Genomic DNA, 72,089 nt, shown 5'->3' on the forward strand with positions numbered 1-72,089 from the left:
GATAATAAATATCTTCAAGTCAGAGGCATTTTGCTGTTATGAGAGTTAAATTTGGACAAAGACATTTTGACTCACCCAAAAATTGAAGACCAAATATTGAAGCACATGTGTTAGATATTGTGTTTCCCTTTTCGGGATGTTCAAATGTATTGACATTCATTTATAAAAGTCAATTTTTCTACACAAATTGTTGAAAATGGTAGGCTGTCGTGTAGGGATAATAAAGAAGCCTCGGTTAGATCAGAGTTGTTCTGTGTTGCTCTAATTTTTTCACCAACCAATAAAGTTCTCAGTTTTTGTAATGCGAAGCAATAAATGATAGTTTATCCATTGTGGTGGAGCCTATTGTGTGTGTCAAATTTTAAATACTGCGGATAAATTTATGTTTCCCGAATCTTTTTTTATTTTAAATTTAATCTTCGGCAATTGAAGATAAATTTGCCAAAATGGCATTCTGAAATAGTGAATTTAGCAAAAATTACTTTTTCATTTGTTATTTTTTTTAATTTATACTTTTTCTAAAAAAAAATGGATGATGTGCCAATTGCCTTGCATTATGATCTTCTCCAATCCTGGTTCATATGGTAGATTCATAAACATTCTGTTCAAATTTCTACACAGAACCATTGACGTACAAGTCGAATTCCAACTAACTTCTTTAGTGCGGGGTGATTCAATCACAATTTTTTATTAAATTATTATTGAAATTATGGATAAATTTTCACCCTTGATCCAATGATGGTACACCAAAGTCACATTCATTCCTAAAATTAGATACATGTCAACAATTATACATATGGGAAGCTTATAAGCACGTCACAAATTATTTTGATTTGGTAGGAAGTACCCGACCAATTTTACACTGTACAATTTTGAATACATATTTAAATGTAACAACCACCCTTCTTAGATCAGTTTTTATAATTTAATTAGCTTGGGATGTTCTGAATTGTATACGTGCCATTACCAGTTACAATAGTTCCCCTGCGAAAAACGTAAATTTCAGTTTACATAAGTGACATATTCATTCAACGTTTATGGAACACTTTAATCCTCGGATGATGTTTATTGAGAGATTAACAAAATACATAGTTACCACAGGAGTTACAAATATTGATAAGCATTTGAAATACTAGAGTTAGGAGTTAAAAAATCAGTTAGTACCCATGACAGATTCCTCTGACTCTCTGCCTCCACTCAGTCCAGCTCCAAGCTCGGTATGACGTTTTTCTATTGAATCCACCTTGACATCCACAAAAGCTTCAGATCGCACGACGCCCTCTCTTTGTCCACCACATAATGATCCTGGAATCCTGGAAATATTATTAATGTTACAACTACAGCAGCATGAAGCTAGGTGCATATTCCATTCTACGTTACCCTCGAGAGACGAAATCTTCTTCTTCAACGATTCAATCTTTTGTTCTTGTTTCTGACGGAATAAATTCCCACATTTTATCTCGAAAGACAGGTCCTGAACCTCTTGCCTCAGCTCGTTGATGGTTTTCAAAGGGTCGACCGGAACCTCCGTCAACTTAACACAGCCGACCACCTTCGAATCCGGCGTTGAAGGTCTTTGAGTGCGGTCAACAGGGAAAACCTCCAAGTTGCATGAATCCACGGATGAGTCAGAGTCCATTTCCAAATGCGCAATAAATCCTTTATAAACTTAGCTGTAAAGTTTCAGAGTGTACTGCAAATTATATTTTGGAGGGCCAAAAATATGAAGGAAAGAGGAGTTGAGGACTTTTACAGTCTGGGACGTTTAAATTTAAAGTGTAATTTTTTTAAATGGTTTAAGGGCATCTCCCACTTGGCTACATCTGTTTATAAAGTTGGGGTGACCACAACCACAAGTGTTGTCTTTAAATGACCAGGGCACCTCCTCTCCTCTGCATTGCCTTACTGACTCAGTCACGTCAATCAACTTTTCAGTCAAGTTTAATGCATATGGTTGTTAAGAATTTATTGATTACACTGTGATATAAGGCAAAACTTTGTCCACTTTTTTATATCTGCAAGGGGGAGTGCCACTTGAGTTGCCAAAGGTAGAAGATTTATTATTAATTTTTATAGTTATTATTTTCACACATTATTCTCCACTCGCCTAAAAAAATTAGTCATGTCTGCGATATTCTCGTTTGATATTTTTTATCACTGTAAATTATTATGATTTCGGCATTATATTGTTATGCTCTAAATTACTACATTAGTCACAGTCATAAAAATAACAACGGTAAAAATTGTTTACACCTCATAAATACAAAAGAGTCCCACCGGTGGAGGTATTTGTAAGGGAATTTTTCAAAAATATGGCTTTTATACCATTAATGTGCAAAAATATGGGAGTTATACTTTTCTTAATTTGTATGGAAAATTTATTTAAAAAAAACTTAAAGTATGGGAAACACAATTAGTAACTAACTAAAATATGGAAATGTCACATTTTTTTATCATAGTTATGTTTTTTTTTTTATTTTGAAGGTAATTTTATTTTGATTTTTTTCCATCATTTTTTTATTATTTTTCCTTGTTTTTTCTTCCATTTTTTCCTTTTTTTTTTTGACCAATTTTTTCCTTCATCTTTTTTTCATTCTTCTTCTTTTTTTTTTCTTCATTTTTATTCATTTATCTATATTTTTCTTTCATTTGTATTGTTTTGTTTTTTTTCATAATTTTTCAGTTTTTTTTTCATTTTATTTTTTCTTCATTTTTGTATTTATTATTTTCTCCTTCCATTTTTATTTCTTTTTTTCACACATATGAGCTTTTTTTTCTTCTTCCATTTTTTTTTTCATTGTTTTCTACCAATTTTTTCATTCATATATTTATTTTTCTTTTCATTTTTCCATTATTTTTCTTCTTCTTACTTTCATTCTTATTTATTCATCTATTTTTTTCATTCATCATTTCTTTTGTTATTTTTTTATTTTTGTAGTTATATATTTCTCATTCTATTTATTTTTTGTTTTTTTTCCTTTTTTCACACATATATTTTAACATTACATAATTATTGTACTATTTTTTTATTTATTATATTTTATTATTGTAATTTTTTTATAGTTTTTTGCACTATATATAAACAAAATTCAAATCAATTTTTCCAACATTTTCTTTTTACTGTAACATTTATAGGAATACCAAAATTTGGAAAGAAAACTAATAAAAATATGAAAACGTGAATGGGTAACTGGTTACCTTCACATCCTTTGTGTGTATATTTGTGAGGGTAACTGGTTACTTTCACGTTCTGGTGTGTGTATATTTATGTTTTCTTTATGGTAACATGTTACTTATGTTACTAAAATCATAGGTTACTTCTTCTTACTTTTTAATGAAGTGTTCTTCCATTCTTTCCTTCAAATTTGATGTTTCTTTTCATATTTAATATGAGTAACTCGTCACCCCTCTTAGGTAACTGGTTACCCATCTTATGGGAGAAAGTTACTTATCTCAGGCTCCTGGTGCATGTTATTTAACCTAGCTCTAGGATTTTTTTTTAAGATCAATCAAGTAACTGGTTACCCTACCCAGGATTTGAAAAAAAAAACGTACAATCTTAAAAAAAAAATGTTTATAATAAGTATTAAATAATTTAAAAAACAATTCATATTAAAAAAATAATTTGCAAAGCAACCAATAAAAAATTTAATATAAAATTAGTAATAAAAAAACAAATAACCTAAAAAAATAATAATTAAATTACAAACATACCCTTCCAAATTTGATTAAGAGTAAAACTATGGCATAAACCAACTTTTATACAAAAATATGAGAAAATAATCCCATAAAAGTGAAAATTCTTAAAAAAAAGCCATAGATTAACTTTTTTTGAAAAAAAAAACCATATTTTTACACACTCTATTAAAATTCCCATATAAAATGTAATTTCCTCTATTTCTAAAGCCTCTATCATAAAATCATTCTACAATCAATATCTAAATAATCATAATAATATGTCGAAGAGGGGTATGTTAAATAACTTTATAATCTTCTTTGTCCCTAATTACAAAAGTTTTCTTAATGTGGATTCACTTACTTATAATATGTTTAATTTTTATAATGTAAAATTTAACGCATGAGCCAAAATAATTACAAGTACTCCATAAATTCAAAACATAGACAGAAAGACTTGAAAAAAAGAATTTTTGTGAAAAATAAATTAGGGAATTCAATTAGTTTCCTCTATCCACTCTATTACTTATCAATGCTTGTGTTACACAAACAAAAATATGACCAAACACAATAATGAGCATTTTCCACATTTGACGACAATTCCTACGGTCGCACATTTTGATTCCTGCGGTCGCAGGAATGCCCTGGAAATCCCCAACTCCTCTGGAACTGCGGCCGCATGATCCTTCACCCGCGGTTGTAGAAAGTGGCCCAAAACACCGTTTTCCCCCAACTTTTGTCCTTTTGTTGGTCTTTCCATCATGTTCCTACACCTAAGTCACCTAAGGCCATTGACACCTGAAAAAACAAGCGTAAAATAGAACAAAACAAAACTAACCCCCTAGCACTTAACCTGAAAACACGCAGATAAACGAGTGTAAAACTCACTTAAAATTTGGTAGGCCTCGTGCAAAGAAAACAAGAATGAAGACAAACGACACAAAAAATTACAGACACTAAACAAATGAATCAAGATAATCACAATTTTTAAACCAATAAAATAATTGAATGACAAGCATATAAAATCGTCGAAAAATAACTGACAAGTAATCCAGATTTTCAATACAACCACTTCTTCAATTTACCCTAACTCATTGATAATTTTTGTCTACTCAATCAAGAACAGTAAATAACACACATTTAAAATAATTTACACATGCTGAATTCTCACCATCAATCCATCAAACCTCATATTTCCATATGCTTGCTAACTTATTATTCTCGACAAATATATATCAATGCATGTTCAAGAATCAAAAGGTCTTTTAGAGCTTGTATTGAAAGGCTTAGGTAACGGTAGATAAAATAGTTATTTTGGCTAAAATATACCATAAGCATATAATCCAAACAAACCAGACCTGATATCCACATTGTAATCCAAACAACCCCAAATTTCCCTTTATTTTCCAAGATTGAGAAAAATTCACACTAGATATATCTTTTTTTTTTTTTTACCACACTTCCCCAAAGTTATGTTTTCCGATGTGAACAAACATAAGAAGTGTAGTTTATTTTCACTCTTCTTTTTTTTTTTTTCCGAATTTTCCTCTCAATCTTTCATTTTATTTTTCTATTGTCACAACCACATCACAAAAATAACACCCATTACAAATCAATCCCCATGTATATGTTTATATATATATATATATGCTTACGGTATAAATCAAGGGAATGGAAAATAATAAAGTGTTTAAATAGGCTCAAAATAAGTGTTGTATGATAAAAAGATATTCTTTTAGGCTCAAAAAGGGTAACTAGGGATAAAATATTCAAGGTTGGCTTGAAAGGGTCAAACGTTATGAAAAAAAATTGCCTAAATCATTTTCCTAAACAAGCATTGAGTATGATATCGCCCCAAATAGCAAGCAAGCAAGTTGTATAATTTGTTCATACAGTATTTCCACATTCAAAATTCAGCAAGTGTAAATATATTTAAATATAAGAATTTACCAATCATGATCAAATATTCAGTTTACAATGAATTAAAGTAATCCAAAGAAGTAGTCAAACCAAGCACACGGATTGTTTTTACAATCAAGCATATTTCTCTCGAACTATATTACAAGGCATTCACGCATTGTCATTGGCTAATCATTGTTATCTTGATTCGACGAACTCTCTAAATACCCTAACACAAAACAGAATTAACGCAAAAAAAAAAAAACAAACCAAACACAATTTAACAAAACACAAAACACCAAACGAAACAGCCACTTGACTCAACTAGCTTAACACAAATAAGAAAACGAATCCTTCCCCAAACTTATCAAAAACATTGTCCCCAATGTTTAAATAAAAGTTAACGAAAGGAAACTTACCTGACACGACTCACGATGAAGGACCGGCCTCGTCATCCCCATCAGGTGGAGGATACACAAAATTGGGTGGTTGTGGATATGGTGGAAATCCACTTGTGTCAATGCCAAGATGAGTGGCGAAAGCTTGGTTGTAGGCATATTGGTTCTGCGCCACACTGACACTCCACAAGTGTTGCTGCTGGAACTGTGACACCAAAGTGTCCAACCTTTGGTTGACATTCTGAGGTCTTGGTGGTGGACGAGCATACTGATTTGATGTACCTGCACTAGGATCAGCTGAAAAAGTTTTGACCTTGTTAATCTTTACCAAATCGTAAACTAGAGGGGGCAATTTCTCCTCTAAGCCATTAATTGGGACCCCTGCTTGCAAACACAAACTAGTGATGAGGCTAGGAAAATAAAGGCCCACATAACCAGTGACACAACACTCATTTAAATTAGCAGCAATAATATTGCCAACATCTATAGGTTTATTGTTTAAAACAGCATACAACAATACTGCTTTAGTAGGTGTGACAATGGTAAAGGCTTCGGTGGGTGTCAGATTTGAACAAATAAAATACAACCACACTCTTTTCTCCCTCGTCAATAAATTGAAGGGAAACCCCACTCGATGAGTGCCATTGAAGGTCCATTCAGTACCTGGCAGGGTTAAGGTTCGCAAGATAGTGTCCCAAGTACTCTCCTCACAAAGTTGCTCCTGTAAGTCCCTATATTCATCATTTTCTAGGGTAGGCAATTTAAAAAATTTATTGATATCACTTTTGTGAAATTTCACAATTTTGCCCCTAACAGTTGTTTCCCAGGTATAGTCATGATGAAAAGCATTAGCATAAAATTCTCTAACTACATGGATAATAGCAGTAATTGGAGGAGCACAGAAGACCTCCCACTTATGGGCTCTAATGACTGATGTATACTCTTCAGGGACAATAAACTCATCTTTCCAATTGGTAGCAAACCCTCTCTCCCTAATAAGGCTACGCTCCTTATCTTGAATGTACCTAGAATTGGCCATTGGGTTGACAAACCTAGGCACATCCTCAAAATTTAGGTCTTCTTCATTCTCTATGGGTGGGGGTGGTGGTTGTTGGTTTTTCGTTTTTCGTTTTTCCAGTTTTTGTTCTTTTTCTACTAGTAGACATTATTACACAATAAGCAAAACTACACAAAAGAATGCACACACACTGACCAATTCACTGAAGACCACAAATTTAAAAAATTATAATCAATGTTCAATTTAGAATTGTCCACAACCAAAATAAGCACAAGAACAATGATGAATACATTCAAATTTAAAAATCCCAAAAATTATGGCTTAGATTTGCAAAATGGAAAAATTCTCCAAATAAATTGTTCACCGGATGAAATTGGACATAAATGTAAGCATCTACACTTCCCAATTACACCAATGTCACATCAATTTCATAAAATCAAGAAAAACAAGTTCATCCAAAACTAGGTCAAAATTTCCGAATTTGAAATTAAAGCAAACTCAACCCAAAATCGAATCCACCAACGTTCAATACAATTGGTTCAATAGCAGCATAAAAATCCAGAAATAACATACGAGGTGAAACACGACACAGAAATTTCTAATTCACTAGCTTAGCATGAAAAATTTATGGAGAACACAATGTAGACCTTAATAACAAAATTATAAAGGAGACTTACAATGATGGATGATGGTGGAGAGAAAGTTGGGAAAGATTAAAAAGGGAATACACTTACAAAATGTTGGAGTGGTTGGGCCTCTTGAAAAAAAAATTTGAAGAAAGAAGGAGAATGAGATATAATGAAATTAGGTTATAAAGAGAAGAGGAAGATGATAAAATTAGGGTGATAGGAAAGAGAGTATGATAAAATTAATTTTTTAATTAATTAAATTCATTTAGATTTTTATATATAATATTACGCGCTGACGCGGTCGCAGGAAGCCATGCGTGCGACCGCAGGAATCTCCCCTATATGTGTTGCCCACTGGAGCTGCGGCCGTAAAAAGTTGTTCCTGCGGTCGCAGCAGTGTCTTGGAAATGACCAACTATGTTGTAGATGCGACCGGAGAATCCATTCACTGCTGTCGCAGAATGTGGCAGGAAACAGTGCGAGACAACACCTTCAACGTTTGATCTATCTGTTGTCATGTAATATGGAGAAATGATTTTATTATTATTATTTTAATTGTTCTGCACAAAAACCTATATCATCCCCTATATACATCATATCATGAGGCCCATCTCTCTGTTTCTCTCTCTCTCTCTTCTCACTCCATCTCTCTACTTTTTTTCGGTCAACATGACCCTTCCAAATGCAGGAGAACAACCAAAAACTACCAATGAAAAAGGAAAAAAACTATGCATTAAAATGTGTATAAATATATATTTTTTCCCTTCAATGCTAGATATTTTTCCCAATGTTTTTACTAAGAAAGCTTATAAAAGACAAAAATTTAACTTTTTTTTTTTCTGAAAAATGAGAAATTGTTATTCTCCCCCTTACAAGAACATTCAATCTTTAGGAAGAAAACGTTAGTATAGACACAACAAATTAAATAAATGAGTCAATTGACTTTATTTGGAGATGAAAAAGTAGACAAACAACATTATTTTTTTTATTTTCAAATACTAATAAAAGGTCAGGCCACGTAAGAAGACATATGGCTCGGGATAAATTTCTATCGGGATGTTTAGCATTTCTCTTGATACAATAAACCACGTTGACATATTATACGAAATAACTAATTAAATATAATATATTATTCAAACACAAATTTGGTACAATAAACCATGATATTAAAATGGTAGAACAAATTTATTTTGTGGACCCTTTCATCAGTAAAATGGTTAAAATAGAACACTAAACTTAATTTTGATGGAGAAAAATTTTAATATAAGAACACAATTTTTAAGGAGAATGATGTTATTATTGTTGTGAATTGTTAGTTTGGTACATTATTTGTGATTTTAGATGAGAAAACATTGACCAACGTGTGGTTTAGGGTTCTATTTTAACCATTTTACAAAACATAGAGTCTAAAAAGTAATTCGTCAAAACACAAGGTCGAAATAGGTAATGGAAAAAAAACACAGTGTCCAAAAAAGTATAAACCCAATTTGAAATTTTTATACTCCTACATTTTAAGATTATACCTTTTGACAATTTCATAAAGAAGTCAGTCAAAAAAAAATTTTATCCAAAAAACAGGCACGGATGATGTGGCAAGTGATTTTCGAATACGTGTCTGGCACCTGGCGGGATTATGCTACAGTACCGACCAGTAAATATATTATAAGCAAAAAGCGGTTGAGGTTTACCTGCGACCTGTATAGTCGCGGATTCTACTTATTTACAGATATATTTAGAAAGATCTTGATAAATCCTGAGATTGAGTCCTATTATTTCCTGATGTTATCCCCATTTCCTGTGTGGACATGGAACATTCGTCCCAGATTGGTGGGACCAAGCGTCCAGGACCCTGAAGCCGCCCCACCCCGCGTGGGCGTTGTCCCTACTTTTCACCTCCGGGAAAGGTCACCTCGGGATTGTACGCCGCTGTTTCAGATCTGCGCTGCCAATTACTCTGACTGGTCTTGTCCCCTGAATCTGCCAACTTAATGGGCCTTAACTGGTCTGGAATTCATGTATCTTTTATCTTTTATATTGGGCTCCCACTAGAGAGGCCAAGAGTATCCATATCTCTGATGGGCCCGGGTCATACCTGGCCCAGCCCCAGTGTTCCCATAAGCCTATAAATACAAGCTATAGAACACTTGAAAACGGATTTCTAGAACTAGTACACAGTTACTCTGTCAAAATATAGAGATAAACTCCATTGTAAAAGGCTTTCGAAGCTCTAATACTACTGACTCGTGGACTAAGGCTCATTAACGAACAAACCTACGTAAAAATCTCGTGTTAATCTTCTACTTTTCTTATGAGTACTAATAAATAATATTAATTAATATAGTTTCCGAAAATCTCGGCAAACACCCGAGTATCCGATTATTTAGGAAATAATTTCTGTAACAAATTAATATAATCCCCCTTGAGCCTATAAATAGAGAAAGATAGCTCAAAGAAGGGACTTTTTGGCTTTCAAAGTACCTGAGATCAGTGTGATCCTATTTGATATATTGTATTGTTCTTCAAAGGTTGTTGAAACTCATTGAACCCTAGTTCTTTGATCACTCCTGTGAATCCTATATCAATAATAATTCAAGTGGACGTAGGTTATTATCAGATTCTGGGGCCGAGCCACTATAAATTCTTGTCTTAGTTATTGTTTTTCGTCATCACATTATTTCCAACGTGTTTCTCCACATCAAGCAAGTTTGACTCCGTGTCAGTTGGCCAAAATCAGGGTCAACAATTTTAATTATGGGTATTTGAGAATGTCGATAATAACGGAAATTGAAGGGTGTTAATTATGATTATCGAAATAGTGGAATCGAAGGGGGTCAACATTTAATTATGAATGTTTAAATGTGTACATTGATTGCATAAATGGGTACATTGATTGCAGATGTAAGAAAGTTGCACCCCATATGTGACATACTGACTACTGGTCACATGGTACTGACTAATAAGTGGAGAACGATATTTTATTGTCTACGGCCCCATGAACAGTTTTATGTTATAAATAAAACATTTAATTTCCATTTGATTGGTTGTTCACCTAAACCTATTAATAACACATAGATGCACGTTTATAACCAAAGAACTCAATTAGCTAGTTTAGCACAGTTCAATGTTCACATCAACGGTGTTGGAGTAACCAGGGCGTGACACTGTACATGTACTTTTATTTATTAATATGGCAATTTTTAATATTACAGGCCTTTACATTGCACAAACATTTTATACCTCTTATACATAGACAAGAAAACTTATACAACTATTAATCTGCATTCTCATATGATAATACATGGAGGTAGTGCTTAATAGTAATACTTCTATAAAAATAAAATAAAAGGAAATATATTTGGTAGGGCCTTCAAAAAGAGCCCCACCGTAGGGCTCTTTTGTGTTCTGAACCTTTGAACAGCTTTGGGCGGGATTTGTTTTTTATGACCGTGTGTATTGTAGTTATTTAGAGAATCCTGCAAATTTTGACAAAATTCCGAATAATTTACAGTGCCGAAAATTTGCAGGATTCTCTAAATAACTACAATGCACGCGGTCATAAAAAACAAATCCCGCCCAAAGCTGTTCAAAGGTTCAGAACACAAAAGAGCCCTACGGTGGGGCTCTTTTTGAAGGCCCTACGGTGGGGCTCTTTTTGAAGGCCCTACCAAATAAATTTCCTCAAATCAAATACTCCATATTGAAATTAAATTACGTAGTTGCTGTGGATACTCCCCGACCTTACTCCCAGACCTTCATAGAGGTCATCATTTTCATCAGTATCACAACCTATACCACCACCTACTAATTCGTATAGGCTTCTCGGGTAGGTGAGATATTGTATTGTTGAGGAAGCGGAGTGATCAGGACCACCTTATATAAGTTTATTTGTTTAGATGTTAAAAAAATGTGGGAAAGTAAATGAACTTGAATAACCTGCATAATTTGTTGTCACCACTATAGGCCGATTGGTGTGACCATATAGAGAAGACGTTAGGATTGACATAGAAATTTGTAACATAACTGCAAATCTTACTTTACCAATTTGAAAGTGGGTTAAGTCGGAAACATCTTGTTTAAGAAATTCTTCAGGCGTCCACGTCTCCTTCATCTCTTATTTAGAATCCATTTACATAGGGAAGTGATGTGTAGAGGTGGGGGTACAAGGTACACTCCAACTTTTCTTTAATTATCAAGTGGGCATTGAACATTCCTCAGTTGGACAATATTGTAGAAAATGAAAGTTATTTATAGAATGGGATGGGGGATGAAAGTTATTTATAGAATGGGATGGGGGGATGGACGATATCCTCCGTGGGGCCCAGTAATTTTTATGCTATATAGTCAAGCCAAACTCTATTAATATGCTGGGAATTGAGTGGTCAATGAAAGGCTAGTACATTAAATAACAACCTGCCCTACAGAGAGGCGTGCATCAATGTCCGAAGCACTGCTCAAATAAATAAATAACTGGATAATGCCTTCTCGGTACGTGTGCCATGCCCAAAGCTGCCCTGCAGAGAGCCATGCAGCAAGGCAGGCTGGGAAAGTGGCCCAGCCTTGGATTATAAATAAGGGACAAGACATGTAATAAGTAAAGTTAGATGGCCAGCTGAAATTATTGGTATGGGCAGCTGTTAACTTATATGAATTCACATGTGAGCAGTGCCACAGCAGACAAATTATATACAAAACAATTCTCTGTTGGAAGTGACAACTGAAGCTATATTTGACTGCAGTCTATGGAAGTGACCACTGAAGTTTTATTTGACTTTTTCATTGATCAACCACATTTATAAATTTGGGGTAAAACGTAACTATTATATTTTTTTCTCATATGAGTACTCAATAATTGAAAGCATTAAATTGTATGGTGTATTATTGTGAACCTTATAGATACTAGTAATTAAGCGTAAAACAAATTAGAGACAAGGGAAGGTGGAAACACATAACTCACCTGTCACAAGAGTCACTCCCGAAGGAAAAGGTAAAATATCTAATTGTTTATAATATGATAAAATTGTTAAATAATTTTACATTGAGTGATGTAAAGTTATTTTTTTACCCAAATGAGTAATATTTCTCTACATATAGTGTAACATTATTCATCAAGCTATAAATATTTTAGGAAATTTATTTGGTAGGGCCTTACAAAAAGAGCCCTGCCGTAGGCCTCTTTTCTATTCTCAACCCGTGAATAGTTTTCGGCGCGAATTTTTTTTTTATGAACTTGTATATTGTAGTTATTTAGAGCATTATGCAAATTTTCAGAAAATTCTGAATAATTTACAGTGCCGAAAACTAAGTTCAAACATACTATTTTCCACGCAAATAAAAAAATTAGTCACGCGTGCAATAATCTGTTTTCGGCAATGTAAATTATTCAGAATTTTCTGAAAAGTTGCAGGATGCTCTAAATAACTACAATATACATAGTCAATAAAAAAATCGCGCCAAAAACTATTCACGGGTTGAGAACACAAAAGAAGCATACGGTAGGGCTCTTTTTTAAGGCCATACTATAGAATTATCCAATATTTTATTACTTTTTTATAAAATTTTGTATATATATAAGTGTGATATTACTATATTTAATTATATATTATTTCTTAAAATGAATGAAATATATTTAAAAATTTTAATATTTAAATGATGTAGAGAAAAAATAGAAAAACTAGTGTATGCTATAATGTAACATTTTCAGGTAAATTATAATATAATTGAAGTTAGTTGAAAAGAAATGATGGACCCTGGTAATTATAGTGTGGTTGAATATACAGTTAAAAAAGGAGTTTTATTAGTAGGTTATTGTTATCCAACAAACGGGCACGGGTGACGTGGCAGACGTTTATAAACACGTGCCTGACACCTGCCACAGTTCTGTTAGACCATCGACCAGTAAGATCCTCCTGGCGTAGCGTTTGAGGTTTCCTTACAACCAACATGCTCGTACACTCCGCATATTTGAAGATGATCATGGGGAAATCATATCAATTATGAGATTATCTCCAATAATTCCCGATTATCCGATTTATTAGGATATAATATCTGTAACAAATTCATGTAATCCTCCTTTACCCTATAAATAGAGAAAGATAGCTCAAGGAAGGGACTTTCTGGCTTTTCGTTAATTGAAGTTATACACTTACAAGAGAATTAGGGTTATTGTATTAACACTTGCAAGAGAATTAGAGTTATTGTATCAATTATTATTATACCAAAAATAAAAAATATACATTACATATTCAATTTTTAGATTTTCTACCAAAAAATTATTCAATTTTATAAAATTCAAAAATAGTTAACGGACAATACATTCAATCACATTTTCATAAACATATTTTCAGACACTAAATGTAGATTCTTTTTTCAAAATCATACTTTTTCAAAATACAATTTTTAAATCACAAATCAATCATGCCCTAAAAAAATAATATTTATTTTTTTATGAGCCAAAATATCATAGTTAATGACAATGCAATATTGTTATGAATTTTGACGTATGCACTATTATTAAATTATTATTTATCAATATAATTAAATTTTACTTTCAGCTAAACCAATCACGTATTCAATGTCTGTTATATTTTCAAATTTAATCCCAATCACATTTTCAGAAACATGTTTTCAGTCACTAAATTCAGAGTTTCATTTCAGAATCTCACTTTTCAAAAATACAGTTTTCTAATCGTGAACCAATCATACCTTGGTCTGATTGGTTCGCGATTAGGAAACTGTATTTTTGAAAGGTGAGATTCTGAAATAAAACTCTGAATTTAGTGACTAAAAACATGTTTCTGAAAATGTGATTGGTTCAATGTTAGTAAACTGTTTTTGAGTTTTAAAAAACTGAGTCTTTGATTGGGATTGAATTTCACAATATAACAGAAACTGAATACGTGATTGGTTTAGCTAAAAGTAAAATTTAATTATATTGATAAATAATAATTTAATAATAGTGCATACGTCAAAATTCATAACAATATTGCATTGTCATTAACTATGATATTTTGGCTCATAAAAAAATAAATATTATTTTTTTAGGGCATGATTGATTAGTGATTTAAAAATTGTATTTTGAAAAAGTATGATTCTGAAAAAAGAATCTACATTTAGTGTCTGAAAATATGTTTATGAAAATGTGATTGAATGTATTGTTCGTTAACTATTTTTGAATTTTATAAAATTGAATAATTTTTTGGTAGAAAATCTAAAAATTAAATATGTAATATATATTTTTTATTTTTGGTATAAAAATAATTGAATTGAAAATATATTTTTTATTTATTTGTTGTAATTTTTATTTGATCAAATAATTTTTTTAGAAAATATATTGTAAATTAGAATTAAATTATATTCTGTTATATGATTTTTTAATTAATTATTTTACTAAATTTATATACATAAATATTTTAAAAAGTAGATTGACTTGTAAAAATGACAAAAGAAAAAAAATCAACACGGTAAGAAAAATAAAAGAAAATTAGCAAGAATTTTTTTTTTTTAAAACTCAATTTACAATTTGTGGACTTAGAAAAATATTTTACTTTGTTAGCTATTTTTATTTTATAATATTTAACTTTTAGTATAGAATTGAAATAATAAATTTATATTTATTTATTAATAGTAATTTATTTTTGTAATCTTTATTTTATAAAATATTTTATCATTAGCTGAATTTTATTTTAAAAATTATATTATAAATTAGAATCAATTGCATCCCTTTGTATAATTTTACAATTAAATATTTTAACAAATATATATAGTTATGGAGATGAATAAGAATTTTAAATTGAAGAAAATACCATTTTTTTTTTAAATAGAGTAAATATTTTAACACTACAATTGTAGAAAGAAAGAAAAAAAATTGTCACTAATGAAAAATTATTGTACATAACATAGCACCTTAAAAAAAATGTAAAAAGTCTCTTAATATATAAAGTGAACATAAGAAACAAGTGGTCAGAAAAAAAAAAGGTAAGAAAACGTGAAAACATCATTTCCTAAATCCTTTGATAAATTAGAGTTTGTTTTTAAAAATAGTTTTAAAAAATAATAAACCAAACAAGATTTTTGTGTGGGTCTCACAACTTTTAAATTTTAAAAACATAAAATCAGTCCTTTATTCTCATATGTCTGCCATTAACAAAGGGAAAACACATGTTAGGGGCAATTTATGCGACCGCAGGAAGAACATGTTGCGGCCGCAATTCCAGGGGAAATATGACTTCTACGCTATTCTTGCGACCGCAAGATGACGATTCTGCGGCCGCAATTCCAGGGAGGATAGGCCTTTCCACGTTATTCCTCCGACCGCAAGAACACAACTCTACGGCCGCAATTCCAGGGAATAAAGGACTTTCTACCATATTCCTGCGACCGCAAGAAAACGATTCTGCGGCCGCAATTCCAGTGAGATATGGCTTTCTACGCTAATACTGCGACCGCAACAAGACTATTCTGCGGCCGCAATTCCAGGGGAGATATGACTTTGTACGCTATTCCTACGACCGCAACAAGGCGTTTCTGCGGCCGCAATTCCAGAGAGGATTATGATTTTTGTTCTTTTGAAGTTATATTTACTTTATGTTAGTTTATTTTCTATGGATTTTTTAATGATAAACATGACCTAATTTTGGTTTCCAGGGTGTTCACTGTAACCACTTTCATCTTTGTTAATTTGTATGACGAATTCTAAATCTGAGTTATTCACTTCTATTCTAAATTCTATAAATAACAACTTAATCCATAAATATCCTAACTTACCACAAAATAACAAACTCTGATTCTCTAGGCTAATTTTGAATTTACTAGGCCCAAATTCTTATTGGGTTTTAGGGCTTTGTCTAGACTCGGTTCATAACAATTTTTAATAATACCATAATTAAATAATTTCTTTTACGTATTAACACACAACAACTAAGCTTCTTTCATATACATCACATTCCTTCAAAATTAGAAAAAACAAGCTTGGTAATTTAATCCCATCAACATTTATAGGATACAATGAAGCCAAAAAAGTTGGGAAAATCTCAATTCCCATATTTGTGTTTAACAGTTACAAAAGACCATCTGTCTTAGGAAAAAATTTTAAGCTGCCCATATATTAACTATATAAAACTATGTTATCAGTAGTTTATGTAATTGGGCCGTGACATTGGCTTATGTTTTTGGAAAGGCCCACTGCAAATGAAAAGGCCTAAAACTATTTTGGGGCTCTGTGTATCATCAACAGAATCATCCCCCATTCTGCACATGGAGATCGAAGGTGGGTACTTTCTTCAATGAGGCCAATCAATTGATCAACCACCTTCCCAGTAAGGGTTTTACCCAGTTTGATGGAGTGGACAAGTAAGGGTTATGCATCTCATTTTCATTGTCAACAGGGAATATTAACCAGTAACCGGAATAGTGTATTGACCATTGATCGGAAGATTCAGAAGCTCCTCCTACTGTACAACACCACCGTCATCAAAGAACATCAACTACGACGACTCATAACTGCCCCTCACTGTAAGTTATTTCTTACTGATCATTTGATTTTCAAAGGGATGGATGTTGTTTTGTGTCAACGTGAAGATTAGAGAATAATCCATGAAATAGTCATTTAAATCTTTTTCCATTTGATGTGTAATATAATGCATTAATAAATCCCTTACCACATGCCATAATAATTGTTATCATAGTGAAAAGTATTATGGATATTTGCAACTCACTCTTTCGAAGAATCCCAGGTTGTACATATATGTTTTCCCACTTTAATTAAAATTATTTAAAACCTGATATAAATCAATTTTTCTAACTTTCTAATTTAATTATATCCTCCATTGTGTTATTTAAGGAATCAACATCTGCTACTCGATAGGGAATTAATAAGACATGAACCTCTCTACAAGCTTAACCAAATACCTCCACGGGCCCTCGGACACCGATGCCTTCGTTGGGCGCTCCATTTCAAGTCACACTCGATCGGAATACTCCACCGCCGACCCACTGAATATAAACGAACTTATAAGTATACCACAGGGCCAACATGGTCTGAGGAAGCAAAAAAAAATAAGATCACTACGTCATATTGAATCTGTCAGGCTACATGAGCAGGACCACATCTCCTATGAGGTAAACTTCTATGTGCTTATTTTTACACAAAAATCACAATAGGGAAAGCATCATATTGGTAATGCATTGAAGTACCATGTTAATTCTAATTAACTAATTTGTACATAATAGAATGGAAAATACAAAAGTGTGTACATTCTGAATGCTCACTTGACGCTTGTTCACTTCATTAGGATAAAACAATTCAGATAAAAGGAGTTGGAAACTCTGTACTCCTACTGGAGTGGTATATGGAACTACCAACTGCAGTCAGAGAACGGGTTCGAGTTACAGGACTGCAACCACTGGTAGATGGCCTCAATCGAGCCGATATGGACGTCCCATTAATGCAAGCTCTTGCTGAAAAGTGGTGGGATACCACCCATACATTCATATTCGAACAATTAGGAGAGATGACAATGACTCCTAAAGACTTTAGTGCCATTACTGGAATACCTGTGTATGGGAGACCAATAAAGATAGACAAGCACATTCACAGGAAGAAGGATACCATACGAAGGTTATTGGGACGACCTTTAGCCTGTGTTAACCAAAGAAGAGTTGATATCAATTGGTTGTACCAATCATACAAGAATATGAGTACGACAACTGAGGAAGATATTGACATATTATCCAGGGTCTTCATTTTGGCTCTTTTAGGCGCTACCCTTTTCGCCCGTGCCAATGATATGGTTCACTTGTTCTATTTACCATCCTTAGACTGTATTGCAAATATAAATAATTTCAATTGGGGAGGGGCTGGGCTTGCATTCTGTTATCAACAAATGGACGACTTATGCAGACAAAACACAAGCAAGATTGGTGGCCTATGGAAAGCTTGGGAGGTAGATTCAAGCAAATAACATGCTTAGTGCACAATATATTATATGATGTTATCAATAAACTTAATTTCTCATATGCCAAATAAATTTACAGGTTTGGGGTAGAGAATACCTTCCATGTATGCGCATCACACCTCAATGCATCTCATCTAAAGTATTTCCCTGTAGTTTGTTATGGGGTAATTGCCTCCCACCAACCATGGAAGCTAAAGTGTTGTTGAAATACTACAGGCTGAAACTGACCCAACTAACTTCTGAACAGGTACCAATCCAACTATATTCGCCAATAAAGATTTACTACATTCTTGGAACATCCTCATTTACACTACTGTACATAATTAAGCAGAGCTTACAATATTGTTCTCCTCAATTTCATAAAGGTTGAGTGGTATCCATGGGGAGCAAATACACTTCATCCATACTATGTCGCACAAAGCGAAGAGCCAAATACACGGCGAATACTACTTGTTGGGCCAGACGGAGGTGAGTGGTATTTGGGCGAAAGAGTCACGATGCAGACTTCTGCCACGGTACCAACTCCAATCCCAAAACAACCTCCAAAGTAAATGCTAGTTAAAGAGAAACTAATAATCATTACGAAACCATGGTGCCTTACTGGGAGGCCAGCTTATCGTTTCTGGGAAGAAACCACGACCATGGATTACAATGAATACAGATCTAAGGTTTTGTGTCGTAAGGCAAGGGAGAAGGTATGGTATTCCACTTTCTTAAAGGAACAACATGAAGATTATTAAATTCAAAATTACTTGATGATAAAGGAGAATCAAGAGGATGGGAGGAGAAAATGAAGGTTTTATACTCCACCAAAACAGATAAACTATGCTAATGAAGTGATGTTTTCATTCCTATTTCAGGAAATTAACAAAAAATCGGATGACATTAATCACATGACATTACTTCAAAAAACCAATTCATCATCAAATTCAAAGGTACGTTGCAAATTTTCAGTCTCTTCATACTTACTCCTATATCCATTACACCTAAAAAATATATTTCACTCCCATCGTAGACAATACAAAGCAAGATCAACCAAGTTCTCACCAAAGTAGACGATGTTCAACACAATCTAATAAACCAAATTACAACATTAAGGGAGGCATTGCAGAGTTACACAAGTTTCTTACAGATCGAGCACCGACAAAAGGTAACATATCCATAAACCTAATAAGTGTTTAAAACTTCAAATGCAACAGCATCCAAGAATGTTTCTTTTCTGGTTTACTAATGAAAAGTTCTGAAAATAATGGCAGAAGAAATTAAAAATTGTCGGCTTAGGAGAGGAGATCCAGGCAACTAATTGTCGTTCTTCAAAATACCAAGATTGGAATCAATAATCAAAGTTATTGGCCCGGGACACCGACCTTGCCCCACCAGAGCAATGTCTGCATCATTTTCAATGGCATAACATGATATTTTCTTATAAATCTTCAAGGACAACTTATCATTCATTAGTGGAATACCCAATTTTTAATTTTATTAGTGTTGAGCTTTATATCATAAATATCAGTTACAATATATTCCATTTATTACACTACCACTTTCAGGATGGTTAATTATTTAAATTCTAAACTTAAATTATTTAACTGTTGTTGAAACAAGTCGTCCCCTAAATTATTTCAAACATATTTTTAAAAGTCTTATATTTCAAGCTTTCTAAGATGGTCCTCATCTTTGTCAAAAAATATTCTACACAACTCAATATTTCCATTCCATATGACCAAATATGAATTTGGATCCTAATTACTTTGCACACAATTAATTTCCAAATTTATTTTCCATTACATTAGTATATGGTATGCTCGGCATATAAAAAATTATAACTGAACTAAACTTGATAAACATAGACGTTCTCCAAAACCATGATATCAAAATTTGGAACCCAAAAAATTAAACACAATTATATTGTAGACACCTTAATATGCCCAACTTCATCACATAGTTGAACTAATGTAAATTCATCACCTTATAACCTTTCATATCTACCACAAAATTGTCCAATATCTTATAACTTCACAATGCCTTTTTACTAAACAAAATAAAAAACCATTCCTCCACCCACATAGGTTCCATCTACTCAACCTTCATTTCTATCATGCATCTTAACAGCTTTCTGAAACATATTATCTCTTACTTTGTTCACCCCAGATGTGAGAATTTTTGCACCAATAAGTAGCCTATCAATCTCCCTAGGTACCTGCACAAGTTCCACGAATAAAAATAGAAATCAAAATATGATACACATGTAACATTCAAAAGCAATTTAAACCATGTATTACAATATAACTAACATTGGTTGGTCCTGCCCAAGTACATCTCCAGTCCAAGTCGGCAACGACATCGTCTCCTCTTCCACCTAAAATTCCATCCACATACTCTTGCAGCAGCATCTTCATTACGTACACACCGCAGTCATAATCTGCGCACTTCTTATGATGGGACGAAGGTTCTGCTACATCAAAGTCGGCGAAAGCCCAATCACTTGTGTGTACACTCTTCACTGATTCACAGAATGCATTATCCATCGACCGCAACTAATGACCCAAACAACCAACACATTACAAGACACATTTTGCTAAAATATCATTTATATTATAATTAAATCATCAACCAAAAATTTCAACGAAACAAACATGATAGCACCAACCATTGTGTTAATTATACAGAACCCGAGGTGAAAAGAAGGAATTTCAAAATTGTCATAAACATCCACTTTCTTCAACGCCAAGTTAAATACTGCTAGGAACCAGTGTCTTTTTGCAAGGATTGGGGCATAAACCTATAACCATATAGCAAAGCAAAAAAAATATGGACTTACATAATCTGAGAAATCATTTTCATTTAAAGGTCTCCAACATTACCTTCTCACAATCAGCAAGTTCTCCACACCAAGCACGCCATTTTCCACCATCAATAATACTAAAACAGGATAAAGGATCGGGTCGCTGCTACCACGTTTAAAGTACAAATACATTATTAACACATTCATCCAAATAAATCTACACACGTATTAACCACAAAAAGAATATACAAAAACAAACCGATAAATATGTCGGTATCCAACAAAATCTAATCTTGTTCCCACGCTCACCTAACTCCGTTGAAGATAAAATCTCAACTAAGCAATTCACAACCTTCAAACACTTTAAAGAGTTAGCATACCACAACCTTCTTCACATCATTTAATATAAAATACAATCAGAAATCCAAAACATTATAAGGACATACTCTAGCGCTCACAAGTTGCTTTTTTGACAATGTTAGGAAATCTCTCCTCCTACCGACAACTTTCTCACCAAGGAAAACAATCTCACTGTAAATAGAAGTTTAGAAGATAAGCTTAAAACTCTATAATACTCCAACTACAAAAATTATAAATTAACTGATATTTATATAATTACTCTGCCGGCTTTGTATGGTCCATCACATACTCCATCAAAACTTTCTCCTCATTATTCAGATCGTGCAAATTAGCCCAACTACTACGATTCAGAATAGAGGGTAGAAATACACTCTCCTTAACACTTTCCTGCGTTATATTAGATACTAACTTCATCTCCAATCAAAATAAATAAAAAGTTAAAAATAATAAATTTATTAAAAATACATAATAAATGTAAAAATATAAACAACCTCACAAGATAGGTTCTGAAATTCTCTTTCTTCTACATCAAAAGTATTACAATCAAATCCAGATCCACCAAACTTAGAGACCAACTTCTTCTCCTCTTTAAAGTGCAACATTACTTGATATTCAGAATTGGAAAATTCACCTTTGCGACACTGTTCACTGGCACTAATCAAATTAATTAAAGTCACAAAATGTGAAGGCAACCTATCTCCTTCTACAACACATTCCTCACCAGTCAGTTGACTAGATTCTCCACAAACTACCTCACCATTTTTAAAATAACAACTATTGTTGCAAGTATTCTCCTCCAAATCAACTATATCAATTCCATCTCCTTCCCTACAGTTTCCATCACTTAACAAATTACATTGACTAATCAATGGGGGATCTTCCATCTTTTTATTCTGTAATAGATCTTGCTCCAACTCTCCCTCTGCATCTTTTAGCGTCAAATCAACCACGCCAATATCTTCCAACTGCCCTACAAATATGTCTCCATTTTCTCCTTTCAAATCAACCAAACCAACGACTTCCAACTGCTCTACCCCAACTTCTGCATTCAAAGGACAAACGTCTACATTCGAACATCCTAACCCATCATCATGAAACACTCCCTCTCCATTTTCTAGTTTCAAATCCACCCCCCCCCCCCCCCAATGACTTCCAACTGCCCTTTCCCATCTTCCACATTCGAACCACTTAACGAATCATGTTTCAACTCTGCATCTCCATGTTTTGCATTGGAATCCACTCCACCAATGTCTTGCAACTCCACCTCACATTCTTTTACATTTAAATCAACTAAATGAGCCCCTCCAAACTCTGAATCCCCATTCTCTATATTAACATCACAAAACAAATTTCTATTTCGAAATTTCTTAGTCAAACTATTAAAATCATTCATCAACCCACATGCTTCCTCGAACAAAAGATCAAATGAATTACTTTGCTCATATTGTCTAAGCTCATTCAAACGGAGCTGACAAACATCATGTCTTAAATATGATATCGCTCGCTTCAATTCCTGTACTTCACACTCGTGGGAAATCAACCCCGATAGAATATCACGCAACTTATTTTTATCCATACCACCTAATACAATACCAAGTACAAAGGGTCAGCCAATATTCCATGAACATTAACTACTTAAGTCTTTCTAAATTATCCAAACCATGTCAAAGTACCACAGCAAGATTTACAATTTCAACAAACAAAGTGAAATATGTGGCAAACCAATACACACCATAACCTATAATGTTAGGGAATTTAAAAGCATTGCATATGCAAAGACTTCTACAACCCACTAAATCTCCATCAAAATTATCTCCAAAGAATTAAATCCAAGGGAAAAACCTTTTACAAAATGATAAGCTCAGATGAAACCAATAAAGCCTAACAAATAACATATATTATACTTGATGAGTTTTATAACAGTGCAAAGTCATAAACAATCAAGATTTATAACAGTGCAAATTATTTATGCAGTTGGAATCAAATTGCCCCTTGATCCAATGACAATTTCATAAAAAACACTACAAAAGGACAGCTCTTGCTTAAACATGTTCTTGCTTAAACAAACTTATTTTTCTCCAGAAAAGGACAGTTCAAGTCACTGAACCTTTCATCGACAAGTAAATCAAGTACAATTTCAAACAAAATAACAACTTTCATCCAATTATAGGACTATCTATCAACTACAAAAAATCAAACACATTCACTAAAACATTTTCTAAAATGAAGACAAAATTTTTGGAGAGTGAAGTTGAAAGAGACTGAGTGGCTGTAAGACAATTCGGTTACAAAGGAAAAATATATCCAATAATTAAGACTTATTAGAGTGCCAATCCTTTGCCTGCCAAATCCAAACAACCTAACATTTTCTCTCCGTTTCAGTACACTATTATTTTTTATAAAAAATATCTCTATTTTTATATTATAATTATTTGTTTTTTTTTTCCATTAAATACCTCCCACCGTTCGCTTTGATTGAGTATTATTTTCCTAAGCTCAAAAAAAGTTACAAAAAAACAACATTGTTAATATACGGACATTTTGGGGCATTTCCCATCTCTCAGTTTCGGAAACTTTGAATTTGGAAGGGAAATCGGAATTGGGTTTCTGGGATTTAAGAGGAAAATATCCATTAACAATAAAAATAATTAATCTCCAATTTCATACACACTAAACATAGCCCTCCAATACACAACTGCAGTATATGCAAACAAAAAATTGTACATACTAACCAGGGATGTACAGCTTCGAAACTTGCTCAGATCTTGGAGGAGCTTGGCTCGCGTGTGACGAACACGGGAGGAGCTTTAGGTAGGCGAACACCGGAGATGGGGTGGAGGACCTCACTGTGGGAGATGGGGTGGAGGAGCTCACGGGAGATAGGCCAAAAAAAAATCAAATAATATTTTATTGAGATGGGATGAGAAAAAATAATACCCAATACACATGCATATTTTATTAAGAAGTTCCCATCAATATAATACCCAATCAGCTTACCAAAAAAAGTTCCCACGGGTGGGGACGTTTTTAACACCCCCACCACAGATTTTTTCTAAAATATTGACGTGATTCTTTATTCACTAACGTGTACGTCAACGTTGAGTGTGTAATTTAAAATAAAAAATAATTGAAAATTCATAAATAGATGTATTCTTATTAAAAAATAATAAATATATTTAAAATTTAATTAAAAATTAAAAATTCTACATTTTTCCTAACCTTCATCATCTTTCACCCATTCTCCTCTTGAACCGATATATTTTTTTCTTTCTCAAAACCAATTTCAAAATTTCATTGATGTAATTCTCCTAACAAACAAAAGCTCCCTCATCCAGATTTTTTCCCCTATTATTCAGAATTTACAAAAGCAAAAAAACAAAAAAATGCATGAACACAAAAATCTATTCCAACAATCTACTACCACATACAAACTCAACCCTTACACAGATCAAAGTCTATGATTAACTCTCAACCCCGTCGCAAGTCTCTCCCGTCAAGCCAATCCTCATCAATGCCCCCGATCTCGACTTCGACCCAGCCTTGCCATCCCCGATCTCGACTTAAGCAGCCTCTGCGATCTCGATGGAGCTTCAGATCTACCGCGAATGAGGCAAAGCTTGGGCGACGACTTCAAATCTTGTTCGTGCGTAAATGTATTGAATGAAGCTCGTGGGGGGATGCAAAGGTCTGATTGGAAGGCCAATCGTCGGTGAGAGCGGGCTTGGTGTCGTTTGTGAGGGATCTGGGTTCAAAGGGCATATCTGGCTGGCTTCATGGTTCTAGAAGAGAACGATAATGAAAAAAAAAGTAAATGAATTCTATTTAAATTTTGATTAATGAAAATAATTATTTATTGATTAAAGATATTCTTAATAAGATTATATCTAGAATTTTAAATTACACACGTAGCATTGAAGTAATAATGAGTAACCAAAAAGCTGCACGTGACGAAACTTAACAAAAGTCCAATTTATAAATTAATTTTTAAGTTTTAATGGCCATAAAAAATCAAAAGCATAATAATGCATAAGTCATATTCGGGAACAAAAATTCTACATAATTTTTTTCTTTTAAAACAGAAAGTAAGTTTCTCTTATTTTGTTTTATTATAATTAATATAATTTTTATTTTTCAAAATAGTAAATTATTGAAAAAGTGTTGTGAGAAGTTCTTTTTTTTTTTTAAATATATTAGTTTAAAATAGAACAAAAATAATAAAAAAAAATTGTCTTATTAAACCATAAAATGTTAATTTGGATAGATTGTAAAATTAAAATATTCTATAATTGAAAGCCAAGAAAATTACAAAATGATCTTCAAGCAACTTTATTTCATTTCTAGTTTTTTTATTGCACTTGAGAAGTTAAATTGTAATTGAAATTGAGTATAATTCGAGATAATAACTAGATTTAACATGTTTTTTTAAACATGTAATTACACATAATTATATAATTAGAAATAATTGAAGTACCCTAATTACACTCTAAATACTATGAATACTAACTATCTTGTCAAACACGATAATAAAAATTCATATGTAATTATTACATAACATCCAAACACACTTTATATTTAGTGGCGAACCTAGGTATAGCTAATAGGTGGCCCTGCCCCCCTAATATTTTTGTTCTCAGCAACAAAATATACACATTCAATAAATTATATATAAATCATCACTAATGTGGCCCCATATATACTAATTGACCCCTCTTATGTTAGAAAGTTGGTTCCGCCACTGTTTGTATTTTCAAAGATTATAATTACTAGACCGTATAGTCCAAACACGCTCTTAATGATCTTCAAGCAAATTGGAAAATGATTTTTTTGAGATGATAATAAGAAAAAAGATGTTATAAAGAATTTAATTAAAAAAATATCGAGAATAAGATATAGAGTACGTGAAGAATAAAGCAAAACGAAAAGAATTTAGAATAAGTGAGGAAAAAGGAAAAATAATGTAGACATATGTGGAGAACAAAAATAAATAAGTAAGCTATTTTATTATTTATTAGGAACAAACATTTGAATTAACTTGTTAAATCATAATTTTATTTTGGAAACCAAAAAATATTATAAAAACAATACAGTAAGATGGGGAGACGTTATCGGTTATCCCCGTTTCTATGAAACTAATCTTTGAACTGCTTTGCTTTAGCTTCTTCTCATTTGTCTACACACATTTTCTTTCTTCTTTTCCTTTTTCAGCTTACAAGCATCTACAAGTAACTGCTTCTTATTAATAGTTTACATTTCACAACTTGCTCTGAGGCGATGGATCAGAAGTTGCAAGATCTGCGTACATGTCCGAAATGGCTTTCGCAAAATATTCCTTTGCTTGAGGTCTCTTGACCTAACCAAGTTGGGAGAATAAAGTTAGAATATTGGATTAACTGATGGCATTTTCGTCACCAGCATTTTGAAAATGAACACTTGCCTTGAATGTTGGGGTGAGCAAACCATTCTCCAACGTAAATGGTTCGTGTACAAGTGTCACGGCTTTTGCAAACTCGAAACCTCTTAGCTGCATCAAAAGAATTGAATTTAGAAAAAATAAAAGGTGGAAAAAAAGGAATGAGCAATCAAGTCTTGGATCCAATGACATGCCTGAGCTTCTCTTCCAATAGCATCCATATCGGCCAAGACAGCAGCCTTTGCTCTTGGATCATTGCATAGTTGCTGTAAATTTTCAAACTGCATTCACACAACCAAAGAACCATAAACAAGATCAGATGAGTTTTTTTTTTGGGGGGTTAATGACGATGCTCATGTAAGGTTAAGACACCATTATGCACACCTTAATGCCTTGTGAAGTAGCCCATTCTTGTAATACATCTGGGTCCACGGAGACAACTGCTACCAGAGACGAATTTAAGCTGTCACCTGCCAAGACCAAAAATAAAGCACTTAACACTTACGCTGTAGAGAGCTTGAGGAAAGAGAAGGAATATTGTATAGATGGCATTTAACTTACCATACACAAAGCATTGGGCAACGAATTTGCACTTTGCATACACGTTCTCAATTTTTTCTGGAGCAATATACTCTCCCTGTGCCAGCTTGAAAATATTCTTCTTCCTAAAATGGTAAACAACATTATAAGAGGTGCAATGCTTGTAACGAAGCTGTAAAGATTTCTTCTTTTTAAAAAAAAATAAAAAATAAAAAATGCTTGAATCAGAACCCCTGAAATCATAATGGGATTCGCATCACATTGCTTCTGAATGGAATAGATTATCTGTAAATATTGTATAAACATGACATACTAGAAAAGGTCTGTAGGCAAACTTGAGCCTATGTTCAAAACTCAGATGTATAAAAAAACTTTATTTTACTTTCAAGGGTGATAGAGTAGTGCTTTAGAAAGATGTTGGGGTTTTCCAAAAAAAAAAAAAAAATCCTCAAATGTCATAGAAAGTCGTTTAAAGCCATTGTCAAATGGCAACGGTTCCCACAAGTTTGCATTGAAACACATTATCCAGATGTTCAATTTTTCACATTTTTTAAATCTAACTCCCCAGATAGTGAATTACATCAGGGACCAAATAATTAACAGGCTGATTCTCCATTTGGGAGTTATATGTAGTTGACTATCGATAGTTTCAGGAACAAGTATAACATTTTTACTATTTTAAATTTGGTCAAAACAATCAATTCATCGGGAGCACAAATCACTGAAGATTGCAAGATCTCACCTATCAATAATTTTCAGACGACCTCCTGAAAACCACAATCCAATGTCTCCAGTATGAAGCCACCCATCTTCATCAATAACTTCTCTCCTGTCCACAGAACTAACCTTGTCAGACAAGTTCAACAGTTAATATATTACAAAGAATGAAAAAAAAACAAGCAACATCATTACGTCTGCACTTCATCTTTGTGATAGCCACGAAAAACAATCGGACCCCTGACACAGATTTCACCTCGAGGATAAGGCTCGTCTGCAGTTGTGTAGTTCATTTCTGGAACATCGACAAGCTTAATTTCTGAAATAGAAAGACGCAAGAAGACTTAGTGAAAAAAAAGGTTTCAAAGCATCATTGATAGTTCAACATTATGTAAATTCAATTACATCCTCTATGTTGGTGGCTGAGATAAATCCAATTACATCATTGATAGTTCAACATTGTGTAGTTCTAGTTCTCGTTCTCAGAGAGCGAGAGAGAGAGAGAGAGAGAGAGAGAGAGAGAGAGTACAAAATGATGACTGTGAGTTCAAAGAGTCTGCACAAACAACTTGCCAATTGACAACTCATATCATAAATTTGGTGCAAGATTCCAAATGCGTCAACTAAATTTGTTATAGGCATGTCTGTGTAACTTCTTTAGCTTAACTCACCACAAGCTGGATTAGGAGAACCAACATGTCCAGATAGACTGTCACCCTCATCCATAGAACTTATAACACAAGAAGTTTCTGTCATTCCATATCCTTCAGCTACTCGACCACCAAAGCATCTGTGAAGATACGTTTAAGGGAAAAAATGGAAAAGATACATAAAACCAAATTGAAGAAAACTCACACAAAGGAGACAAAAGGAGATAACTCACATTTTTAGAAAGTCCATGACATCAGGAGACAAAGGAGAGGCTCCAGATACCATGAAACGCACTCGTCCTCCGAGCCTATCTTTTATCTTATTGAATACCAATCTGTCCCACATAGGAGACGGATTTTTTCCTGAAACATTCCAATGCCCAATCATCATACAAGGCAAAAGAAATCCACAATCCAGAGTGTGGGCAAACTAAGATTTAAGATTAGCAAAACTTAAACATATAAGAACGCTAGTAACATTTATTACAAATGTTTAGTATAAAATGTTGATTACACAAAAAAATACTGAGCCCTACATGTAAATGACATTGCATCAGAGGAAAAGAGATTATATAATGCAAAGATGTTTCAGAGAAAAAGTTGACTGCAAGCTCTAGTGCTGCAGAATATAGCTTAGATCAGTTTACCATTCAATAAAGCTTGCCTCTTTGCATTATAGGCAGCATTGAACAGCTTTTCCTTCAGTGTGCCAGATGTCTTTACAGCATTTGTTATGCTGCAAAACCACATAACTATTTTTAATGAAAATATTATTTGCATTGACTGTATAATTGCATTTACATTAAAAATTGACGTTTTTACCCTGCATAAATTCTATTATACAGCCTAGGAACACTGCAAAAGATAGTAGGTCGCAGAGCAGCCATATCATCCATTAATTTCATGTTGTCCTGCATATGATGGTTCAAAGAAAGAGGTTTCAATGTTGCCTCTAAAAGGAAAAAAGAAACATTAAAGGAAACAAATTCTTGAAATTGACTAAAAGATTGCAAATGATTTAATAAATATTTAATGCAAAGATAACCATCTATAATACTTCTGTTGAATACACACACACACAGAGTAGCAAAACAATTATAGTTCAGAATACCAACTCAGTAACAACAGAATCACATTACGAAAAATCGTCCAGAAAATTCAGGGACAAGAAACAAGAGGGAAAAAAAATGCCACAGTTCTAAGATAAGAGAATTAAATGAGAATCATACCCCCTGATAGAATCCAACAGCAACTCCAAAATATGCCGTCATAATCTGGTTAACCCGCTCATAGATGTGTGCCAAAGGAAGATAAGAAATATAACTGACAATAGAATATGGTTTCAGCGAAGAGACAGACAAAAGCAATTACACAAAACATGATTTAGAATAACTCAAAGAGATACGAAATATGTATTAATACTAACACATCTGAGGGGTAAAATTTGACAGCAATACTTGCACCGGCAACATTCGCAATCAAATTCTCATGAGTCAATACAGCTCCCTGGAAATAGTTCATGTAAGGGGGAATTTGATTACAAAAGCACACTGGTTAGATTCAAGAATTTAAGTCAAAGTACCTTATAACCCCCAACTTTTGTTAATAGTTGTAATTTTTTCTCCAACATTTTAAATTTAGACTAAGCAGACCAAATTTACAGATGTACTGTCAGTTGGCCATAATTGTATTTCTACATGTTATGTCGATTTGCTCTAATTTGACTACGACATTAGAAAACATAACTTTTACCAGTCAAATCTCAAGACTTACTAAATAGAAAGGAAGGAAGAATATAAATTCCCTATGTTCTGAGATTTGCATATACATAAACATGTGATTCTTAGCTATTAAAATTGAGAGTGATCAAAAACGATTCTCAATTAAGATGATAAAAGTATCCAAGAGTTATTGCAACTCAAAATACATAGTTAGAGGTTTTTTTTTTACACTAGCTGAGGATTTTAATGAGCATAAATGATGAGTACCATTGAAGATCTATGTATGTAAGCAAAGCATAAATATGATAAAGAAAAATCTAGAGAGTTTGTTTTATGGTTGCTGAAAATTTGCAGTACATTATTTGGTTCACTTTATTACTAATTTGAATTTGGTTGGTTTCTTAATGAAAGATTTAATCGTGTATTTTGTTTTCTCTGGACTACAAGTCGCTTAGTATTTTTTTTAGAAGTGTGGCCTGTTTTACTTATTTCTACAAAAAATTAAGGCATGTTAGCTAAACCATTTCATTAGAAAAAGTAAGGTATTTTTCTTATTTCTTATTTCATTTTTTTTTTAAAAAGGATAAGCCATACATTAGAAAAATTTAGGGTGTATACAACTAATGTCAACAAAAGTTGTGGGGCCAAAGGGTACTTTGTCTAAATATTCATGGCATCATCCAAATAGACAGCAGAAAGCCAAATAAATAAATAAATAACTTTTAGTCCTACCTTTGGGGTCCCAGTTGTGCCACTAGTGTAGCAAATGGTTGCTACATCATCAGGCTTTGGGGGGCAAAAAGGCTGAGGGTTACTGCGGCCCTAAAACGAAAATATAGATAAAAAAACAAACAATTCAATTGATTATTAAAAGAACTTTTAAGAACATCTTCACTGAATCAAAGAGAATCAAATTACCTGACTAAGCAACTTTGAATATGATATAACCTGAACCCCGGTTGATGAGGGGAGGGATGGAATTTGATCATCTATTCCTCCAACAACCTTTACAAAAGAAACGGCAAAGGAAGATCGTAAAACAAGCTGCTTGATCAACATCAGGTTAACAGTACAATTAAAATAAGTACATGAGAAATGTATCATACCACAACTAGGCGCACAGATGGAATATCTGACAAGAAGCTCAATATCTGTAAATACCACAAAAAGCCATGTCATACAAGCTTGAGAACCATTATCAAACGTGTGAAATGTAAAAGAAGGTAAAATTTTGAATTAAAACCGTTTTTTGTTTCTTGTTTCAAGCTAACAAGATTATGATAAAAGTTTATTATGTCTTTCTCCCAAAAACCTTGTGACAATCTTATAGTAACAGTCTAAATCTTGTGCTAGTCTGTTCCTAATGCACCGAGGTCGAGATGCAATATCGTCATTTAACTTCTTTAAATTATGACCACTGCACTCATATAAACTACTAACCGTTATAAACATGACTTCACAAAGATTTGTGTGACTAACAAATCTATTGAAGGAAATATTACATATTTACATAATTCTTATTATACCCAGCATGAAAATTAGTGGCAGGATGGTGCTACACTGCACCCCGAGAAAAAGTACTTTGACTCACACTATTTAATGTTTGAGGCACACAAAATATAGCTTGAACAGCGGCATGATTTACTATGTACTTCACAGCATCAGGCCCTGAAAATAAATAAAATAAAATTGTAAATATATTGGCTAGACCAATCTATAAAAATTCACCAAGTACTAAAACACCAGAGACAAACCAAGAGTATCGTATAAAGGAACTGATATGTAAGAATATGCGGAACACGCATGATCAACAATAAGCCACTCAGGTCTGTTGATAAAGTACAACCCAATGCTTGACCCCTGTATTTAAAGAAATGTAAGACAAAAAATCATATATATATATATAATACCAACAATAATCAGACAGCATGGAGAGCATTGATATTAGAACCAAGTATCCTAACATATGTAAATGCTGATGGAGGAAAATAAAAATCAGCAAATAGACAAAGCAGAAGTAAAGATAGGGAACCCAGAATAGAATCTTATTAGATGTTCATGAAAATGCACATACTCACAAAGGTAAAGTTCCATGATTATATGTCAATAATATATACTTAATAAAATTAACCTTTGAAATCCCATGATATACTAGGCCAGAACCTGTTGCTGACCGAGCAGTGCCGGTTTCTCCATATGTCATCCATTTGTACCTTGAATGATGAAAAGAGAATGAAAATGGATAAGGAGATACGAATAAAACTTCAGAATTAATTTTATATATAAGAAGAAACTTACTCTCCAATGGTTCCATCAACCCGAATCCGTGTTCCCAGATACTTGTAATCTCGGAAAGTATCAACTGAGTGCCTGGATTCAAAAGTTTGAAAGTACCATTCGGCTAAATTAGTAGTTGATTGGATATCGACACATAAAAGCAACATTTCTTCACAAAGAAATTGAGGATACTCACACAAAATTGTCATGTAGTGTACCAATTTCTGGATGATCTTGAAATCTACTGACAAGCTTCAAAGGTGAACGAGCTGATCTAAACCAAGAAAAAAAAATTGACAAAAAATGAGCAATTTCCAATACAGTCATGGGGCTTTTTAACTATGGCAAAGGGAGCAACAGCGAGATAGGCCAACCTGTATACATTCCACTTTCCTGTCTGCAATTTTTCTGGAAGAACAACACTGTAGCCTTGTTCTGTGAGAAATGAAAACCAACATTGATGATTACTAAAATTAAAATTACATAACAAACTGAGTGCCTCTCACCCCGTCACGCATATCAAATCAAAGAAACTGAACATCAATTCGAACATATTTCTAGACAATGCAATCAAGTAACAAATGAACTTAAACAATTGTTATACAATAAAGCAATAGCTTCTCCAACTTCAAAACCCAATTTCAGATATGCAAATTTTTCCCAAAAAAATAATCTCAAGCAACCATCTTCAGTAACTGCTCTAAAACAAGGGCATAATTTTCTGGATGTAGGCCAATGTCAGTGAAACTTTTTTTTTGTTCTTAAGTCGATCAAGTTCCAAACAAAATCTAGTTTTGAAATTCAAGAATCCCCAATAGGGCCGCTTGAGAGGGAAAGACTGGTTTTACATTTGATTACCAATAAAACGATAATGGTGGTCTACTACGTGATACAAAAGTCGAACAAAACAAAATCTGAGGAATAAGTCTATTAAAAAATCTATGCCAAGAGTTTTGATATATAGTGACTTGAAGCATTGGGTACCCACATAAAGCACCATATGGCACATGTAATAAGAATGGAGCAAACGCTTAAAAGTGAATTATCCCATATTCCAGAATATTATGAAAAAGTATGCGGATTGAGGAAAAAAAACTCTACAATTCATCAAAAGTTACAAAATTAAATGCAGCCCTACCATTTCTTTACATGATTACATCACAAATAATAATAGGAAAAAGAAAAAAGTTCAATTTCACACTGGTCAAATTAACAAAATCGCAATTTTGTTTCTTTAATATACTTTTTTTCCATTAGAAAAATAAAAAGGTCTTAATCTTATCTTTACACATATGAATAATCGAAAATGACAACATTACAAGCAATTTTTTTACTTAATCATGTTAAAAAGTATAATCGAAGGCGTAAACGATCGTGATTGGTGAAAAGAAAAGGCGACAGGCAATAGTAGAGGCAAAATCGGTGTATGGTATGGGTTCTAGATTCCCTACCATATGAACAGTAACACCAAAGCTCCTTTATAAGCCGAAAACATATGCGATCAAAACAATATAAAGACAAAAAATAAAAATAACTAACCTATCATGTAAAAAGCACACTTACATAAATATACGTACCGGAAACAAACTCGCCGGAGGTAGCGTTAAGCCGGAGAAGAGAGGAAGAATCTCCGGCGGCAATTAAATGACCGGTAATCGCATTAGCACGTCGCTGAGGCGCCGACGAATCCATAGAAGATGTGTTAGGTGTGGTTACAGTGACGAATGTGATCAAATCTGAATCTGTTTGTTTCGAGGGAAAATGGAAGAGAAAAATATTGATAAGAGAAGAAATATGAGATTGAGATTAGGAGGGGGCACGCAATCCAACGCTAAACGGCTGAAGCAGAAAATGACGTGGTTTTATTTATTTTCACTTGAAGGAAAAAAAAAACATTACACGAAACCGAGACAAAGACATTATAAATATTATTTTAGGTGCGACTCATTTCATTCGGTGTCATGATTTGGTGCATATTTCCCATTCTTATCAAAAATATATCTGTAAGGTTATTACTTATTTATATAAAATTTGGACAAAGATATAAAAATAGACAAAAGACGTAAAATAATTTATTTTCCTTTATTTTTTGGAATTTTAATTTCATTTGAATACAAACTCTTGGATTTTGTTTAGACTCTATATGAAAAAAGTTTATGATAATTTTTTATTGTCCTAAATTCAAGTATTTATTTCACATTACTGTTAGAAGTTAGAGAAATGAAATCATGCAATATAGATACTTGTTTTTGGTTTTTTAGTTTAAAACCAATTGGTTGTTTTTGTAAAGGTGTTTGGTAGTAGTCGGTTCTTTTCAGCCCTTTTCATATTAAATAAATTGTAAAAGTCCAACTTTAATTTAATAACACTATTTTATCATCACTGGTCTCATTAGGCAGATAATTTAATAGATTTGATTATAGTTTGGTTATAAATGACTTTCTCAGGTTTTTTGTAACGGTATATTCTTGGAGAGTAAAATAATATGAACAATATGTTGCCAAAAAAGCTTTCGCGGGTTAGACTCCAAGGTCTTTTGCTTTGTTTATGTTCGTTAGGAGATAAAGATTCTATTTTTATCTTCAAAACTATTTATTTTTTTATTTTTAATAAAAAATGCATTTCCAACCAAACTTCAACTTCATATGAAAGAAAATACTATTTACATTTAATAATAAAGACATTATTATTCATTTAAAGTCAAAATTAAATATCTAAATTAGCATTGATAATTTTCTTTAAATACAAATATATTCTCATATATATTATTATAAGTTTTAATTATTTATTTTTGTTATTTTAATTATATTTCATTTATAAAATTTAAATTTATGTTATAGTAATAATTAAAATAAAAATATATACAACACAAAAATAAATAATAAAAAAACCAATAACATTATCAAATTTAAAATTACATAAATTTAAATTACTAAAGTAAATCAACAACAATTAAAAAAAACTAACAACAACAATAAAAAAAAAATTGTTACTAAAGTTTATTGATGATTAAAAATAATAAAAGTAGAATATTGAAAATCAATATTTATTTATTAATTAAATTATTTATTGATGATTAAAAAGAATAAAAGTAGATTATTCTATTTTAAAGTAATATTTAAAATGGTAATTGGAGATGAAATAAGAATTTGAAGTGAAAAATATGATAAAATAAAAATAAAGTTGAGATTGGAAATTACCAATAGCTTTAAAAAGCAAAAGCTATGTCTTAGTCACCAAACAAAAAGGCAAAAGCTATGTCTACATTGGTAATTTTAGTCAAATATGATACAATAATTTGAATATTACTTTGGATATTTACCGACATAAACTTAATTAAAATATACTATAAATTAGAAAGCAATAAAAAAATCAACAAACTCCATCATTCAAAAAAAAAAAATTGTCAAACATAGTATTTTAAAAGAAGAAAAGACATTTTTCAAAGGACTTATTTTTGCCGTAGGTCCTCAAACTATACACGTTTTGACAAATTGGTCCCTCAAGTTTTTTTTTTGGCAAATTGGTCCTCAAACTGTGATTTTCTTGGCACAGTTAGTCCCCCACCGTTAAGTCACCATTTTTTGTTAGTTTAGGGACCAATTTGCAACAAAAAAAATTTTGGGGACCAACTTGCCCAAATAAGTCATGACCTAATCTTTTAGGGATAAGTTGAAAACTAGCCAGTTTAATGAGTTCTTACCTAAAATTACCTTCTAAATTTTTTTAGTTTATTTCTACCTATTTTTATCACAGGCAATTCCAAAAATACCCTTCACCACATGGTTCTCTTCTAAAAACAATATCCACAGATTATAGGGGTATAATAGGTATATTGATTGAAATAGTGGGTATTATACTAAAACTTAAAAATTGTAAATAAAAAAGAAATGACTTACCTAAAAGTGGCTACTCGATCTAATTTCTACAATCTTTTACATAATGGGTTTTGTTGTAGTTATGGTTGTTAGAGTTAATGCCCTAAAAGCATGTAAATACATTTTATTAATTTAAATAAAAATACAATTTTATTATATTTGAATGTTATAATTAATGTTTGAATTAATTCTATAATAATATCAAGAAAATTCTTTATTCATTCATGAGAATATGATTTTGTAATAGTACGAAAGAATCAAGATCATATATAATAAATAAAATAGTTAGTAACATATTAAAATAATGAATTTTTAATGAATAATTACTAGTGCAGTTTACTTAGCATATGGGATACAAGTGATCTAGATTCGAATTATTGATGTGGATAAACATCTTAGTAAATGTGGTGTATGTAATAGAGATTATATATAACAGGACTGATGAGAATTAATTATATGTATAAACTTGTCGTTTGACATAAAGATTTAATTCTTATCATAATAGATGATCATTTGTAGATTAGCCTAAATCATGAGTATTCATGAACTCTTGTTTGTGTTTACTAGATCTTTTGATCCACTCGTTAATGTTTCTTAGTATAATGAGGCTAATGACTTTTGTTTTGGAGATTCAATATCATGAATGGCTGAGAACATGATTTACAATAATGGAATCTATACTTCCCTAACAAATTGAATATTTGTTCCCTTGAGGGTTAATTCTGGAACTGGATAGTTATTGAGCTCAAGTCTATAATATGATTATAGATTAATTATTCGCTAGTGAATTAATGGTACTTAAGAGTTAAGAGATAATTCGAAGGGTAAAACAGTAATCTTGACCATCTATAATTAACGAACAAATAAATGGAGGTCAAAACTATATTTATTGATTATATCAATGGACTACAAGAGAAAACTCTGTAAAATATAATTCTACAAATAATTATAGTGTAATTCCATATTTATAGTGGAGTAATCATGGAATTAATAAATAAGATTATTAGATTAAATAGTTTAATTAATAATCTGGTTTATTGGAGCTTCGTCTTATAGATCCATAGTCCCCAAATCACATCTGTCTTACACTATCAAGGGTATAAATGTCAAAAGAAATATTTGTAGAGAGAATGACTTAATTGCAAAGGAATTAATTTTCCAGGGCAAGGAAATAATTATATGATAATTATAGGCAATTGATTAATTAACTATATAGTTTTTATTTTGAAAAATTATATGTTGACGCTGTTTTTCGTCAACTTAAATCTGAAGAGCACTAAACAAAGATTCAGAAAATAAGAGAAGAGCAGTAGAATTTTTACGTTGTTCAGCAATTAAAATCTGCCTAGTCCACAAGTCAATATTATTAATTTGTGATACTCTCTCAAAGCTTTCTCAAAGCAATTCAACAAAGTATTCTCAGTACAATATTGTGCGTGTCTACAAATGAAAAATACCAGGCTATTTATAGGTCTGGATAGGAAATATCTTCCACTAATTCAGAGAAGTTTCAATCAATTATATAGATTTGAAATAAATGTAAATAAATACATTAAATGCATAATATCCTATGATAATTGAGATTTAATACCAGATAACAACAAATCCCTGAGGAATAGGGATCTCCTAACATCTATCGTGTGCCAAACGTGTTGCTGACATCGAATGCAAGGTTAATGCGCTTTCGAGATCGACCAATACTTCGAGCTCGCTATTCTAGTCAGCCTCCTCCTTAACCAGTGGTTTTATCGAGCTCAATCTTCAGAGATCAACATCTTCGAGCTTGCAACTAAGGCTCGAATAACACCCATATGCATCAGAGAAGATTCGTTCTTTTGAGCTTAATGCTTAAGCTCGAGTCTTTTAAACTTGTGCTCAATCGCCAATAAGAACAAGTCAGAAATCATGAAAATTTTACAAGTGTTCAGCCACTGCTTGTTATCTTTGAGCTTACACTTTACGAGCCTACATTTCGAGGCTCATTTATGACGATGTCGAAATTTGGGTGTAACATTTTGCCCCTTCAAAAGTGTTGGTTCGAATCCTATGAGAGGGAAACTTTTGAACTCCACTTTCGGGAATTGTGTCACCTACCACACTCGAGTGCGGACACTCATCACATGGGGATTGGATACCCAAAGTACTCGAGTACTCTCTTTTTCTGCGCACGTCCCTTCTAATTCTTTTGGCCGCCATATTTCTGGAATCAAACATGATCTCTTGGATCTTCTTCTGAAGCAAACCAACAACCCAGATCAATTCAACTTTTGGAATGCTAACTGGGGTATATATATACCCTCTTCATCTTCATCACTCTCATTTTTACTCCTCAGAAAGCACGAACCAGAGTGAAAAAAAGAAAAAAACCAAGGTTTTCTTTGCATGTTCTCTAAGCCCAAAAGACAGAGTACCTTTTCCTCCTTTGGTTCTGCGAGATTGTTCCTGCAACCGCTCCTTCAATCAACAATATCTTCATATCCACAATCCAATTTGCGTAAGTTCTCTGATCTTCCTCTGGTATACATAGATGTATATATATCTTTTAACGTGTTTCATCTGTTCGTGAGAATAGTTCTCTGGTTTCTTGCCAAATTTTTATGGCTATTTTCTTGCATTAGGCAAGTTTTCTGATTTGGGTAGATTTGAATCACAGTTTAGACCACAAAATTTTTGGGTAAAAACATGTAAAAATGAATTTTCCAGGTTTTGGGGTATTTTCAGTCGTAAGTTTCGTGTGTCTTAAGAAATAGGGTTTTAATGCACAAATCTCGAAACACATAGCCTTTTCGGGCAACTTCCAACCTTTTCCCTGGAAATCCAGGATTCTCTTGTTTTAAATTGATAGTATCCATCCCACTCTCGCGTGGGTGCACTCTCGATGCCCGAACTTTACAATAGTTTGGAATAGACATTCGAGTCAATCTCGCCCTTTCAAGCCTTCAGTCTCGATTAAGGCAATCTCATTATCTCGAGCTTTCAAGCTCGAGTTATCAAAATTTTAATCCCTTCTTACTATTTTCTATATGATGGGCCCTCACCTTTTTCTTCCTTGTTAGATGTCGCAGTACTTTGAGAATTGGTGGGGGCCCAAGTTTGTTATCCCTTACCACCCATCAACTCCTAGTCTTGAATCGCCTTTCACTCAAAACTAGCGATTGATCCGCGAGCACAAAGAGCAGTGTGAGCAAGAAGACATACAAGACCATTTTCAACGTCAGATCGACGAGGTCGAAGAGAGAAAAAGGAAGAGACTTCGAGTGTCAGCTTATCCCGACCCAGATCTTGAGATCAAGCTTATTCCATTAGATCCCAAACTTAAAGTCACCGTCGCCTTTCCACCTGGTGAGCTTTTATTCACCCTAATGGAAGATACCTCAACACGACCACCACATCCCAGGCTCTCTTAATCCCTACCTCGAAGGAGAAGTTTTTCGAGGCTGAGCGCTACCATAGCTCAGTTACCTCCATTAGTCATATTTCTGAGTTGCTAGCCTATCATGGCCTTAAGCTTTCTGGTACGATGATGTGCCATCCTGCAACCTCCAATGAAAGGAGTTGCTATGCCCCGGGAGACGGCAATCCCGATCGTAAGGTCAAGCTCGTTGCCTGGAGCCGCGAGCACATGAGGGTTGAGGCCTTACTGCCCATGAAGAGATACTTTAAAATTTTCTTGGACTGTACAATGAAATGAAGTGGGACGGGCCTTCATCACAAGATATATTGTATCTCTTTTGCCTCAAGAGAAACCCTTCTCGAGCTCACGGAGGAGATGGGTTCTACTACCTATCGAGCTACCCAAAGGAGAAGCGGTTGTTCGAGCACATCCCAAACCATCATTCAAATTTCAAGATGATATTCTTCTAGGCGGATGGGCTCGCTCCTTCCCAATTTTACTCCTTCCAACACATTCGTAAGTAATTCAACACGTCTTTTCTATTTTTCTTTGAACAGTTGAGCTCAGAATATTTAATCAATTCTTGTCTGCAGCCACCTATCACCGGACTACTCCAACAAAGGTCGTGAAAGAACATAGGGTAGCAATTCTCTAGCTCCCTTATGGTCGAAGGTCCCTCACCTATCTCCTCCATGAAGACAAACTCCGAGCTTGTGGCCTTTTAGGCGAAGGCGAGTCCACGGATAATTCAGGGATTCGCAAATACTCAAGGTGGGAAGATGTGCCAATCCCCACCACTGAACTTCCACCCAGGAGGAAGCCTTTAGGCTTGCAACCCCGTGCCACTGCCTCCCGTCTACATAAGCGACCTGTCTTGGGCAATGAAGCCCACAACGAGGACTTAACGAGCTAGGTGGATGGAGGTAAAGTAGTGTTGGATCACTCCATGTGGTCTTCGTCATTACTTAAGCAGGAGCCTAACATAATGATCCTTTTTTAGGACCCTAGGGATAACTTCTTAGCATGGTCGAGGGTTGACCTTAAAGTCCGTAGGTTCGATAGCTGGCTAGGAAAATACCAGACCATGTATATTTTAAATGAAGCCTGGGATGAGGTAGATGTTCAATATGAGACCAATGTATATAGAGGGACCTTTCGAGACTATCCCCCACCTATAGAGAGGGGACTCCCCTAGAGTCGTCAGAAGACAGGGGGATTTCTCGGTCCCCGAGCTCGAGCTCGGCTGAAAGTATCAGTTAGATTTCTTTTATCTTGGAGTCTTATTTCTTACAATGACTTTGTTCGATTGCTTACATATAATCTACTATTTCTTAGGTGACATGGAATCAGACTTGGACAATTTCCTTAACAAGCCTGTGGCCTCGAGGGCGAGCAAATGCCAAAGAGTGTCCCGGAAGGGAGGTCGCCCCTCTAAGCTATCCAAGAAGATTGTGGTGGTCCCCCCGGCCCAAGTTTCGTTAGACCCAAACCATGTTGCAGAACCCACAACGCCTTCCGAGGTTAGGTCGAGTCATGCCGCTTAGCCCACAGCACCTTTCGAGTTCGTGCCTCCCCCTGTAGCCCAAGCGAGTTGAGTCCAAGCTCCCATCCGAGACCGCTTCCTATCGATCTTGAATTATGTGCCCGAATTTGTGGTCGACAGTGCTGCTGGAACCCCTGGAGTCAATGTTGGTTCTAATGCTTTGACCCGCGTGGGTCAAAGTTTCAGCAACCTCAGGGCCACTCAGTGGGAATTCCTAACCTCCTGTCAAGATGCCAACACTCTTTTCGACAAGAGTGGCAAGCTATTCTCTTGGTTAGTCATTTTTCCTAGCCTCCTTCTATGCTAACTCTGATTTATACTTTGTTGACCTTGGCCCTTCTATTTTTTTTTGTAGGCATTCATGTCCTTTGTTTAGCACAACTTCTTGCTGAATAGTGAGGTTACAGCGAGCAAAACGCTTGCGCAGGAGGCCCGAGATGCCTAGCTGAGGCTTGAGGATGACTTCAAGAAAGCTCGACTGGAAATTATAGCAAGGGATGCAGAGGCCAAAAGGATTCTCGAGCTTGAGTCAAAGTTGGAAGCGACCTTGAAGGAAGTCCAAAGGATTCTCGAGCTTGAGTTAATGCTGGAAGCGACCTTGAAGGAGGTCGAGGCCAGGGACTTTGAGATCAAGCAGATTTGGGGACTCAACTCCAAGCTGGAAGAGGAGAAGAATATGACATTTGAGGTTATCGAGGGTGAGAAGGCTCTTCTTCATGAGGAGTTTAAGACCAAAAAGGATCGCTCCCTAGACATGGCGATGTATTGGATTTGGGCTAACAACCCCGACCTCGATACCAACTTCCTTGCTAGCCTGGAGACTGAATTCGTTGCTACATGGCAGGCTCGACTTGAGGAGGAAGAGGCCAGGCTCGAGGCTGAGGAGACGACAGAGGCTTCTAGGACTACAACTGAGGAGGCAACTAACCCCTGAAATCCAAATCATGGGCTGCGACCCGTTATGATTTTTGTAATTATATATTTTTGTGCCCTTGGGGCAAAGACAATTTACAGCTCGATTCTGAGCTATTTTAATTATCTTAATAGTAGTTTTTATGATTTCCATTTTTTTTTGCTCGAAAGCCTTTTTGCACATTGTCTACCTTTAGCTTTTTTTTTTCCTTACTAATATGCATCATATTTCTGGGTCGAAATATTTCGAGAACAATATGATAAAGGACTTGCTTTTATATTTGTTTATTTGTACAAATATATGTTGGGTTTAGTTCGAATTTCAGTACATTCATACATAGTTTATTCGAAATGTCCATGTTTGACTTCGTTATTGTCAAGGTCGAACCATGTATTTTAAAAAATACTCAAATGGTATGTAACCTCGTTAGTCTAGTTATATATTTTTTTCCAGTTACTTTTCATCATCCTCGAGTATGGTCTCGAGGTTGCGAGGTCGAAACTCTTTTGCAAAAATTTCCAGCCCTAGTTTCGACTTATAGTTTATAGTTGGTTTATCTAGAATTCCAACTTTTGACGGTCGATTAGGTCTTGCTGGTTTGTTCTAGACTTGTTTAGTTCGCGTGTTTGGTTAATGATCCATATACTTATTGTTTTCTTCATGTCGGGTTCATAATCTAAACATTGCTATTAGAGTTAATTTTTATGTATGTTATATTTTTTCGAACCTATGGTATGATTGTATACCGCTTATGCTCCCTTAATATCCTATGATTGCGATCTTAGGTTATTGAATTTTGAGGGTTTGCAAAAAAAATATGACAATAAATAAAAATACAACATTTGAATGAAACTCACTACTTTATTAATCAAAAAGTAAAAATCAAATACATGCTTGGTTAAAACGAATAAACATCATTCATATATTATTGATAATAAGGTCGTAGATATTCACCATTCCAAGCTCGCGAAACAATCCTCCATTCAACCTCGATAGTTTATAAACTCCAGGTCAAATAATGGACTCAATTTGATAGGGTCCCTCCCAATTAGGCCTAAGTACCCCAGCAGATGGGTCTCGTGTGGCCAAAAATATGTGCCTTAACACTAAGTCTCCCAATCCAAATTTCCTATCTCGGACCCTCTTGTTAAAATATCTTGTAGCCCTTTGCTGGTATGTAGCGTTTTTTAACTAGGCTTCGTCTCGTCTTTCTTCGATAAGGTGCAAAATTTCTTTGAGCTGGGATTGGTTTGAGGTTTGGTCTTATAGGCCGCGCCTTATGGTTGGGATTTTGACCTCGATGGGCAACATGGCCTCGCACCCATAAGCCAGGGAAAAATGGGTATGCCCCGTTGAGGTTCTCGTCGTTGTTCTATATGCCCACAGGACTTGAGGCAACTCCTCTGGCCATCTCCCATTTGCTTCTTCTAGCCTTTTCTTCATAGAAATTTTTAAAGTCTTGTTCACTGCTTTGACCTGGCCATTTGCTTAGGGTTGGGCCACGGAGGAAACACTTTTTATTATCCCATTCTTTTCGCAAAATTGTGTAAACAAATCAGTGTCGAACTGGGTCTCATTATCCGACACAATCTTCCTAGGCATCTTGTATCTACAAATAATGTTTTTCACTACGAAATCTAGGACTTTCTTTGAAGTGATGGTCACCAAAGGTTTGACTTCGATCCATTATGTGAAATAGTCGACATCGACTACAACATATCTTACTCCACCATTTCCAGTTGGTAAGAAGCCTATGAGGTCGATTCCCCATATCGCGAATGGCTATGGGGAGCTCATCATGGTAAGATCGGTGGGTGGGGCTCGTGGTATCGAGGTGAATCGTTGACACTTATCACAATGTTTGACGTACTCAAATGAGTCTGCTTTGACTGTTGGCTAGAAGTATCCTTGCCTAATCACCTTTTTTGACAAGCTATGCCCCTCGGTATGGTCTCCGCAAAATCCTTCATGGATTTCTTCTAAAATCTTCTTTGCCTCGAGGGGAGTTACACACCTAAGTAGTGGCATAGAGTATCCATTTATGTACAATTTTCCTTCCAAAATGGTGTATCTTGGTATTTTGTACATAAGCTTTCTAGCCTCATTCTGGTCTGCTGGGAGACTTCCGGTTTTGAGGTAGTCAACTATCGGGGTCATCCAGGTGGGTTGCGAGTCAATCATGTTTACATCCTCTTCCTCAGGCTTGGTTATGCTCGGGGTCGGTAGGAATTATAGTGGGACCACGTTGAGTGTGTCAGCTTCGTTGGTCTTAGCGAGCCTGGCCAAGGCATCTGCATTTCAATTTTGTTCTTCGGGGAACTTGTTTTATAGCGTAGAACTCAAACCCCCCAAATGCTGCCTTAAATTTCTCCAGGTACACTGCCATTTTTATGCCACGAGCCTGATATTCACCCAAGACCTGGTTAACGACCAATTTTGAGTCACTGTAGCAATGAATGGCTTTTGCTTTGAGCTTGGCAGTTATCCAAAGACCCACTAACAACGTCTCATACTCAGCCTTGTTGTTTGATGCCTCAAAGCCAAACCTTAGTGCCCAGTGGAAGCGATTTCTCGTCGGGGTGATTAGAATGATTCATGCCCTTGATCCATTTTCATTGGAGGACCCATCGACGTAAAGTCTCCACAGCTCGCGAGCTGGGGTTACGACTTCCTCGTTGGAGATCCATGTACACTCGACAATGAAAATGCCAAAGCCTATCCTTTGATCGTTATTCTAGAATGATAGGTGATCTCGAATTGTCCGAGCTCGACAACCCATTTCAAAAATATCCTGAATGCTTCGAGCTTGGATAATACTTGTCTTTACGGCTGATCAGTTAACACATGGATAGGATGTTCTTAGAAATAGGCTCGGAGCTTTCGACATGCGTGCATTAGGCTCAAAGCCAGTTTCTCCATCAGTGGGTACCTCGATTCTGCCTCTAGTAACCTCTTGCTAATGTAGTATACAGGCTTTTGTACTTTCTTATACTCTTGGACAAGTACTGCACTAATCGTATGCTTGGTTGTGGCAAGGTATAAGTATAAGACTTCCTCTGCAATTGGTTTTGACAAGATCGGTGGTTCGGCGAGGTGTTTCTTAAGGTTCTGAAATGCGAGTTCACACTCGTCCGACCATTCAAATTTCTTTCCCCCTCTCAAAAGATTAAAGAATGGAAGACACCGGTCTGTAGATTTCAAGATAAACCCACTTAAGGCCGCCATTCGTCCAGTTAAGCTCTGAACATCTTTATGTTTTCGAGGTGAGGGCATGTCAATTAACGCTTTGATCTTGTCGGGATTAGCCTCTATACCCTGAGCATTCACTATGAATCCAAGAAACTTACCCGAGGATACTCTGAATGAGCATTTTTGTGGGTTGAGTCTCATATTGTATTTTCGGAGCACAGTAAAACATTCATCGAGATTGTCTACATGGTTACTGTTATGTTTGGACTTGACTAACATATCGTCCACATAAACTTCCATGTTATTTCCTATCTGCTCAACGAACATCCTATTTACCAATCTTTGGTATGTGGCTCTAGCATTTTTGAGCCCAAAATGCATTACGTTGTAGCAGTACAAGCCCATATCGGTCACAAAGCTCATATGTTCTTGGTTGGTTGCATGCATGGCTATCTGGCTATATCCAGAATAAGCGTCCATGAATGACATGATGTCGTGGCCTGCAGTGGCATCTACGAGCTGGTCGATTCGAGGCAAGGGAAAGTAATCAGTGGGGCATGCCTTGTTGAGGTCCGAATAGTCGATGCAGGTTCGCCACTTGCCATTGGGCTTTGAGACCATCATAGGGTTGGCTATCCAATCAGGATAAAAAACATCTTGGATAAACCGATTTGCTTTTAACCTTTCGACCTCATCTTTCGGGGATTTCTTTCTATCGACGTCTAGGAGCCTCATTTTTTGTTGCTTCGGGGGGTAGCTCTTATCTATGTTGAGTGCATGGCTCATAACACTCGGACTAATTCCTACCATATCCGAGTGCGACCATGCAAACACATCCTGGTTTTCTCTCAAAAATCAAGTTAATTGTTATTTTGCATTTTTGGATATATTTTCCCCATTTTTACCACCCTTGTGGTATCTTTCTCATCGAGCTTCACTTTTTCAAGCTCCTCCATTGGTTTGAGATTGGCCTTTTCTTCAACCCTAGGGTCGATCTCTTCTTTTATCTCAAAGATAGACCCGTTCATCTCTCGAATTATCACAAGTACTTGTGCACCTATTTGGTTCTTCCCTTTCATGGATATGCTATAGCATTCCCGTGAGGCGAGCTAGTCTCCCTTCAGTGTCTCGATGTCACTAGACGTCGGGAACTTGATGAACAAATGCCTAATAGACGACACTGTCCCCAGCCCAATTAGGGCTGGTCTCTCGAGCAATACGTTGTAGGCCGACGGGGTGTCCACCACCACGAACTCCATCATCTTGGTCACCAAGACTGGATAGTCTCCCAAGGTTACGGGGAGCTTGATGGATCCTATACAAGCAACCCCTTCCCCTGAAAATCCATACAACGTTGTTGCACAGGCTTTTAAATCTTGAAGCGTGAGTCCCATCTTTTCTAGAGTGGCTTTATAAGGGATATTTACAGAGCTCCCATTATCTATCAGGACTCTTCGCACCCTTTTGTTTGCGAGCTGAAGTGTGATGACCAGGGGATCGTTATGGGGAAACTGGACATGCGAGGCATCTTCTTCTGTAAAAGTAATGGTTTGAGATTCAACCCTTTATTGCTTTAGAGCTCATGGTTCAGGTTCGTAGGGAGAACCGTTTCCAATCTTGAGCTCGTTTACATATCTCTTCTGGGCATTTTTGCCCGATCCGGCAAGGTGCGGTCCCCCGGAGATGGTTACCATATCCTCTCTTGCTTGGAGATTGTTATTCTGTTGGGCAGGTTATGCAACCGCTGCCTTTTGTCCAGACGATGCTTGATTAATATTCTGGTTTCTTACTACTGTCCAAAATATCCTCTCAAGATCAAGCCTTCGATCTCGTCTTTTAGTTGTCGGCATTCATTAGTGGTATGTCCGATGTCCCGGTGGAATCTGCAGTACTTGTTGGAGTCTCTCTTTAACTTCTGATTTCGCATTGGGTCAGGTCATCTAAATGAGACCTGATTCTCATTTTCAAGAAAGATATTTTCCTGAGTCTCATTGAGCTCGATGTAAACCGTATAAACGGAGAAATACTTGTCTCCCTTCTTCTTTTTCCCCCCATCTGCCTTTGAGTTATTCCTTTCATTTTTCTTCCTTTTTGAAGGGTTATCTCCAGAGGGTCATGACGTTGATGGGGGTATCTGAGGTTGAGGCTAGTTAACATTCGTCGTTGTAGTTATGGGCTGAGGGGTCAGCTTTAATACTGACCTCGCCTCCTCTTCATTGACGAATCTCTGAGCCCTTTTGTTGAACTTGGTTATTGTTTTTATCGGTTTTCTCTGCATATCATCCCAAAGAGGACTTCCTGGTGATATACCAGCTCGAACAACCATAAGATGACCACTGCCATCGACGTTACGGACTCGCGCCACATCTATGTTAAACCTCGCGAGGTAACTTTTTAATGATTCTACCGACTGTTGTCTGACATTGGTCAAGGTCGAGGCTTCGGGCCTGACACCTACCATGGCTTTGAACTACTTTTTGAATTCCTTCGCCAATTGATCCCAAGACGAGATCGAATGTCTTTTGAATTTTTTGAACCAATTTTTTTTTTGTCCTATCAAAGTGGTTGGGAATAACATGCAGCTGAGCTCGTAGCCAACGTTTCTGCCTCGCATGATGGTATTAAATGTGCTCAGGTGGCTGTATGGGTCTGAGTTCCCATCAAATGGATCTACGTGGGGTACCTAGAACCCACGAGGGAATAATGTGTTTGAAATATGTGGAGCGAAAGGCTTGAGCTCTTCATCGGATTCGTCGACCTTGCCCTTGTTCCTTTCATCCTGAAGGAGCTTGAATGCTCTTTCGAGCTGATTAATTCTCTCTTGGACTAAGTCCACTGGAGGCTGATCTTGAGCTTGGGGTAGCTGGTTATTGTTTATAAAAACTCCAGTTCCCTGCCCCGACATAGGATTATATTGATTCTCATATACTGGCTGCACAGGTTCCTTTCGGCTGTTCAAATGATCGTGTAAATCGGGGTTTGCGGGATTGGCCTGCCCCGGTTCTTGTAACGACCCGAATTCGCTAACAAGGCTTAAGGGCCTTGATTAGTGTGCCTGGAGGGCATAATGGGAATTATGTGTGGTTTTAATGATTTAGATGCATGATTATGATTTAAAACATGTTATATGACTACTTGAGTATTTGAGATGCATGACTATGTGTGTTAGTATGCATGTAGGCCCTGATTAGGTTAGAAGGGCATAATCGTAATTTGGCCATTAAGGGCATAACTGCTTTGATATATGTGATAATTGTCGAGACCACATTATTATGTGGATATATCTGTGATCCGTGACTCGAGACGATCCTAGTGAGCAAAGTTGCGGAAAAGTCATAGCGGAGATATATATATCCGGCTCGGGGTGAGCTTAGTGGTATAAATGGGAGTTTGGCGGGTATATTGGAGTCTATTTTGACATTGAGGAATACCATTGGTGATTAATTAGGTATCGGGAATTAAGCGGGAAATATTAGAGACACTCGAGGAATTAGCGAGAATTTGGTAAAATGACTAAGATACCCTTAAGTGGACTAAAGGGTTAGAATTAATAGGGAGGATATAATGGTCATTTGCTTTGCATAGGTTAAGTAATACCAAGGCTTTATGTTAGTGGGATTTGTAGAATATTATAGAAGTCTGAAAAAGAAGAAAAAGGAAGGAAAAGAAAGAGAGAAAACAGAGGGAGTTCTCTGAGTCGGTTCAAGCTTCCTTCACCATTTTCCTGAGGATTTCTGGAGTAAAACTCAGAGGAGAGCTGGGATAATTAAGCATCAAGAATCCTAGACTAAGATTGAGGAATTAGTAGAGGTTTAGCAAGGTTTCATCAGCACTTGAGGTAAGGTTTTGTAATTCTTCAACTGCTGGTTTAGTTTCTGAACTTTGATGTATAAGCTGAGTTTGATGGGGAACTCTGGGGAAATTTAGGGCGAAGATCAAAGGAAAGCAAGTCAAGAAGGTCTAGGGATAGCTTGTGGGCGAAATCCTATCAAAGGTATGGAATCTAAGCTCTAACTCTGATGTTCAGCTGGTTTATGTTGGGTTTTAGAGTTTAGAAGTGGCTATGGTGAATTCTGAGTTTGTGATTGCATGTGCTTGGGTTTTAGATGTTTGGGGTGCTTGGGATGAGTGGAATGTGTTCATGGGGTTGTTTTTAAGTTTGGGTAAGAGTTGGAAGAGGTTTGGTTGAGGTTGGTTCGAGAAAATCCCAGAAGAGAAATTCTGGTGCTGGGCTGTCTGTGACTAGCGCTATCCTTTGGGCGCTGTAGCGCTAGGCCATAATGCTGAGGGGAATTTGGCTTCTGTCTATAGCGCTGTAGCGCCCTCCCAAGAGCGCTGTAGCGCTACCCTGCCTTCTGAAGGGGATTTTAGGGTTATTTGCAAGGGTTTTTTACCTAAGGTTTGGGGTTTGGTTCCACCACCTTGTTTGGTGGAACTAGGACTTCCCGGGGGCTCGGGATTGGCCCCGGGGCTAGGTTTTGAACTTGAGGGTTAATGATGACTTTGGCCATGATTGTGTTTAGGTGAGCGCTAGGGCTCGAGGGGGATCGTGCTCAAGGAGTCAAGGGGTCAAAGCTTGTGAATTGAAAGGTAAGAAAACTGCACCCGGTTATATGATTGTGATGGGACTAAGTGCTCCCGAGAATTGTATCGTGTCAATGTTGGTATTACGCCATGGGACATGTAAAAGCGGCCTAAGAGTGTCGTACATACTATTAGCGCACAGAGCGCGATTTGGCCACTGGGAGCCATGAACACTGGGATAACAGAGGGAGCAGCCTGTGAGCGCTGGCCCTGGTTATCGTTTATAAACTGTGCATGTTATGAATTTATATGCCTAGTATGTGGAATACTTGACTATATTGAATGGTTATTTGACTGAGGCTATGTGATGCAATGTGAGATATTGACTTGTATGATATTTGCTTATGCTCTGTTGTCATTGTGTTTTCTTGCTGGGCCTTGGCTCGCGGGTGCTACGTGGTGCAGGTAAAGGCAAGGGCAAGCTAGACCAAGCCTGAGATGGAGAGCTCTGAGGTGTAACATACATAGCCAGCTGCTCGATCACCATGGTCGAGGAGTGGACCAGGACAGGGATTACCTAACTGCTTGTTTTGCCTTAGTATGGCTGGTTATTGTATCTGAGTCTTATAACTTTTGTAAACGATCTTTAAACTTGTATTTTTGGGATCCCGTGTAAACAGATAACGTTCCATAATGAAAGTGCGACTTTTGAGACCAAAACACTTTTAACCCTAGTTCTTTCGTAACTTCTGTAACACATTTTGAGTTAAATGACTTGATTAGCAAGTCTAGCACTTTATAAACACACAGTGTAACGGTCTTGGCTATCCAGGGCATTACAGTTCTGGTTCAGATGATCTCGAAGATCAGGATTATTGCCATAATTCCCAGTATTCCTGGGTTCAGTATCATATGCGCTTATAGACCTAGTGAGGTCTAAGCTCTCACTAACGTTTCTTTCTAGTTGATGGGCTCAATGGTTACGAGGTGATCTTCCATCGACCCTCTTGCTCCAATTGTTTGCGATCTTGACATGTGGCTTCCTGCTGGTTGGGAAGCCCGATGTCCTCGGGTCACCTCCTACTCACCCCCATGTCCAGGTTGGATTCGACACTTCCCGTCTCGACTGCCACTGCGAGATGGCCTTTGTGGTGTAGGCCCCCCTGCCCGGTTCCTATGAGGAGCTGGCTGGGGTGCCTCTCAGAGTGTTGAGGGGTGTCTTATAGGAGATGGCAGATGCCTAATAGGCGATGGTTGTGGCCTCCCATTATTGGGCCTGGAAGGTCTAGAATTGGCCCGGACTGGTTCCAGGTTATTCCTGGTAGATTCAGGGTTAGAGCTCCGAGCTGCTAGGGGAGTTCTGTTATTCCATGTTCCAGCAGTTACCTCCACAGTCGGGTTGCTAGTAGTATTGGCTCGAGTATTCCTTCCAGGGCATTCATTGCTAGTGTTTGCCCTGGGCCTTGGCTGGGCATGCTGAGCCCCTTGTTCAGCCCTCCTGATGGTCGTGCTCCCACGGGGACGTCCTCTAGGCCTTTGGGGTGGTGCCTGGACCTCAGTGGTTTGCATGGCCAATTCTTCATTGCGCCTTGTGCCCTTTGCCAATTGCTGACATAGTTGGAGATTCTCCAGTTCCATAATGGGAATATACCTCTCAGGATTATAATAAAGGTCCTCGTCATGCCTGGGAGCAAGTGACCCCCGGGAGTCAGATGATGCACTCCCCTCATCTGGGTCGTGGTTTGTCATTGGTTGCTTCCCAGGCCTCCGTGGGTAATCTTTAGTGTGAGGAGTTTGCTCCTCAGGTATTTGGGGCAATGGTCACCCACCAGCTCCTGGGATCTTCACGGCATCCATTGGTAATGTAAGAGGTTTTTGACTAAACAATCCAAAGATTTGCTTAATGCTATCAATGAAAGCACGAAACTATATGTTGGCACTGTTTTTCGTCAACTTAAATCTGAATAGCACTAAACAAAGATTCAGAAAATAAGAGAAGAACAATATGATTTTTACGTGGTTCAGCAGTTAAAATCTGCCTAGTCCACGAGTCAATATTATTGATTTGTGATACTCTCTCAAAGTTTTCTCAGAGCAATTCAATAGAGTATTCTCAATACAATATTGTGTGTGTCTACAAATGAAAAATACCAGGCTATTTATAGGCTTGGTTAGGAGAATATCTTCCACTAATTCAGGGAAGTTACAATCAATTATACATATTTTAAATAAATGTAAATAAATACATTCAATGCATAATATCCCATGATAATTGGGATTTAATACCAGGTAACAACAAATCCCTAAGGAATAAGGATCTCCTAACAGCTTTTGTGTGCCAAATGCGTTGTTGACCTCGAATGCAAGGTTAACGCGCTTTCGAGATCGACTAATACTTTGAGCTCGCTATTCCAGTCAGCCTCCTCCTTAACCAGTGGTTTAATCTAGCTCAATCTTCGGAGACCAACATCTTCGAGCTTGCAACTAAGGCTCGAATAACACCCATATGCATCAGAGAAGATTCGTTCTTTCGAGATTGATGCTTAAGCTCGAGCCTTTTAAACTTGTGCTCGATCACCAATAAGAACAATAAGAAATCATGCAAATTTTACAAGTGTTCAGCCACTACTTGTTATCTTCAAGCTTACGCTTTATGAGCCTACATTTTGAGGCTCATTTATGACGATGTCAAAATTTGGGTGTAACACTATAGGTTAAAATAAATATTAATCTTGTTTGGATTAATGAATAAAGAGAGATTAATAATTATCTTATTTAGAATAAGATATTTATTTATTTAAAACTAATATTTTAAGATAAAGTTAATTTTGAATTAACTGATATTTATTTTGGGATAAATATATTGTCTTAAATATTAATAAAATAAATAAATGAGAAAATTAGGGGTAACCATAATGGTGTGGTCGACACACTCACTGTACATTGAGTGTGGCGTCACACACAAGATTTCCTGTCCCTGAGATTTGAATTTTAAATTTTAAATTTTAAATTAATTTTTTTATTTATGTTTAATTATTATTTTAAAATATGATTTAAATTAAATAATTAAATAAGGTTGTAACTGATCAGTTTTATTTTAATAAAATAATGATTAATTAAATTAGTTAATTATCTTTATAAACCTGAAAAGAAGCGATACTTTTCAAGATTATTGTTTTCATAGACTGTCAAACTCTCTCTTTGAAAAAGAAAGCGAGCGATAATTTTTTCCTAAACTGGAAAAACTATTCAATACATCTTCTCTCAATCAAACATTTCTAGATCTCATGTGTTAGAAAGTCCTAAATCAACATTTTTAATCCTACGTGCCCACACACGTCCTTGTGTGTTTGAGGATTAGTCTGGAAGATCAATGTGTGAGCTTTCAGAATTTGGATTGGAAGATCATTGATTTATACAAAAAGATTCGTGGACACTTGATAGACTTCAAGAGGTATTCTATAATCTATTTTTATGTGATTTATTATATCCATATATGTATGATCTTGGCTGGTGTTAATAAAAATTTTCAAAACCCAAATTTCTCCGCTGCATATCTTTAATACCAAAAATTGGTACCAGAGCAGTCTACATATATATATATATATTAAATGTCGTGTGGGTTTCTTGCATTTATTATATGTATATTGAATGGATGGATATGTTTTTTGAATGTATGGTTGAATGATGGATCGTTAATTATATGGTGTTATTCGGTTAGGAATTTGAATTTCTAGATCTTGTGTAAGCCATAAAGGGCATAGGATTTTTGTAAATTTTATTTTTGAAATTAAGATCTGAAAATTCTATACACAAAGAAAAGGACCCGAGCAACCAGCCACCAAGGCAGCGACCTGAGCCCTTAGGCCCAAGCCCCGCGGCTGCATCACCTGTGCGCGCGCGAGTATAGAGGCTCCCAGCCTCAGGCGTACCTGAGCCCCAGGCTCCCTGCCACCTCTCGCACTAGCCCTCCCTGCCACATGTGCAGTCCCGCGAGCCTAGGCAGCCACCTGCTGCGTGCGCCAGTCTTGCCCGAGCCCCTGTCATGCGCGCCCTAGCCCCATGTCGCAGCCACCTAGCTGTGATCCATGTCGAGCCCTATTGGCTCCCATGGTGCCACCGACCCTAGTGGACTAGGGCACCAATCTTGGTGCCTAAAGCTAGATCCTATTTTTGTGTAATTAATTTTTTGTTTAATTAATTTTTAAATTGTTTGAATTTAAAAGTTTAATTATCTTATTTTATTTTTATTAGAAAAATAAAATATCTTTTTGTTGGTTAAGATTTTATCTTAAGTTTAAATAATTATTTGAATTTGATTATTTAATTATTTAAATTTAACTAAATTAAAAAGATGACAAAAGTCATTATTTAATTAAATGAATTAATTAGAAAGTTAATTTCTAATTAATTAGTCGGCCTAAAAAATTCCTAAAGATTTGTAAGAAAGTATAAAAGAGAGGAGAAAAACATTCTTGGAGTCTTGAAAACCACCTAAAGACTATTTTGTAATTTTATTTCTATTTTTTCAAAGGTTGTAAATTTAGAAATACCCAATAGTACCTGGTTCATTATTTATTGTATTTATTTAAATAAATATTAATTAATGTTTGATTGATAACATGATCATGCATTAGTTAATTGCATGTCATTCATGAAACCCCACACAGTTTTTCATTAATCATGCATCTTTTAGAAACATGATATTTAAGATTGTCCTAACTATTTACGTGAATTGTTTTGGAAAAATCAATTGCATGTAAACTACTAAGTATTAAATTAGTTAAAACTTGGTAATTCACACCATAATAAAGGCAATAGTTATTATAGGCCCTTAAGATAACCAACTTTATTTAAAAAGTGTTTAAGTAAAGTTAGATGAATGTAATGGGTAATTATCTAGATCACATTAATTATAGAAACATGTTTTTTTGTAATTAAAACTATTTTGTAATTAATTACATTCATAGGTTATTAATAAACTAGTAATTAATTTGGAATCTATTGATTAGTTTAATAAAACACATTTTTTTCTAAAATAATAAGTGAGAGAAGACGAACATCTCATTGTGACCTATGGTCTCCATTATTAGTACAACATTGTGAAATATGAATAGGGCCTTGAGGTAGTTTTATTTCAGTCCCTCTAAGGAAGGTTTCTAGACATATTAATATCAAAGTTGACTTCTTACGAAGATAGGAAGGAGTGATGTATTTTAGGCTTGGCCGACCCTAAGGCCACACTCTCTAAGTTAAGTCATGAATTCTAAAATAATGGGTTACACTTACAAAGATGCAATTAAGCTTTTGCAGTGGATAATTGCATCTTGACCAAACCAGCGGTACTTTATTTTAAAAGAGAAAAATAAATACTTATTTTAAGTTTTAAATAATAAAGATAATATTTTCTTATAAACTATCTGAATTTAACTTGACCGACTTTAAGACGACACTTTATTTGTTGGGTATTTTTATCGTGGAATAGTAAATGTTTGTTTATGTTTTTTAATTGTTGCATTTATGCATCATATTTACTTTTAGAATAATTGATATTTTTCAAATAGTAATATTATGTTATTTTATTTCTTTCAGTAATGTCGAACGGTGGCAATCCAATAACTATTTTACTTTCACTTGAAAAACTTAATGGTGATAATTTTATAAGATGGAAATCAAATCTAAATTTGATATTAATCTGTGAGAACCATAAATTTTTCCTAACTGAAGAATATCCTGAAGAGCCCGCTACCAATGCCCCGAAGAATATTCGGGACAAATATGTGTTCGAAATAGTGCCCTTAAAGCAATTGTAGTTGACAAATGTTTTAAATGAAATAAATAATTGAATTGAATTATAATATATATAGACTATGTCCGATATTGTGTTGATAATATCAAGTAAATATTATAAAATTCCAAAGTTTATCTATGTGGTCTTAATCTCATATTGGTATGAGAGGATCGAGATTATGATAATAAACTTGAAACAGTTCACAGTAAAATAAAGTTATAGAATCTTTAGATTAATTACTACTAGTACGGTTCACTAGTATTATGAATACAAGTAACCTAGATCCTAGTCAATAGTGTAGTAGGACACTTTAGTGAATGTACTTTATATATAGTGATATATATGGAACTGGACCAGATGCGATTTTTTAATACTTGTTTAAACACTGTTTCATAGTATTAATCAAACATATCAAACGATGATCATATACACGATGATCTTAATCTTGAGGTTACTATGAACTCCTATATATGTCATCTGATCCTTTGATTCACGAGTTAAGATTTTCCAGAATGATCAGGCTAAGAACAATTATTTTGGGGACTCAATGATATATATGGCTAGGGACATAGTTTAACAGATATGGAATCTATATCTTCTTATATATTAAATAATGGTTCCTTATTGAGTTGACTTTTGGAACTAAAAAGGTTATGAGCGTTCACGTCGCAAACTTGTTGTGACACAACCTTTACTAGTAAAGTCAGTGGTATACTAGGAACAAGATATAGTAAAGAGGGTAAACGGTAATTTTATTCCCTTTTAATTATGAACCATTAATAGAGGAATAACGTTGTATGTAATGATTATATCAATGAACACTTTATTCTTTAATAAAATACTCTGTAAATATATGTCTATAATTATCAAGAGTTCAATCTCATATTTATAGTGGAGTAATCATGAGATTAATAAATATGATTATTTAATCAAAGAGTTTTGATTAATAATCTAATATTTATTGGAGCTTGATATTACAGGTCCATAGGTCCCTAGGATGGCTCTATCAACATCATATTAAGGTAAAAGTTGATACAAGGTTAAATCTATAATTTGGAAATTTGAGAAGAACTTTATTCTTCGGGTCAAATATACAATTATATGATAATTGAGGTTGAATAATTAATTTTGAATTAAATATTAAATTTTCAAAAATATGTTTATTAATTTAAATATATAATTTCAATATATATATATAAATAAATTAAATAATCTTTGAAATTAATTAGTTTATTTGAGTGAGAGAAAATAAAATTGGTAAGTCAAAATAGTTTTTGATTTATTGAATTTTAAATAGATGATCATCAATTTGAATTTTGAATTTAAAATTTAAACTTTGAAATATGGTTGTGATCTTTTCCTTAAAAAGATAATACCATATTTTGTGGAAGGATTAATTTTAATTAAATAAATAAATAAAATAAAAATACAATATCCCTGAAAAGGGAATACTATTATTCACGCATGACATAGTCCAGGGATTGTGTCATGCGTGTAGCAGTGTACTGATATAGTATCAGTATTGTTTTTATTTTATTTATTTAATCAATTAATAATTTAAAAATAGATATTTTCAAATGTGGAAATTAAAATATTTACCTAAATCAATTTCTATCATCATTATGTTATTATTAATATATTACTATTATGATTAGGAATAATAAGGTAATATATAATCTCTAGATATATATATATATATAATGTAAGAAGAAGAAGAAAAATAAGAGAGTGAGAATTCAGAAAAAGTTTCAGAATTTGTCAGACAAGAAATTGTCATCATCTTCTTCTTTTATTCTAACCATTCTCAAGCCATAATCCAAGTTTTCATGTGTTGAGATATACTTGTGATTTCTAAATTACAAACTCATGTTCTCTATGTGCCTACACACATCTTGAGATGTAGAGAACACTCCGGAAGATCATGGTTTGAGTACTCAAAGCTTTGGATAGAAAGATCATATATATATATTTATATATATACGAAAAGATTCACGGATACTTGATAGGCTTCAATAGGTAAATATTTTTGTTCTTGAATATTTGTACAAATGTGTATATGATATATATATATATATAAGTATGTGTATATTTATATATATATTGCATGATTAATTATATATTAGTGTTGTATATTTGTTCTTGATAATGCATATTAATGTTTCTGTCTGAGTATTTTCTTGAACATATAAATTGTTTATATGAGAGATGAATTTTTTTTGTGTTATTACACTGGCCCCACCACGCCTATTTCTCTGTGCACTTTGATTGTTTTTCCAACAATATGATGATTGGATTCAATCCAACAATAAGGCTAAGTGTTACATGCTTGTGAACATGAATCATGTTCTGAGAATAAAACATGAACCCATGGAAACTGCTTTCGAGATAATGAAATCTCTGCAGGCCATGTGTTGGGCAGCAATCTAATCAAAGTAGACATGAGGTGTAGCACACCAATTTTTTATTTTAATTAATTTTGTGCTTTATTTTTATTATTAATTTTGAAGTGTTAGGAAATTATTTTTAATTGTTTGAATTGTTTGGTAGAAATTATGTGAATTTAATTTGTTAATTATTTTATTTAATTATATTAATTTGTAAGTTCATGAGTTTTGGTTGTGTGCACCAAGGTGCATGGTTAGTAGAGATGCATTTGAGCACTTGTGTGTGTGCATGTGAATGGTATGCATGGTGAGCATGCAATAGACTACCATGTGTTTTTCCCAATTTATTTATTTGTTTATTTATTTTAATTAAAAAAAGAAATGATAAAATTAAGTGGTAATGATTTGTAGCAATTTTGGGAAAGTTAGAATTTGAATAATGGAGTGTAAAAGGCCTTCTTTAGCCAAGTATAGAAAGAGAGGAAGTAATGGGTTCGGTCAAGGATAGTGTGAGTGCACAGGGAGAGTTTCCCTTTTGTCACAAATCAATTAAGCCATAGTTGGCAATTAACATGAATTGGGGAGGGAATCAAGGGTAGGATTGGAACTATGATTTAGGCAAGTGAATCAAAGGGGGGTAGCTAGGTTAATAAAGGGAAACAAGGAGGAGCTTGATCCATTTGTTGTGGTGGTTGTTGAATCCTAGAGAGGGAAAGAGAGAGAGCACGAGCAAGGGAAAGGAAGAAGAAGAAGAAGTAGAAGAAAAAAGAGGGCTTCAAATCTCTCTATAGATATGGCCTTGTATGTTTTTTGTTTTTGGTCTAATTCTTAAGTCTAGATCTTTTCCTTAACCCTAAGTGTGTGTTTTCTTTCTTCTCCTTGTGATGTTCGAAAATCATAGGTGCCAAAGGGTGAATCAACCTTGTGAGTTTGATTACTATCAAAGGAGGTAGTTGATTCTCTAGCCTTGTTATTGGTCTGTTGGTAGTTTTGATGGATTGTTGTTGTTTTGGCTTTTATTTTGATTCTTGCTATGTGTTGATTGATGTTGTTATTGAGGAGATATAATTATAATATAGGGTGATATGTTGTTCATGTTAGTTTTGATGGGTTGTTTTGATGCGAAGTTTCGGCCAAGCATGTGTAGGGGTTTTAGTATATATTTCATTGATGTTGCTATGAAGAATACATGTATTGGTAAGATATTTTGAATAGAGGCATGTTGGGTTTTAATTGAAACATGTAAACAAGAATGAGATTGATATATGTTTCGACCTATTGTATCTTTTAGGGTTCATGTTATTTCTTCTGAATTTCTTAAAAACATGCAAGGGATTTGTTGTTGTTTGACCATGTGTATAGGGTTTCGACCTAGGGGTCCTTTTGCATGTTGGGTTATATTTTTTTTCATTATTTGTATTACATGTTGTCATTGGTGATCATAGGAGTATACTAGGTTTTGTTTTGGGTTTGGAAACAACAAGAGATAGAAACATGTTGCATGTTTTGACCTAGTGCTTTAATAAAAAGGTTAAGAGTTTTGTTTGGTTTTCTTAACTTTACTCTACTATTTTGGGTTAATAAGCATATTGTTAATTGGGATATTCATGTTGGTAGGTTGTATAAAATTCGACATGATGCATACATTATGGTGTAACTTTGTTTTGATTTTTGATGTTGGTTTTGCATGATTAAATGTATTCATAAATTGTTCAAGTGTAGAAACATGTTAGGTTATGTGTTAGCATGATTAAAGGTGCAATTTTGATAAATATAAGCTTGTTGTTTTTATTTATTTATTTGGTGGTGATGATATTAAATGATTTTAAAATGCACAAGAGAAGCCTCAAAATGATGTTTTGAATTTATATAAAGAAGATGCATTATATTTCACATGATAATAGACTTTTATTCAAAATAAGCCCATGCAGTTTTTATTTATTTTGTGAAAGAAATATATGACTTTAATTCAATTATGTGATTTAATTTAAATAAAATGCTTGCTGGAATTTTTAGTTTATTAAGAGAAAATGTCTTTTTAATAAGATAAGTAAAATATGTGCTCAAATGAATTAAGTCTTAGATTTTATATATGTTAAAAGTGATTTTTCCACACTTTAAATTTGTATTTTTATGTATAATTTGTATTTTTATGATAAGTAAAACTATTTTTCTAAAGGTGATCAAGAAATTCATTTAGTAATTATAAGTAACTACAAATTTTGTCACGTTCTTTTAATTGTTATTTAATAATAAATGAAATTATTATTTTATAAGAAATTAAAAGCTAATAAATTATTGTAGTAAATTAAATTTTTGTAATAAAGTTTATGAATGACAAATATGTGATTAAAAGGAATGATGAAGTAATAATTAAGTGGTAAATTATTTATGCTGGCTGAATTTTTAAGAAAAGGCAATGAAATGAGCATGTAGAATTTATCGACTTTAAACGTAAAATTTCAAGAACACTCCCATGTATGCATATTACATGCAAATGTATTTTTACGTTCAAATATATGCCTATTATTCAAACATATGATTTTTATTTTGTAACCATGAAGGATTGATTGGTAGAATTGGCATTATTCTTTTATGAGGAATTATTGTATGTTTATAATTGTGGTGCAACTTGTGCCACGTGTGCATGGCTCATGCACACATGGGGTATGTATGTTGTGCATGTGTATTCTTACGTGATTTTAAAGACGAACGTTTGATTATGATTATAGGCTCATTGTGATGAATTCGCACTTTACTTTTACTTGGACCTGAGGTAAGGAAGTTAGTTAGATTTTTCTATGTATTATGCTATGAAATGTATGACTTGTTATGTTGCAATAAATAAAGTGTCATGGAAAGCATATATTCTGATAAGTCAAGTGCTATGAAAAGTGTAAACTCTATGTTTTGATATGTCATGATAAGTCAAGTGTTATGAAAAGTGTAATTTTGATATGTTATGATAAGTCAAGTGCTATGGAAAGTGTAATTTCTATGTTATGATGTGAACTGTGATGATGCATGTGCTTGTATGATGAATGAAAGAAAAAGGTTGCCAGCGTACTAAACGTGACACAACAAATGAGTTACTAAAGATATGATGTAACTCAAAGGGCGGACGCACCGAGGTTATTCAAGGACCTGAGATCCTGTTTACCTCATAGAGGAGGTCTTACCATATTATGTTTTTACTGGTCACCTCAAGATGTGACATGGACAATAGGGGTGCCATGATCACAAAAAATATAATTATGATGTGTGATTGTGATGTATGACTATGATTATGTTTATAAATTATGAGTATGAAGATGATATGTTTTGCCCCGAGTTATGATACATGCTCTTCTTCGTTTTCTTTGATATTGTTGTATTTGTTGCACTTCTTTACTGTGCTTTTAGCTCACCCTCTTACTTTCCCCCTTTCTGGTAAACAATAGGGTTTCTCCTTGGCATGCGCTGTGATGTGGGGAGTTACAACGTCTAAGTATGTATGGCATGGGGTGTCCTATGAATGAATAACGATCAAGTTGAGCGCCAAGAATAAAAGAACTTATGTTATGATTTTTATTTCATTTACGTCAGTGGGACTTACAATTTTATTTCATTTCTAAACATTGCATAAAGACACATTATTTTATTTTTAAACTATTGGGCCCAATTTGCATGTTTTATCAAGGGCCCACTGAGTTTTTCCTTAAATTGATTTTTTTTTCTAATACTTGTGAGTTGAGCGACGTATTTTTTTATGAAGGAATAGAATTAGGGTTCGCTTTACATGAGGCTACTAGAATCTACATGTCTACTAAGATGAAGAAATGTGTTTCTGTGTGTGAACATGTCTTGAGCATGATTAACGTGATGCATGAAGCAGAAATAAATGGGGACGTCATTGATGAGTGTACACAAGTAAGCATCATACTTCAATCACTCACTCTTACTTTCTCTACGTTCACGGCCAACTATATTATGAATAAGTTGGAATTCAACATGACCCAGTTGTTGAATGAACTGCAAACATTTAAGTCTCTTAACAAAACCATAACCAAAGAGACTGAGGCCAATGTGGCAAAGGAGAACCTTCAACCTCTAAGGATAAAACCAAGAAGAGGAAGAAGAAAAATAACAAGGAGAAAAGTAAGGACATGAAGTCCAACAAAGGCAAGAAGGCACCAAAAGCCAAGGAGAACAAGAATGACAACAACTCCAAGAAGAAAGAACCAAAAGATAAATGTTTCCACTGTGGAGTTGAAGGTCATTGGAAGAGAAACTCTAAAAAGTATCTCGTTGAGATAAAAAAGAAAGGTAAATATGATTTGCTTGTACTTGAAGCTTGTATAGTGGAAAACGATATGTCATCCTGGATTTTAGATTCAAGAGCCACTAACCATGTTTGTTCTTCTATGCAGATACTTGAGTCGTCAAGGGAACTGGATGATGGAGAGGTGAAAAGGTGAGTTAGAAGTGGAGAGCTCGTTTCAGCAAGAGCAAAGGGAACAATTATCTTTATTTGAACAATGTTTATTTTATTCCTAGATTTTCTAGAAACTTAGTTTCTTTATCTATGTAGCATGAACAATTTTTTGATATTTCTTTTAATAATAATGTGATTGTTATTTCGAAGAATGGTTTCAAAATTTGTCAAGCAGAACATACAAACGAAATGTATATGCTCAAACCTAATGAACAAATGCTAAATAACTCGGAATTATTTAAAGTAGCAAAACCACAAGGAAACAAAAGACAAAAAAATTTAAATGAGGATGACACATATCTTTGGCATCTTAGACTTGGTCATATAGAACTAGACAAAATAAACTGCTTAATAAAAGATGGACCTTTGAGAGAACTAAGAGTTGTAACTCTTCCAGTTTGTGAATCCTGTCTAGAAGGAAAAATGACCAAACGTTCTTTCTCAGCAAAAGACAATAGAGCAAAAGAACCTTTGGAGCTTGTACACAGCGATGTCTGTGGTCCAATCAATGTACAAGAAAGAGGTGGGTATGAGTACTTCGTCACTTTTATTGATGATTACTTAAGATATGGTCATACTTATCTAATGCTTAGGAAATATGAAACCTTTGGTAAGCTTCAAGAATTCAAAGCTGAGGCTGAGAAGCAATTAGGTAAGACTCTTAAAACACTTCGATCAGATCGAGGTGGTAAATATTTGGATTTAGAATTCAAAGATTTCATGCTGGAGCATGGTATTCTATCCTAACTCACAACACCTGGAACACCACAACAAAATGGTGTTTCAGAAAGAAGAAATAGGACCTTGTTGGGCATGGTTAGGTCTATGTTAAGCTACTCTCACTTTCTCTCTCATTCTGGGGATATGCACTTCAAACAACAACTTACATTTTGAATGTGGTCCCATCTAAGATTGCAACGTCCCAAATTACCTAATACGGCTTAGGACCATGATTAGGGGGCCAGAATGGCAAAGTATGGAAAGTTGTGTTTATGTGATATATATGTGTATCATTGTATGATTATGTGAGTTATATTATAATATGACTAGATATGCATGTTTACGTGTATTAAATATGCATGTAGTCTCGTTTCTTATCAAAAGGACGATTTTCGTAATTTGGCATGTTATGAGTATATTTGGGGTATATGTGATATATGTGTGAGACCACATTATTATGTGGGTGTATTTGGGTTGCTCGGCACGAGACGATCCTGGGGAGCAAGTTAGTGGGAAAGTCACAACGGGACCAATACTTGACTCGGGGTGAGTCAAGGAGTATTTTGGGTATTTAGTACATTACCGGGATATTGGGTAATGGAAATGAATATTCGAGGATATATTTGGAGTTAGTGATATCAGGAGGGAGTTATGGGGATTTTGACCATTTTACCCTTGGGGACATTTTTGGTACCTCGAGTCTTGGGATTTGCTTAAGGTTACTTGAACACTAAGTAACCTGACATAAACAAAAAGCATGTTCAACTCTCTCGTTCTCTCCTTTTCCGCTCATTAATGTTTTCAAAAGAAACTCGAGTTTTAGAGCTCGGATTCAAGCGAGGTTAGAGTCATAACGATTTTAGGGAAGATTAGAAGCTTGATAGCCTGAGGATTTAGCTGGAAAACGACTTAATCAGAGATAATTTAAGCTTCAATTTTATGATTTTTTTTTATTTAATCTTGGATTGGATTTTATGGTTTTGATGAGTTTTTGATCCGTTTGTAACTTGGGTTTTGATGGTTTTGACCTGTTGAGTTGATTGGGAACTTTACTTTTGGGATTTAGCTATGTTTGGATAGGTTTTTTGGTGGGTTTTTGCTTGAAGAAAATGGAGAAAAAACAGAGTTTTTATGTCGATCCGCGACCCTATTCTTGGGGCGTCACAGCTCTCTTGGACGTAGGGAGAAGCAGGTGCCTTTAGGCCATTTGAGCCGCGACACCTGTTGAGGCGCGCCACGGTGCGTGTGGAAACAAGGAAGATCTTGGGCTCTTTGACTTGGGGCGGGCCGTAACTATTTTGTTTGGGCTGCGGCGCTTGAAGGGTTTTTGAGCCTTGGGGAGGTTTTAAGTGCGGGAACTCAAACCTAAGGGCTCGGGATCGATCCTACAACCCGATTTAGTAGAATTTGACGTCCAAGAGGCTAGGACTCGGTCCAAACGCCTTTATTTGCTCATTTTTTACGGAATTTTATACTTGGTTGTGACTAGGTTATCGCTAAGGGCTCGGAACCAGGATCATGTTCGAGGGTCATTCTTATTTTACATTACAGTCGGACCTGATATAAGAAAACTGCACCCAATACATGATGTACATGATTAGAGCTTAGCCCGATTGTCGAATATAGTCTTGATTAGGGCATGGGCCCCTATAATTTTGCATGATTATGATTATGCCTGAGATTGTTTGATTAAGCATGGTGAATGCTCTGTATCTGGATATTTGCTATGTGATATATGCTTGTTTGCATTATCTGATTGGAAAGAATTGACTTATAAGTCAAGGGCGGTAATAGTGCGTTGAGCACTAGTCAATATGGTTCGGCCTAATCAGGAGCGCATCGTATGCTTGTCCGACCCAATGGTCGTCAAAAGCTAAAGCGTCAGGTACGCTGGGCCAGCTTCAAGGCTGATTATACGGAGGATAGGGCAACGGGCCTCGGGGTGACTTATTAGTCCCATATTCTAGGGTGTTGGGCCCCAGTCTGACTTATTAGTCAGTTAATTAGGGCAACTGGCCCCCATATGATGTTGTAGTAATTTATATGAATGGTATGCATGCATGAGTAGGGTTATTACTGTTAGGCATGCTTATTATGACTTGGTAACATATTATTAACTACTTATGAGCGTGTTTAAGTTTTCTTGCTGAGCCTTAGCTCACGGGTGCTATGTGGTGCAGGTAAGGGAAAAGGGAAGATGGACCATCCATGAGTTAGAGAGCTTCGGTGACGACGTGTACATATGCGGCTGCTCAACCATCACAACCGGGGTTTCTCAAAGGAACTAGGGTTAAACCCTATTTTCGTCGCTTAGGTCGGCTGGTTGTAACTTTTGAGTTGTAATTACCCTTTTGGAACTGTAAACAACTTTGTAAACGTTTATTATGGGATCCCATGTACAACTTAACGTTTTAACGAAATAATCATTTTTTTACCGAAATTTTTAACCCTAAACTGTTAATCACATTTAGTACACGTTTATGGCCAAATGAATTATTAGCGAGCCTAGCACTATTTAAAATACACATTGTAACAGTCTTGGCTATCCAGGGCGTTACAAATACCATAAGCAAAATGCCACTGGAACTTTGGAATGGAAACAAACCTAGTTTGCACCATTTCCACAATTGGGGTTGTCTTGCTCATGTTCTTAGACCTAAATCAGGGAAACTTGATTCGAGGTCTGAAGTATGCATTTTTGTGGGCTACGCTTAGAAACAAGAGGTGGTTACTTCTATAGTCCCAAGGACCAAAAGATATTTGTTTCAACAATTGCGACCTTCCTTGAACACGACTATATGAATAACCATAAACCTCAAAGCAAGGTAGTATTGGAAGAACTCACAACTGATAAGATTCCATCACTTTCATTGTCATCATTAAATGATAAACGAAAAACTGAGGAAACCATTATTCCTGAAAAGGAAACCCCAGTGCAATGTCGTAGTGGGAGGATTGTGAGACAACCTGTTCACTACGAACATGAGGCACATGTCCTTATTTCTGATACAGACAATGACGATCCATTAACCTTCAAAGAGGCTATGGATGATCCTGAAAATGAGAAATGGTAAGAATCCATGAACCAAGAAAAGGAATCCATGTATTCCAATTCTGTATGGGAACTTGTAGACCCACGTTAAGATGTCAGGCCCATTGGGTATAAATGGATATACAAGAAGAAAAGAGGTGTAGACTTTGAAAGCAAGGCTAGTAGCCAAAGGTTACACTCAGAGATAAGGTGTTGATTGTGGAGAAACATTTTCTCTTGTGGCCATGCTGAAATCCATTCGCATCCTCTTATCCATAGTTGCCACGTATGATTATGAGATATGGCAAATGGACGTCAAGACAACCTTCCTTAATGGCTATCTTGATGAAAGTATCTATATGGTACAACTAGAAGGGTTCATCAAGAATGAGGAAGATCAAAAGGTGTGTAAGTTGCTGAAATCCATTTATGGATTAAAGCAAGCATCTAGATCTTGGAATATCGCCTTTGATGAAACAATTAAAACATAGGGCTTCAAACAGAATGTCGACGAAGCATGTGTATATAAATATATCAAAGGAAAAGTGGTGGTTTTCCTAGTTCTTTATGTGGATGACATTCTCCTCATTGGGAATCCAAATCCTAAGGGATAGGAAGAACAAGCTCTTGGCACTTTCTCAAGCTAATTATATATATAAGGTGCTTGAAAGGTTCTCTATGGAGAATTCCAAGAAAGGTCAGTTACCAACCATACATGGAATTACTCTTTCTAAAGAGCAATGTCCAAAGACACCTCAGGAGGAAGAGGACATGAGAAAGTATCTCTATGCTTCAGCAGTTGGGAGTCTTATGTATGCTATGTTTTGTACTAGGCCTGACATATGCTATGCAATAAAGATTGTAAGTCGTTATCAATCAAATCCAGATTTGGAACACTGGATTGTAGTAAAGCACATTCTCAAGTATCTTACGAGAACGAGAGATTATATGTTTGTATATTCAGGGGGTGAGTTAAACCTTACTGGATACACTGATTCTGATTTCTAATCAGACAAAGATAGTCATAAGTCAACATCTGGGTCAGTATTCACTCTTGGTGGAGGGGCTGTAGTCTGGAGAAGTATTAAACAATTCAGTATTGCAGGTTCAACCATGGAAGCTGAGTATATAGCGGCTTATGAAGCAGCTAAGGAAGCAGTTTGGTTGAGGAAGTTCTACACTGATCTGGAAGTAGTTCCATATATGGATAAGCCACTAATCCTATATTGTGACAACATTGGAGCAGTAGCTAATTCCAAAGAACCTAGAAACCACAAGAGAGGAAAGCATATAGAAATGAAATACCATCTAGTTAGAGAGATTGTGCACAGAGGTAATGTGACTGTTATGAAGATAGCGTCAGAACAGAACCTAGCAGACTCGTTTAGCAAGACACTTCCTGCAAAGTCGTTTATGGGTCATGTGCGAAACATGGGATTAAGGGAAATGCCTCACTTCTTTTGAGGTCAAGTGGGAGATTGTTACAATTAATGCCCTAAAAGCATGTAAAGACATTTTATTACTTTAAATAAAAGTACAAATTTTATTATATTTGAATGTTATAATTAATGTTTGAATTAATTATATAATAATGTCAAGAAAATTCCTTATTCATTCATGAGAATATGATCTTGTATTAGTATGAGAGAATTAAGATCATTTATAATAAATAAAATAGTCAGTAGCATATTAAAGTAAGCAATCTTTAATGAATGGTTACTAGTGTGGTTTACTAAGCATACGAGATGCAAGTGATCTAGATTCAGATTACTGATGTGGATAGATATCTTAGTAAGGGTGTTGTATCTAATATAGATTATATATGACAAGACCGATGAGAATTACTTATCTTTATAAACTTGTCGTTTGACATAAAGATTTAATTCTTATCATAATAGATGTTCATTTGTAAATCAGACTAAGTCCTGAGTATTCATGAACTCCTGTTTGTGTTTATTGGATCTTTTGATTCACTTGTTAACGTTTCTTAGTATAATGAGGCTAATGACTTTTGTTTTGGAGATTCAATATCGTGAATGTTAGTATTAAAAGAGCAAATCAAAGATACGCATCGGGGAATGAGCCTTTTTTTTATAGTAATTAATACCATCCAAGATCATACACATATATATTTATATATTAAATCACATATGATCAGATTAGAGATTACCTCTTGATAACTCTAGGATTTAGAGTTATTTTTATGATCTTTGAACTTGTTTTTAAGTTGAAAAAGAGTAATGGAAGTGTGTTTAATGTGATTTTGTTTACTTTTTATCCTTCTTGCTCTAGGTAGTAAGTCCATATTAAGAGTTGTTTATTTGGTGTATTGTTTGTAAATATTTTATGTTAATTTCTGTTCTGTGTTGTTAGGAAAGGAAGCTTAAAATTGCCAAAGGGAATTAAAGGGAGCAGAAGAAAAATGGGGACTGAAAGGGGAGCATTGCTGTTTCGATGCTGTAGGCTAGCCGCATAGCAATCCTGGGCAGAAGACAGATGACGTGGACAAAAGCCAGCTGTACTTAAGTAATTACCTCAGCACCTATGTGGCATCTATTTTAGTGAATTAAGTCAGCTGGCTGAGGTGGCAAGAGAGGGACAAAAGTTGGAAATGGGCTGTCTAATTAGGGTAAGGAAAAAGTACCCTAAAGGGGGAGCCAGCCGAAATAGAGGGGATATACCATTTTTATCACAACAGAAAAAAAAAGACAGAAGTACAGGAGAATATACACAGAAAAAGGCAGTACCCATAGGAGGAGAGTGACGGTCAAGGAAGGAGGAGGACTTTAGAACCCGATTCTACTTCTTCTCTTTCTTCTATATTTCCTTTTCTGTAGTGTATACTCTTGATTCTATACTTGTGAACTGAATACTTGTTATGGATGAACAATTTCTGTTTTGGATTGTAATTTTCAGTTCAAATATGAACTAATTTCTTTAAGATTTGGGTGGCTGTGAACCCTATATGATGAAGTATTAATTCAATGCATGAGTTCAGTAATTTTGCCATTGTTCATTTAAGTGTAATTAATGCTCAATGATTGTTGTTTACTGGCCATAATTAACAATTAACTAGCTAGATCTGATTTTGGAAAGAATTTGTCTAGCTGAATCCACTTAAATGATGCAAGAGAAATGCCATGTTTAGGTAATTCTTAGTAGTGAAATAGGAATATTTTACTACCTTGTATAACCTGAGATTTGGTGATTAAATACGTGTTTTACAACCTGATTTAATATAGGATTATGTTGAATTAAGTTGTGGAATTATATCAGTGGGTTTTGGAAAAAGCTTACTGGTCTCTTGTGAAATCGGTTAACTCTGTGCTTGATTGCTGAACCATTGCTGAACGATTGCTATAACAACTGGGCAGATTAACATAGGGGGAAATAGCCATCCAGATCTATTTGTTCACATAGATCTTCTCTGAATTTATTTTTTCTGAGTTCTTCATTTTATTTTAGATTAAATTACGTATACCCATTTAATTTCAGATTCATACTCCAATCATGTTCTTAATTTTGTTATCTTATTTTTAAATTGTTCTTTAGTTGATTTTGCAATTATTTAGTTTAAAATCCCTGTGGAGACGATACTCATTTATCACTGTATTACTTGTTGCCGACTACGTATACTTGCGTATTTTAATTGCTATAATTTTCGCAACAAGTTTTTGGCGCCGTTGCCGGGGATTTTAAAATTAAATTCTGTTTTATCAACTATTTGACAATTTATTTTCATTGTTTTTAACCTTGTTGGTTCGGGTTGTGCAATCTCAGGTACCTACAGTGTATGAACCAGCAAGAGGACAGTGAACTTGCTCCTATTGACCCCGAGATCGAACGAACTTTCAGAAAAAGGAGAAAGGATCAAAAGGCTAAAAGCCGAGGCACTATGGCTGAACGTGTTGATGATGAGGGGGATGGCCAGCAAGTCACTAATCCCATTGTTTTGGCGGATGACAGAGCCAGAGCAATACGGGAATACGCTGCCCCTATGTTTAATGAGCTAAATCCAGGCATTGTGAGGCCAGAAATACAAGCAGCTCAATTCGAGCTCAAGCCAGTGATGTTTCAAATGCTCCAAACTGTGGGGCAGTTCAGCGGGATGCCAACGGAGGATCCTCATCTCCACCTTCGTTCATTCTTGGAGGTGAGCGATTCCTTTAAGCTTCAAGGAGTGAGTGAAGAAGCATTAAGGCTGAAGCTATTTCCATTCTCATTAAGAGACCGAGCTAGATCATGGCTCAACACTTTGCCTCCTGATTCTGTCACAAATTGGAATGATCTTGCTGAAAAGTTTCTGCGCAAATATTTCCCTCCCACCAGAAATGCAAAATTTCGGAGCGAAATCATGTCATTCCAGCAGCTTGAAGATGAATCAACCAGTGATGCATGGGAGAGATTTAAGGAGCTTTTGCGGAAGTGTCCACAACACGGCATCCCGCACTGTATACAGATGGAGACCTTCTATAATGGCCTCAATGCAGCTTCTAGAATGGTGTTAGATGCCTCGGCCAATGGTGCTATCTTGTCCAAGTCTTATAATGAAGCATTCGAAATTTTGGAGAGAATTGCCAGTAATAATTATCAATGGTCCAACACAAGAGCTCCAACAAGTAGAAAAGTGGCGGGGGTTCTGGAAGTAGATGCATTGACTGCTTTGACAGCCCAAATGGCTTCCATGACTAATATTCTGAAAAATATGAGTTTGGGGAACAACATTCAGCCAGCTGCTGCTATTCAAAGTGGGGACATTTCCTGTGTATATTGTGGAGATGGGCACATGTTTGAGAATTGCCCTTCCAACCCAGCAGCAGTTTGTTATGTGGGAAACCAGAATTTTAACCGAAACAGTGGCCCATACTCAAATTCGTACAACCCAGCTTGGAGGCAACATCCGAATCTATCTTGGGGGGGTCAAGGAGCAAGTTCCAGCAGTGTACCAGCACAAGGGAAGCACGCTTATCCACCAGGTTTTTCTCAGCAGCCAAGGGCTCCACAACCGCAACACCCTCAAGGCTCTCAATCCAATTCTTTGGAGAGTCTAATGAGGGACTATATGGCAAAGAATGATGCAGTGATACAAAGTCAGGCAGCATCCCTTCGTAATCTTGAAATGCAGCTGGGACAATTAGCCAATGATCTGAAAAATAGGCCTCAAGGTTCTTTGCCTAGTGACACGGAGAATCCAAGGAGGGATGGGAAGGAACATTG

At 35.1% G+C, this 72,089-nt stretch overlaps 3 protein-coding genes across 6 annotated transcripts; 1 reads left to right on the forward strand and 2 right to left on the reverse strand.

Moving 5' to 3' along the window:
- The first annotated feature begins 17,495 nt into the window (after window positions 1–17,495).
- LOC133815383 (protein MAINTENANCE OF MERISTEMS-like) lies at window positions 17,496–19,815 on the forward strand. The gene is made up of 6 exons (XM_062248230.1): window positions 17,496–17,735; window positions 17,909–18,559; window positions 18,651–18,818; window positions 18,937–19,086; window positions 19,432–19,506; window positions 19,771–19,815. The coding sequence occupies exons 1-6, from the start codon at window positions 17,496–17,498 to the stop codon at window positions 19,813–19,815; spliced, it is 1,329 nt and encodes a 442-aa protein (XP_062104214.1).
- Window positions 19,816–20,459: 644 nt separating this feature from the next.
- On the reverse strand, window positions 20,460–25,619 carry LOC133819214 (uncharacterized). Of its 3 annotated transcripts, none has more exons than XM_062252402.1 (9): window positions 24,449–25,612; window positions 22,208–23,297; window positions 21,976–22,103; window positions 21,815–21,887; window positions 21,616–21,708; window positions 21,436–21,519; window positions 21,222–21,353; window positions 20,866–21,108; window positions 20,460–20,771 (listed from the first exon to the last, which is right to left on the reverse strand). In XM_062252402.1, the coding sequence occupies exons 2-9, from the start codon at window positions 22,598–22,600 to the stop codon at window positions 20,652–20,654; spliced, it is 1,266 nt and encodes a 421-aa protein (XP_062108386.1). In that variant the 5' UTR covers window positions 22,601–23,297; window positions 24,449–25,612; the 3' UTR covers window positions 20,460–20,651. The 3 variants fall into 3 exon arrangements, with proteins under 3 accessions (XP_062108386.1, XP_062108385.1, XP_062108387.1); XM_062252401.1 differs by having other exon boundaries at window positions 21,803–21,887; XM_062252403.1 differs by lacking the exon at window positions 21,222–21,353 and having other exon boundaries at window positions 21,803–21,887; window positions 24,449–25,619.
- Window positions 25,620–26,697: 1,078 nt separating this feature from the next.
- LOC133819215 (long chain acyl-CoA synthetase 6, peroxisomal-like) lies at window positions 26,698–34,934 on the reverse strand. 2 transcript variants are annotated; one of them, XM_062252404.1, is made up of 23 exons: window positions 34,595–34,934; window positions 33,406–33,466; window positions 33,228–33,300; window positions 33,053–33,124; window positions 32,886–32,967; window positions 32,509–32,614; window positions 32,346–32,422; window positions 31,861–31,905; window positions 31,673–31,759; window positions 31,487–31,576; window positions 30,460–30,539; window positions 30,263–30,356; window positions 29,856–29,944; window positions 29,681–29,769; window positions 29,267–29,396; window positions 29,055–29,173; window positions 28,579–28,702; window positions 28,409–28,495; window positions 27,688–27,791; window positions 27,511–27,596; window positions 27,321–27,407; window positions 27,151–27,237; window positions 26,698–27,066 (listed from the first exon to the last, which is right to left on the reverse strand). In XM_062252404.1, the coding sequence occupies exons 1-23, from the start codon at window positions 34,721–34,723 to the stop codon at window positions 26,968–26,970; spliced, it is 2,097 nt and encodes a 698-aa protein (XP_062108388.1). In that variant the 5' UTR covers window positions 34,724–34,934; the 3' UTR covers window positions 26,698–26,967. The 2 variants fall into 2 exon arrangements, with proteins under 2 accessions (XP_062108388.1, XP_062108389.1); XM_062252405.1 differs by having other exon boundaries at window positions 33,228–33,305; window positions 34,609–34,930.
- Window positions 34,935–72,089: the final 37,155 nt, after the last annotated feature.

This window comes from Humulus lupulus, chromosome 2, assembly GCF_963169125.1.
Source record: "Humulus lupulus chromosome 2, drHumLupu1.1, whole genome shotgun sequence".
NCBI lineage: Eukaryota > Viridiplantae > Streptophyta > Magnoliopsida > Rosales > Cannabaceae > Humulus > Humulus lupulus.

Excerpts from the sequence above, each read along its gene's own strand:
- LOC133815383 (XM_062248230.1), top strand. The coding sequence starts at position 17,496 with ATGAACCTCTCTACAAGCTTAACCAAATACCTCCACGGGCCCTCGGAC. Across the intron at positions 18,560-18,650 it reads GCCTATGGAAAGCTTGGGAG|GTTTGGGGTAGAGAATACCT; the intron begins GTAGATTCAAGC and ends ATAAATTTACAG. Across the intron at positions 18,819-18,936 it reads CCCAACTAACTTCTGAACAG|GTTGAGTGGTATCCATGGGG; the intron begins GTACCAATCCAA and ends AATTTCATAAAG.
- LOC133819214 (XM_062252401.1), bottom strand. The coding sequence starts at position 22,600 with ATGGAAGATCCCCCATTGATTAGTCAATGTAATTTGTTAAGTGATGGA. Across the intron at positions 21,709-21,802 it reads AGCAACTTGTGAGCGCTAGA|GTTGTGAATTGCTTAGTTGA; the intron begins GTATGTCCTTAT and ends AAGTGTTTGAAG. Across the intron at positions 20,772-20,865 it reads CTTGGGCAGGACCAACCAAT|GTACCTAGGGAGATTGATAG; the intron begins GTTAGTTATATT and ends GAACTTGTGCAG.
- LOC133819215 (XM_062252404.1), bottom strand. The coding sequence starts at position 34,723 with ATGGATTCGTCGGCGCCTCAGCGACGTGCTAATGCGATTACCGGTCAT. Across the intron at positions 33,301-33,405 it reads GGAAAGTGGAATGTATACAG|CTCGTTCACCTTTGAAGCTT; the intron begins GTTGGCCTATCT and ends GGTTTAGATCAG. Across the intron at positions 27,792-28,408 it reads CGTCTGAAAATTATTGATAG|GAAGAAGAATATTTTCAAGC; the intron begins GTGAGATCTTGC and ends TTACCATTTTAG.